Source organism: Prionailurus viverrinus, unplaced genomic scaffold (assembly GCF_022837055.1).
Source record: "Prionailurus viverrinus isolate Anna unplaced genomic scaffold, UM_Priviv_1.0 scaffold_59, whole genome shotgun sequence".
In the NCBI taxonomy this organism is placed as follows: domain Eukaryota; kingdom Metazoa; phylum Chordata; class Mammalia; order Carnivora; family Felidae; genus Prionailurus; species Prionailurus viverrinus.
The window spans coordinates 750-72,838 of NW_025927621.1; positions in this window are offsets into that span (position 1 = coordinate 750).

Genomic DNA, 72,089 nt, shown 5'->3' on the forward strand with positions numbered 1-72,089 from the left:
TGGAGTGTGGTGTCATCCTCCTTGATTTATTCCAGGAACACATTAGAAAAGCCCTATGGCCCCCACCTTTAGGCATGCTTAGCTGCTCAAGTTACCACAAAATGATGCCAGCTGGGAAACAGGGAAGCCCGTAGACTCGGCAGTAAATGTTTTGCATTTGGGGGAAAAAAAAAACAGCAGACAGACCATACGACACACAAACCAGAGACAATGGCAGGAGAGTGTCCTGTACAGAAAGATGTGGCAGTCCGTAAAGACTTAGAACTGAAAATGGCCACAGCATTTACTTTGTGCTTCTCGGCAGTTTTGGCAGAGCCAGTGTCGATGTCACTCTTGGTTGTGATACCTACTTCTGGATCTGCAAAAAGCCCCAGAAGGGATGCAGGCTTATTCTGATTTGAGTAGACTGTTTGGAGGTCAAAAACAAAACAAAAAACCCTCCCCTCATACTTCCGACCACTTCAACTCTTTGTCCCAGTGAGATCCCAAATTACATGCACAGGGTGTCCCACATGCCTCTGGTGATACCCAAAAAGAACTTGAAGAACCATCCCTTATAACTTGATGAAGACTCCTAAAAGCCCTGACTCAGATGTATTCATCACTCATCGAACAACTATGGATGGCTGGGGGCACAAGTAGATGGACGTACGTTACATTGTGCCTCATGCCTCACAAATCCCAGCATGTGGACTGTGTACAGGGCATTTCTGCTGAAGCGCTATGTCTGATTTTCTGCATACGGCCCCATTCCTTCCTACAAGAGACGCCTGTACCAACCCATGGTGGGGGAAAGGACAAAGATGAGATCCTGAGAAACTTGAGGAATATGGTAATGGCAGCAGACACATTCCCCTTGCATCACAATGGTCTGTGGTACCGCCTCTGCACCTTGGCCCAAGACCTAACAGTAACAAAATAAGGTGAGTTTGTTTTACAAGTCAACTCCTAGTGCTCAGATCGTCTTACCAAGTGTTGCAGGTGGAGGGGTTTCGGGTGGCCCCAGGGCTGCCAAGGTTCAGGAGGTGTATGTGCCTAATAGTCCATGGGGGTGGGGCGTCTCCAGGGTAGGGCATGCAGAATCGTCCAGTTAACGGAGGAGGTCCCCAGGATCCAGACTGCCCTGCAGAACAGAAGTGAAGCTACATCCATATTCCAGACAAAAGAACCAATACCAAAAGCAGCTGTAACCCAGAGAAAAATGTGTCAGCACCTGCCACCTTCTCTGCCACCAGGATCCAAGAGAATAGCATCAGTACCTGAAAACTCTGTCCCTGCCACTGGATACCACACATCACTGCCCATGTCTGCGGAAGTAAAATGGCAAGGGTCCTGTCCTAGAGGGTTAACAGAAGTAATTACAGACTAATGAAGTAGCATTCTCCAGACAGGCAGCCATCGATGTCCAGGTTCACCCTGCATCCCTCCTCTACAGCGACTCCAGATGCTCTGCTTTTGCTATATTAAGAACACACACAAAAAAATGAGTGGGAATACACGGCTCATATTCTGCTCGTGGAATCACAGCCACTCCTGGCAAAATATTCTGCAGCCGGACCCTCACTGTGCCTCCTCTGCTCCTCTCCCTGAGAAAGGAGTCTTCCCTCTGGAAGTGTTGTCAAAGGCCTCGGAGACCTCTGGGGAGTGGAGGATGCCTGGAATCTTGCAGGGGAAGGAGAGTCTTCTGTGAAGAACAAGTTACTTGTGGTGAATGTCTACAAAGCTCAGATGTGTTCATCTTAATTCGTAGGGAATTCTGACTTTAAGCATACTACAGGACACAGAGTCATTATGTGCAATGGAAAAAAAGAGGGAGAAATTCACATAACAGATTTCATGCAAGTGTTTTGGTATAAAACTGGTATGTATCATGAGACTATATCAGCTCTAACAGTGACGGGACAAAACCAGAAACTGCTCATAGAAACACAATTGAAGGACACAGTGTGCAAATTGTATTTACCTAAGGCATAGCTGGAGGATTCCAGACAAGTCATTTACCAACAAAGACGGAAAGGTGATGAGTGATGATATTGGCTTTCTCTATGACCACTCTAAATGGCACAGGGCACATAATAGAAAGTTGGAGTCATGATGTCGTTTCTAACAGGTTCATCTCCTAGTCAGAATCAAGAAAGGAAGACACAGCAGCCACACTGTTCCCACAGAGGTGAGGTCTGGAAGGGATCACCCAGGCCGGGAGACATCGGTTTGGAGTGTGCACTCATCCTCCTCTCATTATTTCCTGAAACTCACAGAAAAACCTTAAGGTACTCAGTCTCTAAGCGCTTTTGGCTTCTAAACGTACCACAGAAAGCTGACAGACTAAAAATTGAGAAGCCTGTGGGCTCCTGGGTTATGAGTGTGCATTTGGAAAAGAAAGAACAAACAGACATAGCACACAACATGCAAAACGAGACAAGGCCAGGAGAGCATACTGTACATAAAGATGAGGGTTTCCCAAAAGAGTTACAACTGAGAATGGTCCCAGCATTTACCTTGCCCTTGTCTGCATTCTTGGTACAGTCAGAGCCACTGTAACCCACAGAGGTTTCAGCAGTTTCTCGATCTACTAAAGACCCTAGAAGGGACAGAGGTTTATTCTGCTTTTAGAGAACAGTGCGGAATGAAAACAATCCCTGAACTCATTCCTCAAATATCTTAAACTATTCCCTACAGTCAGGTCCCTGACCAGAGGCAGAGGGTATCCCAAATGCCTCAGGTGACCCCCAAGGAAAAAGGGGAGAACCGTCCCCTCACCTTGATAAAGACCTCACGGTGCCCTAGTTCATGATGTTTCATCATTAATCACGTAACTGTGGACAGGTCAGGTGCAACTAGCAATTTAGAATTCACCAGTAAAACAGTTTTCTCAGTATACATCATGGGAAATCACGATTTCATTACAGATCAGGAATTAGTCTGAGGATGCTTGGATTCAGCATCCGACTCTTAATTTTGGCTCAGGTCACGATCTCACAGCTTGTGAATTCAAGCCCAGCGTTGGGTTCCTCACTGACAGTGTGACGCCTGCTTGGCATTCTGTCTATGCGTCTCTCAAAATAAATAAACTTAACAAAAAAGAATAACACTGAGAACACTGGTTTGGTGTATATCCTCAATGAGTCCTCAACAAGGGTGCATTTCTTCAGGCAATTTGTTCAATCTCCCAGCTTATCTACAAGCTGCCTTCCACAGCAGTTATTATGTAAGGAAAGACTAATTTGACACTATTGAGAAAAGGAAAACTGCGAGAAGTTAGCAGTGAAGCTGCAGAGTTGCACTGATACCATCAGAGGACTAAGCTAAGCTTTATGGAACTTGAATGGCGGGATGTAGGGCTACAGTTCCCAAAACAAACAAAAAGAAAGACTCTTCAAACTAGTGAATAAAGGACCTTCTCCTCAAATAAACTAAAGTCTTCACATTGTATCCGGGTGGGAAGAAAGTTTCCAGGCTCTTCAGACAGGGGGATGCTAGAGGAGGTGGGAGGGTCACCATCAGAGGAGGGGCATGAGCTCTACCAGTCACAGGGACAAGTGCCTCACTGTCTGTGGCACCAGAGGACAACATCCTTCTGTCACCCCTTCAGACCACCTGCCGTCCTTAGTGCGTGTGATTCTTTCCAGACCACACGATGATCACACACAGGAACAGGCTGCACAGCAGAAATTGGACTGCGGCACATCACAACGTGCTCCTTACCTCTCCTTGGAGGGTTCTTGCAGTGATTGGTTTCTGCCTCGTGTATCCCTCAGGCAGCCTCTTTGGTTCCATCCCCGTCCAGTCTTGGATACAGAAAAATAATGGACTTCTATAAGAGTTGCAACACCACGTCGTCTACTAGACAACTAACAGTGCAGGTGTCATCCCTGGAAACACGCATAAAAACGCAAGTCAAATGACCACACCTGTATTTCAAGTAAGCGACCTCCCTGCCCTGCTCTGCCATCTCCCTGTCCCAGATCTGAGTCTTGATCTGGGGGAGAAAAAACACATCCACCTTCAGTCGGAAGGTGGTGCCACACTGTGCACCAAAGAAAGAGGAGGAAACAAGAAAACACTTACCTAGTTGTCCTGAGCATTCTTCTCATGAACTGCAAGCGGGAAAAGCCAACAATGAAAAGCCCGTGGTGAGGGATTCCAAGGGCCACTACACTTACCTGCGTGAGGTGCTAAGGGTTCAGTATGTCAGGCAGAACTCAGGTTACCTGGTATCTAAAGGTGAGCTCTGCCTGCTGCAGCTGTTCCCGTGTTTGTTCAATTTGTGGCCTGTGAGTTACAATTGCTCTTGTCAGATAAGGCCCAATATTGGGTATGATTTTAAATAAGCTGCCCACGATCCCAACAACCTCATATCTGTCCCCTGATACAATTTATTCTTACACATGAAACACTTTGCCCGTGATTATCAATGTACAGTAGGATCAAAGCTATTGTTATATCCTTTCCTTACTCATTATCCCATGCCTGTAGGGTTCAGAGTTCATGGAATTCCTTCCCATTTTCAATCTTTCTCTAATTCATCATGTGACAAGTGTCTTTTATCATAAAGATCTATTCTTTTATAACTTTTATCCTCACCATGTTTCCCAGGGTTGCAAAGACAAGGGCCATGAAATGGCACTACCACGTTGATGGGTATGATTCATTGTACGACACACTGCTTTCCTACAGATGATGACACTTGACACCACCCCCGAGGAATGGTAGCATGGACAAAGTTTCCACACAGTCTGCTCACTACTTGAGATCTTCAAATGTTTAGAACCTTAATTATTTTATTCCTTCTAAAACTTACCTTTTTTATCTGTTAATACTCTATGCATATGTTGACTTCAAACTTTTCAAAAAGATTAAAAACCAAAAAATAACAGCCGTTTCATGAGCTCCTGGTAATTACTAGCTGAACTCACTTGTACTTGTTTATTTCTTCTGTAGCTATTTTTTTCCTAATGTTTATTTATTTTTGAGACGGACAGAGAGTGAGCACATGCATGAGTGGGGGAGGGACAGAGAGTGATGTAACAGAATCTGAAACAGGCTCCAGGCTCTGACCTGTCAGCACAGAGCCTGACACGGGGCTCGAACTCCCGGACTGTGAAATTGTGACCTGAGCTGAAGTTGGATGCTTAAATGATGGAGCCACCCAGGCGCCCCTTCTGTAGCTATTTTCAAATTTTACCTGCAGCTGCTAGCTGATTCTTCTTTGCCGCCAGTTCACAGTGTCATTTTCAGCTTCCTAAGATGGGAAAGATACATACACAGTCAGGAACAAGGTCCAGAGGTTCTCCCTTTTTACCTCCCAGCACTCTTGAAGGCCTATGCAAATATCCCTTCCCCCACTTCTCCCATAAATGCACAGACTGACAACCGAATCAGAGAAATTAAGTGAACACTCCATTTAAGTTCAAGAAAATTCAACTTCTGTCTGCTGCCACGTCTCTACTATTGGAACTGTCTTTCTAGTTCTCGTTTCCTCTCCTTTATCATAAAGTCATCAAATAACATTGTACTTTGTGCCTTCCCAGAGTTGGTCTTTTGTTTGATATGGCGAAGACCCATTTCATCAGTGAGTGAAAAACCGTATCTGACCAACTGTACCCATTAGGATGAACCAAGGGATCATCACTAGTCTTACACCTCCATGGGGAGCCCTGATTCTCAGTCCAAAAGTTGTACCATGACACAGGCAATCACCTGAAAGACGAACTTCCAGAATATGGTTTCACTAACATTGCAGCTCACTCCCAGACATCGCTAGCGTTCAGGACTGCAACCCCTGCCTCCATCTTCAAAAGGCCATTCTTAGAACAACCTCATCTCCTGACGTACAACCTGATATGAACTGTCAAACAGTCTGGGTTTACTTCCAGGAAAGAGATTTCAGGTGGAAAACTCTCAACTTCATGGAGCCAAATCTACTTTAACAAGACTCATTCCATTGATAGTGAAGGCAGCAGAAGGCAACGCTTGGCAAGGCTGGGTTGTTGTGTTGCCCTCAGACCATTTTCTTTGTGGTGTTGACTGAGATGGTTTCAACTTGACATTTGATGTCCTCAAGAATCATACGCAAAATTGAAAATCTCTTAGCAAATGACACAAAAGCACTAGACAGAGAAAGGCACATGCATTTCCTTCTGGTCTCTCAGGCAGTCCTTGGGCAAATGCTTGCTGGCGTGGTTGTAATGTAGTGGCTCTGTTGTAAGGGGTTGAAGATAGAGAGGTGGTCAGGTTGCTGTACCCACTCACAGAAAGAGCTTACGAGTTAACAAAAACAAGATGCCAGTGAGAGCAAGCCCTAACCCCAGCTGTGGGAAGGACGAACATAAAGGTGAGTCTCCAGGGAAGAGAAGTCTTCACTTTCCAACACGAGTGAGGGACTCTAAAGTCCCCCATCTCCTCCTGAGAACAAAAGGAAATACTGTACAAAGGAGGAAACATGGGACTGAATGCACCAAGTATCTGACAACCCCACAAAGACACACAACACCAAGATGGAGAAGAAGGAAGCCCAGGACAAAGCCATCCCTCAGGGGAGGCCAGCAAAGATGATCCCTAGTGAAGCTGCGGGCTTTGGCCAAGACTCAGAAAAGTTACACTTGAAAAATCAGGGGACAGGAAACAACTTGACGTTCTTAGGGATTGGGCCTGCAGTGAGCAATCTCACTGGCATAATGGATGCTGGTACCCCTACCCACTTTCCAGAAAGCAACTTCAATTGTTTCTGCAGCAAGAGAATTCATTTTTTTCCCCACACACTTTTGACCCATGTCTGGTCCTGAACAAAAATGACCTAACTGCTGGGTGACAAAACAGTGTGATGCGATTGAAATCTATAGGACAGTGCAGATGGATCCAGAGTGAATCCAGGTATTAACGTTATTAATGATGGTACCTTCCCTCTGCCGCCCCCAAAAGATAACACAATGTGTGGCAAGCACTTAGGAGAAAGGAAAATGCAGGTTACGTTACAAAAAGCAAGGTAGGAAGGGAAGGTCCAATTCTACTGAATGCATTGGGCAAAAATACTCTGGACCCAGTTCCAAAAGAAATACAATTATCTCTACTGGCTGCCCTGTTCTCCCATACATTACGGTCCTTGTGACAGTTCTCACATGAACATCTTACTTTTCTAAATTTTTTTAACGTTTATTCATTTTTTTGATAGAGACAGAGTGAGAGTTGGGTAGGGCCAGAGGAATATATAGAATCCAAAGCAAGCTCCAGGCTCTGAACTGTCAACACAGAGCCTGACATGGGGCTTGAACTTATGGACTGTGAGATCATGACCTGAGCCGAATTTGGACGCTCAACCGACTGAGCCACCCAAGCGCCCCCATCTTACTTTTTTTGTAGGCACTTTTCTTTGTTCATAGAATTCTTCCAGGTTATGTGCTTTCTCTTTCAGCTGTTTGACTTTTGCTTCCTTTGTGGCTTTCACAGACCTCAGTGCATTACACTTGTCTTCCAGGGCGTTTTTATTTTCTGGAAAAAAAAAAAAGGTGTTTGCTTGATAAACATGCACATGACCTGAGTCTTGATTTTGGTGAGACACAAAAAGCGCAAGAACCATGAAGGCATGAAAGTATTCTTTCCCTTACCAATGCAAAGTCATTGCCATCATATGGGGATTTCTCCCCAACAGAAAATATAACTTCTAGTTGACACTTATTGGACCTCAAGGCTCTTAGCTCTACATCCTCAAATTCAACATTGGCACCTTGTGGTTAAGACAGATATGAGGAAAGACTTTCACGGAAAACTGATCACACAACAATTTGTACCTCACACAGCAAGATCGTGCATTGCAATCAACAAACACTAGAGGCATGAATATAACTAGAAGACAAAGATGATGGAAATAGTTCATGTCTAACAACTCATGGCTTTCTTAGCGGTGTATGTATGTATGTATGTATGCCTGTTTATCCCCCATTCACGTTGAAAATTTACTATTCAGCATTCAGAGAGAAAGAGACTATTGAGCACCTGGGTGGCTCAGTCAGTTGAGCATCAGATTCTTGATTTTGTGTCAGGTCACGATTGTAGGATCATGTGATCCAGACCTGTGTTGGGCTCCACACTGAGAGTGAATCCTGCTTAAGATTCTCTCTCTTTCCCTCTCCCCCACTTGCATGCCCCCTCACTAAAATTAAAAAAAATCATAAAGCATAATTTAAACATATTTTTTAAAGGGAAAGGATTATACACTTTGGCTATCACCCTTTCTCTCTCAACTATATTTGGGTATTTTCTACATATCTTGGAGGGCAGAGTTGAATGATGTGATAATTACTGAGTTGTGAAAATAAAAGATAACTCCTAGTCCTTGAAATAGCAAATCTCATCTTGGCGGTCCTAGTAAAATTCCAGCTCATTGGTCAGAAAGAGTTTTGGCTCCCAGAGGCCCGCTGTCTACTGTGGTAAATGGCAGGCAAATATGCTGTGCTCACTACACCCAATGAACAAAAACCCTCCAAAGCCAAATTACGGTAAAACTCAGCAGCCAACTCTTAACTACTTCCTGATTCTTCACATTTCTTTCTCTCTCTCTGAGTTTGCAAGGTAGCAAGTGCACTTTGAACGGTGTCATTTAAAATGTCACTAAAGTGGGTGCCTGCGAGGCTCATTCAGTTAAGCATCTGACTTCAGCTCTGGTCGTCATCTCATGGTTTGTGAGTTTGAGCCCTGTGTCGGACTCTGTGCTGACAGCTCAGAGCCTGAGGCCTGCTTTGGATTCTGTGTCTCCCTCTCTCTCTGCCCGTCTCTCTCTCTCTAAAATAAATAAACATAAATAATTTTATGTTTACTTGTACTCAACACATACAAAAAGATAGAGATCATACCATACACAGTTTCAGACCCCAATGCTATGAAACTCTAAATCAACCACAAGAAAAAATTTGGAAAGATAACAAATACTTGTAGACTGAAGAACATCCTATGGAACAATGAATAGTGGAATGCAAGCTGCTGCAGCCACTCTGGAAAACAGTATGGAGGCTCCTCAAAAAGCTAAAAAGAGAACTATCCTACGACACAGCAATTGCAATACAAGGCATTTATCTAAGGGATACAGGTGTGCTGTTTTGAAGGGACACATGCACCCCCATGATTATAGCACCACGATCAACAATAGCCAAAGTATGGAAAAAGCCCAAATGTCCATTGATGGGTGAATGGATAAAGAAGATGTGGTGTGTGTGTGTGTGTGTGTGTGTGTGTGTGTGTGATGGAGTATTACTCAGCAATCAAAAAGAATGAAATCTTGCCATTTGTAACTACATGGTTGGAACTAGAGGGTATTCTGCTAAGTGAAATTAGTAGTCAGAGAAAGACAAATATCATATGACTTTACTCATAGGAGGTCTTTGAGACACAAAACAGATGAACATATAATGGAAGGGAAACAAAAATAAAAACAGGGAGGTGTACAAAAGAAGAGCACACATAAATATGGAGAACAAACATGGGGTTACTGGAGGGGTTGTGGGGGGGATGGACTAAATGGGTAAGGGGCACTAAGGAATCTACTCATGAAATAACTGTTGCACTATACGGTAACTAATTTGGATGTAAATTGTAAATAATAAAAACTAAAATTAAAAAAAAAAAGAATGAATGGGTGAACCAAGAAGTTAAAGGGAAAATTAAAAAGTACATGGAAGCCAATAAAACTGATAACACCACAGTCCAAAACCTCTGGGATGCAACAAAGGTAGTCATAAGAGGAAGTTTAACAATCCAGGCCTTCCTAAAGAGGGAAGAAAAGTCTCAGATACACAACGTAAGCTTATACCTTAAAGTAATGGAAAAAAGATCATCAAATAAAATCCAAATCCAGCAGAAGACAAGAAATGATAAAGATTACAGCAAAAATCAATGCTTTCAAAACTGAAAACAAAAACAAACAACAACCCCCCCACACACACACAAACAGTAGAAGAGATCAATGTAACCAGAAGCTAGTTCTTTGAAATAATTAATAAAATTGATAAACCACCAGCCAGTTGGATCAAAAAGAATAAAGAAAGGACCCAAATAAATAAAATCAAGAATGAAAGAGGAGAGATCACAACCAACACAGGAGAAATACAAACAAGAATAAGAGAATATTATCAGCAATTATATACCAAATAAAATGGACAATCTGGAAGAAATGGACAAATTCCTAGAAATACACAAACTATGAAAACTGAAAGAGGAAGAAATAGAAAATTTGAACAGACCCATAACCAGTAAAGAATTGAAATAGTAATCAAAAATCTCCAAAAAAAACAAGAGCCCAGGGCCAGATGGCTCTCCAGCGGAATTCTACCCAACATTTAAGGATGAGTTAACACCTATTCTCTTGAAGCTGTCCCAAAAATAGAAATGGAAGGAAACATCCAAACTCTTCCTATGAGTCGGCATTACCTGGATTCCAAAACTAGACAAAGATCCCACTAAAAAGTAGAAGTATAGACCAATTTTCATGATGAACATGGGTTCAAAAATCTTCCACAAGATATTAGCCAACCAGATCCAATGATACATTTAAACTTTATTCACCACGACCAAGTGGGATTTAACCTGGAATACAAGGCTGGATCGATATCCACAAAATAATCAATGTTATTCATCACATCAATAAAAGAAGGGACAAGAACCACATGATGCACTCAATAGATGCAGAGAAAGCATTTGACAAAATACAGCATCCTTTCTTGATAAAAGGGTTCCACCAAAAAACTGTTAAATGATCCATGAATTCAGCAAAGTGGCAGAGTATAAAATTAATGCCCAGAAATTAGTTGCATTCTTATACACAAACAAAGAAGCAACAGAAAGAGAAATCACAGAATCCATCCCGTTTACAATTGCACCAAAACCCATAAAATACCTCGGAATAAATCTAACCAAAGAGGTGAAAAATCTATACACTGAAATCTATAGAAAGATTATGAAAGAAATTGAAGATGACAAACACACAAAAATGAAAAATATTCCATGCACCTGGATAGGAAGAACAACTATTGTTAAAATGTCAATAGTACCCAAAGCAATCTATATATTCAACTGAATGCCTATCGAAATAACACCAGCATTCTCCACAGAGTTACAAAACACAATCCTTCAATTTGTATGGAACCAGAAAAGACCCCGAATAGCCAAAGCAATCTTGAAAAAGAAAACCTAAGTAGGAGGTATCACAATCCTGGACTTCCAGCTGTATTACAAAGCTGTAATCATCAAGACAGTACAGTACTGGCACAAGAACAGACACTCAGATCAATGGAACAGAACAGGAACACAGAATTGGACCCACAGATGTATGGCCAACTAATCTTTGACCAAAAGAAAGAAGATCCAATGGAATAAAGACAGTCTCCTCAGCAAGTGTGCTGGGAAAACTGGACAGTGATATGCAGAAGAATGAGCCTGGACCACTTTCTCACATAAAACACACTCAAAACGGATGTAAGACCTAAATGTAAGATAGGCAGCCGTCAAAATCCTCAAGGGGAAAGCAGGCAAAAACCTCTTAATGTTGGCATCCACATCTTCTTACCCAACACATCTCCGGAAGCAAGGAAAACAAAAGCAAAACTGAAGTATTAGGACCTCATCAAAATAAAAAGCTTCTGCACAGAGAAGGAAACAATCAGCAAAACTAAAAGGCAACCAACAGAATGGGAGAAGATATTTGCAAACGACATATGAGATAAAGGATTAGTATTCAAAATCTATAAAGAACATACCAAACTCGAGAACATACCAAAAAACAAGTAATCCAGTGAAGAAATGGGCAAAGACACGAGCAAACACTCCTCTAAGGAAGACATCCAGATGGCCAACCAACACATGAAAAAATGCTCAAAATCCCTCATCAGGAAAATACAAATTAAAACCACAATGAAACACCCCCTCACCCCTGTGAGAATGGCTAACATTAACAACACAGGCAACAACAGATGTTGGCGAGGAAATGGAGAAAGAGGAACTCTTGCACTGCTGGTGCACTGGCTTGCACTGCTGGTGAAGCCACTCTGGAAAACAGTATGTAGTTTCCTCAAAAAATGAAAAAGAAGACTGTTCAACAACCCAGCAGGTGCACTAGTAGGTATTTATGCAAGGGATACAGATATGCTACTTCGAAGGGACACGTGAACCCCAAAGTTTATAGCAGTACTATCAACAATAGCTGAAGTAAGGAAAAAGCCCAAATGTCCATCGATGGAGGAATGGATAAAGACGTGGTATATATACATACATACATACATACATACATACATACATAGTATGTTTATGTGTGTGTGTGCGTGTGTGTGTATACACCTACATACATACACACACCATGGAATATTACTTAGCCATCAAAAAAAATAAAATCTTGCCATTTGAAACTACATGGATGGAGAGCCTCCTGGGACCTAACACTAACCGTAAACATAACCCTAAACATAACCCTCAACCTACCCTATCTAGCACATGAAAAGTAAACCAGATGAACAGCCGCACATGTGCCCTCACTTCAGCCCTCCATGGAATTGACAACATTGGTGTCGCTTCGGCCTTAGCAATTCCCTGTACAGAACTCTTACCCTAGCTAAGTGTCTATCCCCATGGGGACCCAGTTCAAAAGTCTGACAACAGCACGCACACAGGTTCGAGAATCGGTGCAACAATACTCGGCATGGAACATGGAACATCACCATATCTTTTGCAAAGTGTGATTGCAGCTGCACGACAGGATTCCAGAGGCCTATTCCAAGGGTGGCCCAAACATCTCTCTGGCCTTGGATCCTATGAAGTGATACTGACCGGCACACTCCTTTATGTACTCTATTCATCCCTTCGGAGAGACAACTGCACAGTTGTGGGTTCAGTTCCTGGAGCCTCCTGAGACCTAAAACTAACCCTAACCATAACCGTAAACATAACCTTCAACTTACACCTAACCCTATCTGTAATTGAACCCTATACTTGACCCCCACCTTTTCTAGGGCCCTCAACACAGCCCTCGATGGAGATCATGAGACTGGAGTCGCTTCAGCCCTGTCGACTTCCTTAAACTGAACCCTAACCCTACCTAAAGCTTTCTCCCCATGGGGACCCAATTCTAAAATCTGACACCACCACCCACAAAGGTTCGAGAATCGGTGCAAAAATACTCAGCATGGAACGTGGAACATAACCATGTCATTTCAAAAGAACAGCTGCAGCTGCACAAGAGGATTCCTGAGGCCTAACCAAAGGGTGGCCCATACATTTTCCTGGCTGTGAAACCCAAAGACTAATCCTAACAGGCACCCTCCCTTGTATCCTACACTCAGCCCTTCGGGGAGACAATTGTTCTGTTGTGCGTTCAGTGCCTGGAGCTTGCTGGGTTAGGACCTAACCCTAACCCTAATCGTAAACTTCAACCTACACCTAACCCTATCTCTAACCCAAACACTACACTTGACCCGCACACTCGCATGGGCACTCAATTGAGCCCTGCAGCGAGATTACGAGACTGGAGTCTCTTCGGCCATAGCCACACTGCTGGAATGAACTCTAACCCTAGCTATGGCTCTGTATGCGTTGGGACCTAATTCCAATGTCTGACAACAGCTCTCACACTGGTTTAAGAATTGGTCCAGAAATAGTTGGCATGGAACTTGGAACATCACCATGTCACTTCCAAGGCACGACTGCAGCTGCAGGGGAGGAATCCTGAGGCCTACCCAAAGGGTGGCCCATACATTTGTTTGGTCTTGGAACCCAACTACGAAGACTGATGCGCACCCTCCCTTGTGTACTACACTCAGCCCTTCAGGTTGACACCTGCTCTGTTTGGGGTCAGTGTCTGGAGTCTCATGGGACCTAAACCTAAACCTAACAGTAACCCTAACCATAAATATCACCCTACACTGAACCCTATCTATCTCATTAAGTCTACACCAGACCCACAGCTGCGCATGTGCCCTGACTTCAGAGCTCCATGGAATTCACAACACTGGAGTTGCTTTGGCCCTGGTGACATTCCTGGACCAAACCCTGAACCTATCTAAGTGTCTCTCCCATGGGGAAACAAGTCCAAAATCTGACAATAGCACACACAAGGGTTCGAAACAGGTGTAGAAATACTTGGCATGGAATATATATCATCACCATGTTACTTCCAAACCATAACCCTAACTGTACCCCTAACAATTACCCGCACCCTACACCTACCCCTATATCTAACCCTACCCTACATTGAACCACACCCTCGCATGTGCCCTCAATTCAGCCCTCGAGGGAGATCACAAAACCGGAGTTGCTTCGGGCCTGGCGACTTCCCTGGACCAAACCCTAACACTAGCTAAGGCTCGGGGACCCAATTCCAAAGTCTGACAACAGTACGCATGCGGGCTCGAGAATCAGTGAAGAAATACTTGGCATGGAACGTGGAACATCACCATGTCATTTCCAAAGCGCGACTGCAGCTGCACGAGAGGCTTCCTGAGTCCTACACGAAGGGTGACACATACATTTCTCTGGCCTTGGAAGTCAAAGGCTAATCCTAACCGACACCCTCTCTTGGGTACTCCACTCAGCCCCTCGGGTTAACACCAGCTCTGCTGTGGGATCAGTGTCTGGAGTCTTCTGGGACCTAAACCTAACCCTAATCCTAAACATAATTCTTACCCTACACCTAACCCTATCAACCTTGATAAGCTACACCAGACCCATAGCCACGCACAACCCTCACTTCAGCCCCCCATGGAATTCACAACACTGCTATGGCTTCTGCCATGGTGACTCCCCTGGACCGAAACCTAACCCTAACTGAGGCTCTGTCCCCATGGGGACCCAATTGCAAAGTCTGACAAGAGCACGCACATGGGTTCGAGTAACGGTACAGAAATACTCGATGTGGAACGTGGAACATCACTATGTCATTTTCAAAGAGGAACTGCAGCTGAACGAGAGGATTCTGAGGCCTATATAAGCTTGCCCAATATTTGTTTGGCAACGGAAACCAAACACTAGTCCTGACTGGCACCTTCCTTTGTGTACTCCACTCAGCCCATCGGGGAGACAACTGCTCTGTGGTGGGGTCAGTGCCTAGAGACTCCTGGGACCTAACCCCAGCCCTAACGTAACCCTAAACATAACCCTCACCCTACACCTAACCCTAACATTAACCCAAATCCTACACTTGACCCGAACTGTCGCATGGGCCCTCAATTCAGTCCTCGAGGGAGATCACGAAACTGGAGTCGATTCGCTCCTGCTGACTTCCCTGGACCTAACACAAACCCTAGGTAAGGCTCTCTCCCCGTCGGGACCCAATTCCAAGTCTGACAACAGCATGCACACGGTTTCGAGAATCTGTACTGAAATACTCGACATGGAATGTGGAACATCACTATCTCATTTCAAAAGCGTGACTGCAGCTGCACGAGATGAATCCTGAGACCTACCCGAAGGGTGACCCTTACATTTGTCTGGCCTTGGAACCCAAAGACTAGTCCTGATTGACACCCTCCCTTGGGGACACCACTCACCCCTTTGTGGAGATAACACCAGTGTTGTGGGTTCAGTGCCTAGAGCCTCCTGAGACCTGACCCTAACCCTAATCATAACCCTAACCATAACCTTCACCCTACCCCTAACCCTATCTAGTACACTAACTCTAAACCAGATTCACAGCCACGCATGTGCCCTCAATTCAGCGTTCCATGGAATTCAAAACACTGGTGTCGCTTCGGACTTGGCGACTTCCCTATACTGAACCCTGACCCTAGCTAATTGTCTATCCCCAGGGGGACTCATTTACAAAGTCTGACATCAGCACATACATGAGATCAAGAATCGGTGCATAAATACTAGGCATGAAATGTGGAACATCACCATGTCATATGCAAAGCACGACAGCAGCTGCACGAGAAGAATCCTGAGGCCTACCCAAAGGGTGGGCCATATGTTTGTCTGGCTTTGGTACCCAAAGATTAATGCGAACGAAAACCCTCCCTTCTGTACTGCACTCAGGCCTCCAGGAAGACAACTGCTTTGCTGTAGAGTCACTGCCTTCACTCACCTGGACCTTAACACTAACGGTGAACCGAAACATAACCCTCACCCTAAGCCTAACCGTATCTAGCACACTAACTCTATAGCAGACTCACAGCTACACATCAGCCCTCCAATGAATTCACAACAGTGGTGTTGTTTCAGCCTGGCGACAACCCTGGATGGAACCATACTCTAGCTAAGGCTCTTACCCATGGGCACCCAAAACCAAAGTCTGACAACACCACACACCTGGGGTCCAGAAGCAGTGAAGGATCATTCCAGATAGAACCTGGAATTCAGCATGTCGTTTTTCAGGCCGGGCTGCAGCTTTCTGAAATGATTGCTGAGGCCTACACAATCAATGGCCCATACAGTTGTCTGGAAATGGAACGGAAATACTAAAAATGATCAGCATCCTCCCATGTGCCCTCAACTCAGCCCTTCGGGGAGACAACTGCACTGCTGTGGACTCAGAGCCAGTAGCTTCCTGGGACCTAACCCTACCCCTAACCAGAACCCTCAACTGAAACCTAATGCTACACTTGACCCGCACCGTCACATGGGCCCTCACTTCAGCCCTCGAGGGAGATCAAGAGACTTGAGTCACTTTGCATCTGGGGATATCCCTGGACCAAACCCTAACCCTAGCTAGGGCTCTCTCCCCATTGGGACCCACCAAAGTCTCGCAACACCACGTGCTTGGGGTCCAGAAGCGATGTAGGATCATTCAGCATAGAAACTGGAACATCACGGGGCGCCTGGGTGGCGCAGTCAGTTAAGCGTCCGACTTCAGCCAGGTCACGATCTCGCGGTCCGTGAGTTCGAGCCCCGCGTCAGGCTCTGGGCTGACAGCTCAGAGCATGGAGCCTGTTTCCGATTCTGTGTCTCCCTCTCTCTCTGCCCCTCCCCCGTTCATGCTCTGTCTCTCTCTGTCCCAAAAATAAATAAAAACGTTGAAAAAAAATTAAAAAAAAAAAAAAAAAGAAACTGGAACATCACCAAGTCATTTCCAGGGCCTGAGTACAGGTGCACAAGAGAATTCCTGGTCCTAACTGACGAGTGATCCATAGAATTGTATGGCCTGGGACCCAAAGACTAATCCTGAGTGGCACCCTCCCTTGTGCCCTCAACTCAGCCTTGCAGGGGGACATCTGCACTGCTGTGGGTTCAGCACAGGGAGAATCCTGGGACCGAACCCTAACCCTAACCAGAACCCTCAAGAGAAACCTAACGGTATCTCGAACCCAAACCCATGACTCACACCATTGCAAGGACCCTCAATTCAGCCCTCGAGGGAGATCATGAGACTGGAGTCGCTTCGGCTCTGGTGTTGTCTCTGGACCGAACCTTATCCCTAGATAAGGCTCTCTCCCCATAAGAACCCAATACCAAAGTGACAACACCACGCGCCTATGGTCCAGAAGCGGTGCAGGATCACTCAGCAGAGAATCTGGAACATCACCATGTCACTTCCAAGGCCCGGTAGCAGCTGTTCAAGAGTATTCCTGAGAAATATCCGAACACTGTCCCACAGCGTTGTCTGGCCTTGGAATCCAAAGACTCATCCTGAGGGCACCCTCCCTGTGCCCTCAATTCAGCCCTTCGGGGAGTCAACTGCACTGCTGTGGCTTCAGCTCCTGGAGCCTGTTTGGACCTAACGCTAACCAGAACTCTCAACCAAAACCTAACCCTATCTCGAAAACTAACCCTACAGTTGAGCTGCACCGTCGCATGGGCCCTCACTTCAGCCCTCGAGGGAGATCACAAGACTGGAGTTGCTTTGGCCCTGTTGATGTCCCTAGACCGAAACCTATCACAAGCTAAGATTCTTTCCCAATGGGGACCCCATACCAAAGTCTGGCAACACCAAGTGCCTGGGGTGCAGAAATGGTGCAGGATCACTCAACAAATAATCTGGATCATCACCATGTGGTTTCCAAAACCCGACTGCAGCTATCTGAGAGGAATCCTGACGCCTACCCAACCAGGGGCCCATAGAGATATCTGGCATAAGAACCCAAAGACTAATCCTGACCAGCACCCTCACTTGAGCCCTCAACTCAGCCCGTTGGGTAGACAACCACACTGCTGTAGGTTCAGTGCCTGGAGCCTCTTGGGACCTAACCGTAACCCTAACCACAACCAGAACCGCCAACCAAAACCTAACCCAGTCTCGAAACCTAACCGTACACTTGACCCGTACCATCACCCAGGCCCTCACTTCAGCCCTGAAGGAAGATCACGAGACGGGAGTTGCTTCAGCTCTGGTGACGTCCCTGGACCAAACCCTAACCCTAGCTAAGGCTCTCTTCCCATGGGACCAAATACCAAAATCTGACAACACCATGCGCCTGGGGTCCAGAAGCGATGCAGGATCACTCCACATAGAACCTGGAACATCACCATGTCGTTTCCAAGGTTGGGTTTCAGGTACTCAAAAGTATTCCTGAGGCCTAACCGACCAGTGGCCCATAGAGTTGTCTGGCCTTGGAACCCAAAGACAAGCCCTGACCGGCACCCTCCCTTGTGCCCTCAACTCAGCCCTTCAGGGAGACAAGTGCACTGCTATGTGTTTAGCGCATTGAACCTCCTGGGAACAAAATCTGACCCTACTTCTAACCCTCAACTGAAACCGAACCTAACTCGAACCCAAACCCTATAGTTGCTCCGCATCGTCATATTGGCCCTCACTTCAGACCTCGAGGGAGATGACGAGACTGGTTTCGCTTGGAGCTGGAAATGTCACTGGACAGAACCCTAACCTTAGATAAGGCTCTCTCGATATTAGACCCAATAACAACGTATGACAACACCACATGCCTGGGGAACAAAAGCGGTGCAGCATAACTCCGCATAGGACATGTAATACACTATGTTCTTTTGAAGGACCGGTTGAAGATCCAGAGAGATTTCCAGAGGCCTACCCAACTAGTGGCCCATACAGTTGTCTAGCCTTGGAACTCAAAGACTAATCCTAATCGGCACCATCCATTGTTCCTTCAAATTAGACTTTCGGGGAAACAACTGCACTGCTCTGGTTTCAGCGCCTAGTGTCTCCTGGAACGTAACCCTAAACCATGCCTAAACCTAAACAGAACCCTCAACTGAATCCTAACACTATCTCAACCCTAAACCTACAGTTGAAAAGCACCGTCGCATGGGTCCTCAATTCAGTCCTAGAGGGAGATCACGAAACTAGAGTCGCTTACATCCTGGTGATGTCCCTGTAACAAACCATAACCCTAGTTAAGGCTCTCTACCCATTCAGACCCAATAACAAAGTCTGACAACACCACGCCCTGGGGTCCAGAAGTGGTGCAGGATCACTCGGCTTAGAACCTGGAACATCACCATGTCATTTCAAAAACCTGGCTGCAGCTTCCTGAGAATATTCCTGAGGCCTACCAGACCACTCTCCCATACAGTTGTCTGGATTAGAACCAAAAGACTAATCGTGACAGGCAACCGACCTTGGAACCTCACCTGAGCACTTAGGGTAGACAATTGCAATGCTGTGGGTTCAGCCCCTGCAATATCCTAGACCCTAATCCTAACTACTAACCCTAACTCTAACCCAAACCCAAACCTTAATCCTAGCCCTAAATCCTATCCCTAACCCAAACCATGCCACTAATATACATTAACACCATCCACAACAATAATACAAACCCTAACCGAAACGCTGAACGCTAAACCCCAAATCCGAATCCAAATCCTAACTGTAACCATAAACTTAAACCTTAGACCTGAACACTAACCACTAACCCTAATCCCCAAATCATAAATACTAAACACTAACCCTAACCAAACACTGACCCTGACCATAACCCTAAAACCTAACCACTAACACGTAACCACGAAAACTTAACCCCTACCCCAAAACCTAAAACCTAAACTCTAAACAATAAAACCTAAATCCTAATCCCTATCCCCTGACCCTGACCCTGAAGCTAATGCTGATACTAACACTAACACCTAAACCCTACCCTAACCCAAAGCTACTCCCCAACCCTAGCCCCTAAACCCTAAACCTAACCTTCACCGTAATCCCAACCCTTTAAATCTAACCATCTAATCTAACCCTAACCCTAACCCCAAACCGCTAACCCTAACCCCTAACCCTAACCCCATGGACAGTCCTTCATCACCAGTCATGGGCTATGAACCACCCCCCCCCCCATCCTCCACCTCCTCTATTTGGGTAGATAAACTGAAGTGGTTAGGGATTTCTAAAGCATATTCATCTACTTCGTGAAACACTTTGTGGGAAAAATGTAGAGATGGTTGTTAGGGCTTGGCAATTCAACTGCAAAACTGCCTGAGGACTTTGTAACATATCTCAAGTTTCTCAGGACATATGTTCAATGGACTGTATCATTTCCCCGTAATGAGGTCAGCTTTAGGTTTCTCCTGTCAACAAGAAAGAGGATTTTTACACAAAGACAGATGTATCGGGCGTACTGGTGCATATTTTACACTCACAATGCTTTGAGTTCTGTGAAGGATGAGATGTACCCCTAAGTGTAGGTGACTTAGGTGTCCTGTGTGAAATGGGGCACATGCATTATATGACATAGACCTTGTGGTCACCATGTTGAAAGCACCAGTGAAGGAGTGGGGGAAACTTGAATCACACAGGAATAGAAATTTGAGAAATTAGAGGACAGTAAGCAGACTTTGAGGAAGTGCAGAGGGGAGGGTCCTGGGTTCAGTGAGATGCAGTTGCAGCCCATTCCTGACCACAGCCTGAGCAGGGAGCACGAGTTCCACACGGAGCTACTATGTGGGATCACTCTCAGTGCACAATGCAAGGTTCCTCTCCAAAATGTCATATTTGTCAAAGTGCACCCAGGTGATCATCTAAAAAGGTTGTTGTCTCCCTGCGTTGTCTGAAGGTTCTGGATATTTATGGGTGAAAAAATGCCCTGGATATATAGAAAATTTAACTTGGTCTTAAGGAAATGCTTGTCTGCATAAGTTCATATCCTTCAGTGAGACTAAAAGTGAAGACAGGATCTAGATCAGCTGAGTGCCTGCATTGGCCTTTAGCCTGGGTAAACCTACAATTCAGGGATGCCCAGATGCCACCCCTGCTGGACCCCTGACATAACCTGACTATGGCTTTGCATCTATCTCCTTAAACTTCTCTCACAATATCCCGAGGGTTTCCCTGTGTTCCTGCTATCTCAGCCAGAATACCAATTCTCAGTGGGACCTACACAGAGCCTGAGATGGGTTATCTGTGAAAGAGGGGTAATATTTGTTTCTAAGGACATAATGAAAAGAAGACATTGAATACAGAATGCATCTGCAAAATGTCTGGGAAATATCCACTCACTCTACTCACAGTTTCAATTAAGATATCGCCACACAAATGATCATCAAAAAAAGATGGTCACAGAAGTTCATTAAACTAAGGCGGTTAACGCCTCCGCCCAGGGATTGGGGATCGCCACTTTAAAGAATACAATGGCACACTTATTGTATTAAGATTCAGGCCCTGCCAGACAAAGAAAGAAAAAGATAATTACGAGAATGTGTATATCAGAGTTCTACATCTGAAATCTGAAGACAATCATATTCCATTACATATAGACTCGCAGATGCATCCACACTAAAGTGTTCATCTGAGGCCACAGATTAAGTACTGAAGAGGGAATGCATGTAGGAAAACATAAGACCGTAGGGAAATAACCCCAAATCTCGTAAATCTCACTGCCTTATACGACAGCTATTTTGAAATTTGAAGAGGACTGTGTGAGGTGACAGAGTATGTTGATTATATATATCTTAAAAATGTGTCAGATCTGCCTGCATGCTTTCTCTGCTAACCCTGAGCTCTCCACTTTGTTTTTCTTAGTATCCCTTAATAGTACTTTCACTGTTCTGTCTCTGTTTCAGTGTTTGCTTCTAGGAAGACCTACTCTCACCCCCCATCGAATGTACACAATGTGGTTCCTATACACACAGGTAACAAACTAGCAGAAGTTGCAGTGGTGTAGGATAGTAGCAAGATCGCCTTTTTTGCAGAGGAGCCCGAGGGAGTTTTCTGGGGTGATGGTAACTTCCTATATCTAGATGCATGGGGTGCCTGTGCTCATTTATTTTAGAAATATTCACTGACTCCTGGTGCTTGGGGTCAGATAGACAGGTACCTGACCCTAGCATATGGCTGATTTGTAATGGTGGGTAAGGATCAGGGACCAGCAGTGACTGTGGGAGATGAGTGAGGAGGCCACACATGGAATCAGATCCTCCCTCGGGATACCATGTCTCCACGGACAGCAACCTTGTGCAGGAGGTCTCTGAGGATCACATATTTCTTGATCAGTTTTGTGAAATGCATAATCCTACTCCAGATTTCTCACTGAGGGATGGACAGGGCAGAGGCCAGCAGCTGGAGGACACCCTGATCATGGCTGGAGTGAAACTGTGGGCCTGGGATATTGAGTCAGAGAAAGGGAAAGGCAGAAGATAGTGGCAAGGATTTTGAGAGATAAAGGGAAGAGGAGAGAAGGCAATGTTTTCTACTGACTTCACCCACATTTCTGTGTGAACAAAAGGAGATTCTTGTCTCGCAGGGAAGGGAAGAGGGCCGGCAAAAGACAGGGTGACATTCTCAGCTCAAGTGCTCAGGATATCTGCCTTGCTCTTGAATACATATCATAGGAAGCCTGTGCATTCTGTCATAAGTGGAACTGCAGCTCATACCATTTAGTGAAAATTAAAGCGATGATGAAGACCTCATCATTAAAGTATTGCAACGAGAGTATGTGAACATACAGAGAGATACAATAGAAGCAAAAGTCCAAAGGTAAACCGACTGCAAAACTTATGGGAATATAGACTATTGGAAAAGGAGATACCCCAATGCCAGCTTTCAGACACCTGGGCAATATGTGAAAACGTGGGGGAAAAAAAAAGTAGTCCTTACTTCAAAAGCAACATTAGCATTAGACACAAAGAGATCATGATGGAAGGTTTAGGGAGAAACCATATGATTTCATGGTGCTGTACCCATGGTCCTGTACCCTCAATCTCATCAAAGTATACCCTTTAACTTGAGGTTTGTTAGATGTAATTATACCTCATTAAAGAGAGTTTCAAAACATAAAATAATAGAAGCAAATGTGGGAAAGTTCCTTTCCAATCCTGAAGTGCATGTGTGATATGAGTCTGTCTTCTCATGTCTCAAAAATCCAAAATCATAAGACTTTTAAAAAATTAATAATAGCAAAATAAGAGGACCCTGAGCTCACCCTGTCCCATGTTTTCAACTGCATAACATCCACATCCAAGTCCATGAACCAAAGAGCGATCCAAAGACTGGCAGAACAAACTCCACACCGAAGTAGAGAGAAGCTGCATCAGAAAGGTTAGGAATGTCAGAAAGGTGGAGGCTGTCTGCCTGCAGAAGGGGCAGAAAAAGTGAGCCCCACACCAGGGATGTCATACAGGAAAGACTAATCTCCATAACATTGGGCATTAGAACTTAGAGGGGCTGAATGCCTTTGTGTTCATACACAGGAGCTTTGGAGGTCCAATGACCCAGCACTGGGAGATCCAGGAGGATTAGTGATAGCCAGATCCCTGCGTGTGTAGAGAGGCAATGTAAACATGGCATGTTGCACAATGCTGAGGGAACAGGAGACAGATGTATTCATGCTGATTCCGGAGTGTGTTGGAGGACTTCTCCAACAACGAGGGAGCTCACAGGCACTATTCTTCTCCCCCAGCCTCCCAGAATAAGCATAGAAGCACCCACAAGAGGGTGAGGCTGCACAGACACTTGCTAACTAACCCATTATCAGTGTGCTAGTCCCAAGGGTTCACTAGGGGACTCACCAAACCAAGCCTGCTGGTCTCAGGCCAAACATTTTTCAAACCACAAGGGCACCCTGTCTGACAAGCTGCATGCATAGCTGCCACAACATGCTGTGCGCGTCTGCACCTCACCCAGCTGTACATATCCATGCACCCTCATCTGTCTCACTAAGCCACATGTCCCCAGGCACAGACATGCTCTGTGCATATCCTCAAGCCCCTAGCTTCTACTGCTGGTCCACAGCCCCCAGCCAACAAGGAACATAGGGAAATCTGGCATAGGACTTGTAGCCCTGTGAAATTTTGCTAACACTCCTGCCCTGTGCCCAAGTTATCCAGCAGGCCTACCACCCCACAGCTGGCCTGCCTGGGTCCCACTAAAACCAATGAGACGAAGCACAGCCCACAACAGCATGCAATCAGTGCAGACACCTGCACTAAAAGGAAAAGTAACCCAGACACAACAGCAGGCTGTGAACAGTACCCATACGATAGCCTCCTGAAGGTCCGGTCCTATAAATGGAGACGTGCACTGTTGAGTTCTCCAGGACCTCTTATTCATAACGTTATTAGTTTCAAGAGCAGAAGGTACAGCTGACTTTCTTAACACAGAGAAACAGAGACAGAGAAAAAGACAAAATGGACACACAGAGATGTTTTTCCACAATGAAAGACCTAGTGAAAGTCACAACCAGAGATCTAAGCCAAAGAGATGTAGGTAACATACCTGATACAGATTTGAAAGCAATGATCATAAGGATACTCATTAGAGTTGTGAAATGAGTAGAAGAGTGAGACCCCTGACTAGAGATAAGAAATAGTACAGTAGACATTGAGGACACAATAAAAGAGAGACACGCTTGCTGGAACTAACAAAGGGATGGAAGAAGCAGAGGAGCAAACCAGTGACATCAAAGACTGAGTAATGGAAATGAATCACATTGAACCAAAGAGAGAGAACAGAATTCTGCAACGTGAGATGAGACTAAGGGAACTCAGTGACTGCAGCAAAGATAACAATATTGATATTGTAGGAGTCGCAGAAGAAAGAGAAAAGGGGGCAGAAAATTTATTTGTGGAAACAATAGCTGAAAAATGCCCTAATTGGGGGAGGAAACAAACGTCCACATCCGGGAGGCTAGAGAATTCACATCGAAATGAAGAAAATCAGGCCAACATGCAGACATATTGTAAGCAAACTTGCAAATTACAGTGACAATAAAGAAAAACTCTTAAATGCAGCAACACAAAGAGACCTTCACTTAGAAGGGAAGACCCATAAGACTAGCTACCAGATTTCTGAACAGATACTTGGCAAGCGAGAAGCAAGTGACATCACATATTCAAAGTGCTGAATGGAAAAATTAGCAGCCAAGAATACTCTATCCAACAAGTCTATCATTCAGAATGGAAGTAGACACAGACTTTCCCAAACAAAAACTGAAGGTGTTTGTACCACTAAACCAGTCCTGCAAGAAATATGAAGAGGGACTCTTTGAGTGGAAAGGAGAGACCAAAAGTGACACTATAGACGTAAAAGACACAAATCAAGTAAAACATGAATATTTTTGTAAAAAATAGTTAAGGAACTCACAGATATGGATTTGAAATATAATAACATCTACCAAAAACTTAGGGAGGAGAAAATAATGGGTTCCAAGGTAAATGACCATCAGCTTAATACAAACTGCTAAATGCAGAAGAGGTTATATACATAACCCAGCAGTAACCATATATCAGAATCCAGTCACAAATATGCTAAGAATAAAGATAAATAAATTAAAATACTTCACTAAAGAAAATAAGCAAAACATGAAAGACAGACAAGAAAGGATTGGAGAAAATCATTAGAAACCACAAGAAAACAGGTAATATAATGGCAATACATACATACATACATACATACATACATACATAGCAATCATTTCTTTGAAGGTAAATGGAATGAACGCTCCAATCTAGAGACATAGGGTGTAAGAACAGATGAAAAAAAAAACTAGAGTAACAATACTTGTATCAGAAAAAATACACTTAAAGTACATAACAAGAGACAGAGGAGGACGTTATATAACAGTAAAGGGTACAGTCCAAAAGGAGATATAACAACTATAAATATATCCCACAATTAAGTGGGATTTATTCCCAAGCTGCAAGGGTGGTTCAGTATTTGCCAATCAATCAATGTGATACAATATAACAACAGGAGAAAGGACAAGAACCATATGATCGGGGCACCTGGGTGGCTCAATCCTTTAGCAGTCCGACATCAGCTCAGGACATGACCCCATGCCTCGTGAGTTCAAGTCCCACATCGGACTCTGTGCTGAAAGCTCAGAGCCAAGAGCCTCCATCGAACTCTGTGTCTCCCACTCTCTTTCTGCCCCTTCCCTGCTCACACTCTGTCTCTCTCAAAATTAATAAACGTTAAAAGAAAAGAACCATACGGTCATTTCAATACATGAAGAAAAAGCACTTGACATACTACAACATCCATTCATGATTATAACCCCCCAAAGTAGGTTTACAGGGAACATACATCAATGCAATAAATGTTTTCTATGAAAACCCTGCAGCTATAATCAACCTTAATGGAGAAAATCTGAGAGCTTTTCCTATAAGGTCAGGGAAAACACAAGGATGTTTACCCTTACCACTTTTAATAAACATAGCATTGGAAGTCCAAGGTACAGCCGGCAGATAAATCAAACAAAACGAAACGAAAGAAAACAACATAAAGTAAATTAAAGTAAAAGAAAAGAAAAGAAAAAAAAGAAAAGAGAAAAGAAAAGAAAAGAAAAGAAAAGAAAAGAAAAACTAATCCAAATCTGGAAGTAGTGAATCTTTCACACTTTGCAGATTACATGACATTATATATAGAAAACCCTAAAGAGTCCACCCAATAACTGCTAGAAGTGATAAATGAATACAGCAATGTCACCGGATACAAAATCATTGTACAGAAATCTGTTGCCTTTCTAGACAATAACGAAGCAGTAGAGAGAGAAATTAAGAAAACAGTCCCATTTACAGTTGTACACCAAATAATAAGGTATCTATGAATAAATCTATCCAAGCTGGTGAGCGACCTATACTCTGAAAATTATAAAACAGTGATGAAAGAAATACAAGATGACACAAAAAAATGGAAGGATATTCCATACTCATGGATCGGAAGTACAAATTTCATGGAAATGTCTATACTTCCCACAGCAACTGACACAACTAATGCCATCGCCATCAAAATAGCAACAACATTTTTCATAGAACTAGAACGGTCCTAAAATTTGTACAGAACCACAAAAGACCCAAATCTTCAGAGTAAACAACCTTTATGTGAAGTGATAATTATGGATGGAACTATGCCTCTGGATCTTCTGCTCCAAAACACAGTAGTCAGCCTAAGCATTTGTACAAACGTTAGACATATCCCACCCAAGGATCATTCTACAAAATACATTCTACAAACATACCCTCAAAACTTTGCAGATTATGAAAAATAAGGAAAAATCTAAAAATCGCCATGGCCAAGTGAAGCCGAAGGAGACAGGATGACTGTCATGTGCCAGCTGGGATGAGTCTGGGACAGAAGAGGTTAAAACTGAAGCAATCTGAATACAAATACAAAGTTAGTTAATAGTACCATATCTCTTTGGGATATTGATTGTGATCATGTATCAACTTAGAGGACATCAATAGTCAGAAAACACTCTGATGTATGTGGAGACTCAATAATATCTTCCCAATTTTTCTGGTAACTAGAAACCCACCACGATTGAAAAGATGATTAGTAATCATGGTTTTATGTTTTCAACACCTAATATTATATGACTAGTTCTAGTATTAGTTACTAGTGATGGCCATGTACCTATTCTTGTTGTTCTTACTATTGTGTAATTTAAATAATAGCATTCATGGTACAGAAAACTCAATGCACGATATACACTTCATAGAAACATCCACTTTACATATTTTAAGGTAATAACATATGTAGACACCACTGTATTATGTGGTATGTAAATTAAGTGTTTTTCGGATCTGGAATGAACATGTCATTAAATGGCTTTCCATAAAGGCGGTTATCCTAGATAATGAATGATACTCAGATTTTACAGGATGTACTTCACATCATGCCTGAACAGTGTCCAAAAAAGAAAACATACGTACACACGGCCAGATGGATCATTGTGACTGGCTCACTTATTGTAAAGAATCCTTGCTTTAATATTTTCACGCATATTTTTTTTAGCAGGAATACAAGAGACTGAAATATTTTCAAATCGAAGAGATGTTCAAAGGCTGGAAGAATGATAGGGTGTTCAAGGGGTTTCAGAAAGAAAAGATGTGACCATGAAGTGGCAGTCACAGGCAAGCAGGTTTCTCTCGTCCACTTTGACAGGTTTTCATGAGGGGTTGTCCATCACAGCATGTGATATGCAAAAGGGTAAGACCCAGAAGTACCAGAAGGAAAGACACGCTTTAGGAAGAGGTGACTTGGAAAGGGTGCTTCTGTGCCTAAGTGATGGCTCAGAAACCTGGCTGGGTGTCCCTCGGTCAAGATTTCAGGAGGCCAGCAGTAACCTAGACTCACAAAGATCTTAGTAACATACATCAATATAATTTAGAGTCACAAAAATCTTAGAGCCACAGAGTTGATCTCCATCTATGATTAGGAGATGGTCACAGATTTACAGGATATGATCATTGGGCCAGCAGTAGATGGCTAAAATATTACTTAGGGTTATGTTTTTAATAAAAAAATTGATGTGAAAAAATATGGGTTTGGAACGTAAAGAAAACTCACAGGACCATCATGGAGTTCCTTACGTTAAGGCCTCATGTCACTAACCCTAAACTCATTCCTGTAGGAATGTAACCTTTACCCAGTCAGCAATGAAATTCCTAGTCATTGCTGGAAATTTAACTGATAGACCCCTGCCATTCCCTCAAGGAGGAAATCTCGCCTAAATAAGGTATTCCATGCCACTAAATTTGTTTTAAGTTTATTTATTTTGAGAGAGAGAGAGAGAGAAAGAGAGCACATGCAAGGGAGGGGCAGGAATAGAGGGAGAGAGAGAAGCCCATGACCACGAGGTCATGATCTGAGCCAAGATCAAGACTCGGACACTTAACCAAGCGATCCAGACCCCGAGAATGTGGAGTTTCAAAGGTTAGCAGGCTTGGCTGGGATACAGCCCTGAGGGCACTGGTCTAATCCTTGAGAGAAGGCAGCAAACTACTTACAGGCAGATGGCATGGAAACAGTGACCTGTACACCACCTGGTGCAAACAGTGGGGCAATTATACACTCATCATGGAGAGTATCCCTGAGAGGCAGTGTTCAGAACAAGGGGACAAAGGAGGTAGGACAGAGGAGGTGTGCGGGACCATTTTCCTCCTCTTCCCCACAGCATAGACACAGAGCCATCTGCTGGAAACAATGTCATCCCCACACTGGCTGCCTAAGATGCTTACACCAACCCCACATTCCTGTGCTCTGGTGAGACTGGCCTTCTAGGTCAATCAGGCTTGCCTAAGTCCCAATGGAGTGTCCCCTTCCCCAGGAGACCAGCGGAAGCTCATGACCACACCACCTCTCTTGACCAGACAGTTCTGCAGAGCTTCACTTCGAGTGGCAGTCATTTCAAGTCTCATTTAAGAAGCAGATCGGAGCTGACCTAGATAAAACTCAGCACATTCTGGCCAAGGACCATACATTGTCCATACAACTGGCCTGAAGGAAAGTGCAGCCAGAACACAAAACAGTGTACGCGACACACACCACAGACACTCCCTGATGTGTCAGGCCCTGGACACTAGATGACCTCCATTTCATAAAGCCATTCATCTCACAGGCAGCTAACATAATGAACTTTTGTAACACAGAGAAGGTAAAAACTCAGCCAAAATGCCAAGACAAGAGGAATGCATCCCAAATGAAAGAACAAGATAAGGTCATGGCCAGAGACATGGAAGGAACACTTCCAAACTCATTCTATGAGGCCAGCTTGGCCTTGAGTCCAAACTGGACAAAGATCCCACCAAAAAGGAAACTACAGACCAATTTCCCTGATGAACCTGGATGCAAAAATTCTCAACAAAAAGTAGCGAACCGGATCCAAGAATACATACAAATAATTATTCACCACAATGAATTGAATTTATTCCTGGGATGCACCACCAATTCAATATCTGCAGATCAACTGATGTGATACATCACATTGAGAAAAGAAAGGATAACAACCATATGATCCTCTCAATAGATGCAGAAAGAGCATTTGACACAATGCAGCATCCTTTCTTGATGAAAAAAAAAGCACGCATGAAAGGAAGGATAGAAAGATCTTGTCTGAATATCAGTATGTCCAGATATGAAAGTCTCACAACTAATATCATCTTCAATGAGAAAAACTGAGAGCTTTCCCCCTAAGGTCAGGAACACGACTGGGATGTCCACTCTCACCACTGTTATTCCACAAACTGTTGGAAGTTCTAACCTCAGCAAGCAGACAACAAAAGGAAATACAAGGCATCCAAATTGGCAAGGAGGGTCAAACTTTCCCTCTTCGCAGACGTGATACTTTCCAAGGAAATCCCAAAGACTCCATGGAAAAACCGTTAGGACTGATACTGGAAATCAGGAAAGTCTCAGGATATAAAATCAATATACAGAAGTTGATTGCATTTCTATACTCCAATAATGAGTCAGCAGAGAGAAATCAAGGATTGATGTACTTTACAACTGCACTGAAAACCATCAAACACCCAGGGGTAAACATAACCAAAGAGGTAAAAGATCAGTACACTTAAAACAATAGAGGAGCGACTGGGTGGCTCAGTCGGTTAGTGCCAACTTCGGTTCAGGACATGATCCCACATTTGTGGGTCTGAGTCCCGTGATGGGCACTGTGCTGATAGCTCGGAGCCTGGAGCCTGCTTCAGAGTCTGTGCCTCCCTCTCTTTCTCTTTCTGCCCCTCCCCTGCTCATGTGCTCTCTCTTTCTCTCTCTCAAAAATGAACAAAGATTAAAAAAATAAAGGAACAAACCATACAACATCTATGAAAGAAATGGAAGAAACACAAAGAAACGGAAAAACATTCCATGCTCATGGATGAGAAGAATAAATATTATTAAAATGTCAATACTACCCAAAGCAATTGACACATTCAATGCAATCCCTATCAAAACAACACCAGCATTCCTCACAGAACTAGAACAAACAACCCTAAAATTTGTAGGGAGCCAGAAAAGACCCCAAATCGCCAAAGTCATGTTGAAAAAGAAAACAAAGCTGGAGACATTAAAATCTGGACTTTATGGTGTATTAGAAAACCGCAATCATCAAGACAGTATGGTACGGGCACAAAAACGGACACAGACATCAATGGAACAGAATGGGGAACCCATAAATGGACCCTCAAACATATGGCTGAGTAATCTTTGATAACACTGGAAAGAATATCCAATGGAAAAACAAAAGTCTCTTCAGCAAATGGTACCGGGAAAACTGGACAGTGAGAAGATTGGACCTGGACTATGTTCTTAAACCACACACACAGACACACACACAGACACAGACACACACACACACACACACACACACACACACACACACACACACACACCTCAAAATGGATGAAAGATATAAATGTAAGAAAGGGACCATCAAAATCCTAGCGGAGAAAACAGATAATCTACCTCCTTGATCCTGGCCACAACAACTTCTTGCTTGTCATGTCTCCAAAGCAAGGGCAATAAAAACCAAAATGAACTATTAGGACCTCAAGATAAAAAGCTTCTGAACAGCAGAGGACAGAATCAGCAAAACTGAAAGGCCACTGAATGAAATGGGAGAAGATATTTGCAGGTGACATATCAGATAAAGGGTTAGTATCCAAAATCTATAAACAATTATCACACTCAACACCCAAAAACCAAATAATCCGGTGAAGAAATGGGCAAAAGACATGAACAGACACTTTAAGAAAGATGACATCCAGATTGGTCACACATGAAAAGATGCTCAATCTCACTTGTCATCACTGAAATACAAATCAAAACCACAATGAGATATCCCCACACACCTATCAGAATGGCTAAAATTAACATCTCCGAAAAAGACAGATGTTGGCAAGGATGCAGAGAAATAAACGCTTTTGAAGTGCTGGTGGGAATGCAAAGTGATGTAGACACTCTGGAAATAGTATGGAGATTTGTCAGAAAAACTAAAAATAGAACTACACTAGGACCCAGCAATTGCACTACTACGTATTTATCCAAAGGATACACTAACGCTGAGTCCAAGTGGAACATGCACTGCAATGTTTATAGCAACATGATCAACAATAACTAAATTATGCAAAGAGCCCAAATGACCATTGACAGATGAATGGATAAAGAAGATGTGGTATAGTCATACAATGGAATATTACTCCGCGGTAAAAAGAATTAAATCTTGCTATTTGAAACAACATGGATGGAACCAGACTTGATTATGCTAAGCAAAATATGTTAGAGAAAGACACACATCATATGATTTCTCTCATCTGTGGAATTTAATACAACTGATGAACGTAGTGAAAGGAAAGCAAAAATAAGATACAAACAGAGAGGGAGTCAAACGATAAGAGACTCTGAAATACAGAGAAGAAACTCAGGGTTCCAGGAAGGTTACTGAATAGGGGTATGGGCTAAATGGGTGATGGGCATTACGGGCGCACTTGGGATGAGTATTGGGTATATTTTGTACTTGATGGATCTCTAAATTCTACTGCTGAAACTTTATTCCACTATAAAGTAACTAACGTGGGCTTAAATTAAAAAAAAAGAAATATTAAAAAGAAGTAAATAAATGTACTACCAGTCAAAAGAAAAGAATATTTAAATCGGGCTCTTTGAGTGGAAATCTAGGACTAAAAGTGTTAGAGACAAGAAAGGATCAGAGAAAACATCAAGAAACAATGGCAAAACAACTAGTAGAATGGCACTCAATATATACCTATTAATAATCACTCTAAATGTACATGGACTAAATGCTCCAATCATAAGACATTGGATAGGGAGTCAGAATGGACAAAACAAACAAACAAACAAACAAACAAACAAAAACAACACCTATCTAGATGCTGCCTACAAAGCTTTATTTGGACTTAAGTCACCTTCAGATTTAAAGTGAGAGGATGAAGAAACATTTATTATGCCAATAATGTCAAAAGAAAGCCAGTAGCAATACTGATATCAGGCAAAATAACCTTTAAAACCGAGACTCTATTTTGGCACACTTTGGGTAAATACCTAATAATGACATTTCATGAAGCCAGTATTTATAGCAGCATTATCAACAGTAGCCAAACTATAGAGAAAGCCCAAGTATCCATCAACTGATGAAGGTATATAGAAGTTGTGGTGTGTGTGTGTATGTATGTATACGGATATATACATATGTACATATGTGTACGTTCATATATACAAACATGTGTATATACAAAGAAATATAACTCAACTTCAAGAAGAATGAAATCTTGCCATTTGCAATGATGTGGATGGAGCTAGCATGTATTATGCTAAGTGAAATATGTCAATCAGAGAAAGACAAATACATGATTTCACTCATGTGGAATTGAAGAAAGAAAACAGATGAAAACATGGGAAGGGGGCAGGAAACGAGAAGAGTGGTAACAAACTACATGACTCTCTTAATGTTAGAGAAAAAAAAAAAACGAAGGCTCATGGAGGGAAATGGGTCAGTGCTGGGCTAGATGTGGGATGAGTATTAAGGAGAGCACTTGTTGGGATGAGCACTGGGTATTGTATGTAAGGGATGAATCACCAAATTCTGCTCCCAAATCCGAGAATGCACTGTATGTCAACTATGACTTAAATTAAAATAAATAAATAAATAAATAAATAAATAAATACAGCTTTAACAAGAGATGAAAACGGATGCTATCTCATACTAAAGGGGACAATGAAACAAGAAGATCCAATGATTGTAAATTTTGATGCACCCAACATGCGATCACCAAGTATATAAAATATTTAACAACAACCATAAAGGAACTGATTATTTATAATATAATGATAGTAGAGGACTTTAACACATCGCTCACATGAAAGGACAGAAGCTGTAAACAGAAAATCAACAAGGAAACAATGGCTTTGAATGACACACTGGACCAGATGGGTTTAACAGATATATTTAGAACACTCCATACTAAAATGGCAGAGTACATATTCTTTTCAAGCGCACATGGTACATTCTCCAGAATTGATCATATTCTAGGTCACATATCAGAAGAAGAACAGCAGAAGAAAGGAAGTAATAGAGATTCAGACAGAAATAAGGGATATTCAAACCAAAAAGACACTAGACAAAATCAATGAAACCAGGGGCTGGTTCTTTGAAAACAGTAATCAACATGAAAACTTCTAGGCAGACTTTTCAGTAAGAAGAGAGAAAGGACTCCAATAAATAAAATCACAAATAAGAAAGGAGAAATAACAGTCCACACCACAAAAATACAGTTAGAAGTTAATATTATGAACAACTATATGCAACAAATTGCACACTGAGAAAAATGGACAAATTCCTAGAAACACACAAACTACCAAAACTGAAACAGGAAGATACATAAAATCTGAAAACAGAAAGAAATCAAATCAGTAATAAAAAAAAAATCTCCCCCCAACACAAAAGTTCTGGGCCAGATGGTTTAACTGATGAATTCTACCACCCATTTAAGAAAGAGGTAATATGTATTCTCCTCAAATTATTCCGAAAAATAAAAAAGAAGGAAAACTTATAAATTCATCTTATGAGGCCATCATTACCCTGATACCAAAACGAGATGAAGCTTCCACTAAAACCGAAAAATGGCGGGGTGCCTGTGTGACTCGGGGTGTTTACTGTCCAACTCTTAATTTCGGACTAGGACATTATCTTGCGGTGCGTGGGTTCGAGTCCCATGTTGGACCCTGCCATGACAGTGTGGTGCATGGCCAGGATTCTCTCTCTCCCTGTCTCTCTGCCCCTCCCTCACTATATGTACTCTATCTAAGGAAAGAAATAAGCATTTAAAAAGATGTTTAAAAAATTTTTAAATAACACTGCAGCCCAATCGCCTGATGGGTATGTATGCCGAAATTCTTATTAAAATACCTTCAAATTAAAGTCAACAATACATTAATAGAATCATTTGCCATAATCAAGTGGGATATATTCCTAGGCTGCAAGGGTGGTTCCACATTCACAGATCAATCAACATGATGCACCACAGTAATAGAAGAAAGGATAAGAACAATACGATGCTTTCAACAGATGCAGGAAAACTATTTGACAAAATGTCACATCCATTCATGATAAAACCCCTCAGCAAAGTACATTGAGAGTCAACCTACCTGCACATAATAAAGGTCATCTAGGAAAAACCCACAGCTCATCTCATCCTCAATGGGGAAAAATTGAAAATTTTTCCTCTAAGGTCAGGGACAAAACAGGGATGACACGTCTCACAACTGTTTTTCCACACAGTACGGGAAACCCTAACCACAGCACTCAGACAACAAAAAGAAATAAGAGGCATCCAAATCGGCAAGGAAGAAGTAGCACACTCACTATTTGGAACTGACATGATGTGTTCTATAAAAAAACATGAAAGATTCCCTTAAAAATTGCTAGAATTGATATATGAATTCCACAAGTCACAATATACAGAAATCAAGCAACATAGATGTATTGCATTTCTAACACAAATCATGAATTAACACAGAGAGAAAGTAAGGGATCAATCCCATTGACAGGCTCACAAATACCACAAGAAACCAGGAATAAACCTAACCAAAGAGGTGAAACACCTGTACTCTAAAGGCTATGAAACACTGATGAAATAAATGGAAGAGGACACAAAGAAATGGACATACATTTCATGTTCATGGATGGGAAGCACAAAATACTGTTAAAATGTCTACACTTCTCAAAACAATCTACACATATAATGAAATCCCTATCACACTAACAAAAACATTTGTGACAGAACAAGAACAAATCATCTCAAAATTTGTATGGAATAACAAAAGTCCCCAAACAGCCAAAACAAACTTGAAGAAGAAAAGCAAAGCTGGAGACATCACAATTCCAGACTTCAGGTAATATTACAAAGCTGTACTGATCAGAACAGTATGGTACTGACAAAACAACAACAAAAAAACACAGAGGCATAGATCAATAGAATAGAAACGCAGAAATGAACTCACACCTATATGGTCAATTAATTCTCAACAAAGCAGGAAAGAACATCCAATGGAAAACAAGATAGTCTTGGGACACAGGGGTGGTTCAGTCAACAAAGGGTGTGATTGTTAATTCAGCTCAGGTTATGATCTCAGGGCAGTGCAGAGCATGCGTAGGATTCTCTGTCTCCATTTCTCTCTGCCCTTCTTCTGCATGCTCTCTCTCAAAAATAAGTATATAAACTTTGAAAAGGGCTCCTCAACATATGGTTTTGGAAAAACTGGACAGCATCCTGCAAAACAAAACAAAAACAACAATGGACCACTTTCTTTTTTTTTAAAATTTTTTAACCTTTATTTATTTTTGAGACAGGGAGAGACAGAGCATGAAGGGGGGAGGGGCAGAGAGAGAGGGAGACACAGAATCGGAAGCAGGCTCCAGGCTCCGAGCCGTCAGCACAGAGCCCGACGCGGGGCTCGAACTCGCAGACCGCGAGATCGTGACCTGAGCCGAAGTCGGCCGCTCAACCGACTGAGCCACCCAGGCGCCCCAAGGACCACTTTCTTACAACATACACAAAAATAAATCCAACATGGACAAAGACCTATATGTGAAACCGGAAACCATAAAAATCCCAGAGGATAACACGGGTAGTATCTTATTTGACATTGCCTGTGCAAATGTCTTTATAGATATATCTCTAGAGGTAAGGGAAACACAAGCAAAAATAATGAGGCTTCATAAAAATTCAAACCTTCCATCACCTAGGAAATAATCAACAAAACTAAAACACCTACAGAATGATATTTGCAAACGACATCAGATAAAGGGTTAGTGCCCAAAATATACAGTTATACAGCACCCAAACAATGAGAAATCTGATTAAAAATGGGCAGAAGACACGAATGGACATTTCCCGAAAGAAGACATATACCTGGCCAAGAGACACATGAAAAAATACTCAACAATACGGATCTTCAGGGAAATACAATTCAAAAGTACAATGAGATAACACAGCACATCTGTCACAATGACGAAAATCAATGAAGGATGAAACAGCAGGTGTTGCCAAGGAAGTGGGGAAAGAATAACCCTCTTGCACTGTGGGTAAGAATGCAAACTGGGGCAGCCAGTCTGGAAAACATTATGGAGATTTCTTAAAAAAAAAAAAACACAACTGGAAATAGAAGTACCTTATGATCCAGCAATTTCACTACAAGGTATTTCCACAAAGAATACAAAATCTTCAAAGGGATACATGCACCATGATGTTTACACCAGTATTTTCTACAACAGCCAAATTACAGAAACTATCCAAGCATCCATCAACTGATGAATAAATTGAGATGTAGTCTATGGAATGTAATATTATTAGGCCGTAAAAACATGAAATCTTGTCATTTGCCATGAGCTGGATGGAGTGAGAGAATGTTATTCTGGGTGAAATAAGCCTTTCAGACAAAGACAAATACCCAATGATTTCACTAACACATGGAAATAAAACAAAACAAAGCGGGGGGTGGGCAGTGACAAACAGACTCTAACTGGGAAACAAACTGAGGGCTTCCAGAGCAAGGTGGGGAATGGGTGAAACAGCTGCTGGGGATTAAGAAGTGCACCTGGGATGAGCACCGGATGACGTGTGGAAGGGTTGCTCTATATTTTACACCTGAAACTAATACTACACTGTATCTTCACTCACTGCAATTTAAATTAAAGATAACGTACGTTAATGACAGGTATCTACCAGGTTTTCTGTAATTTGCAATCACTTAATTAGGTTGGAAAAATAACCATGCAACTTTTTAAAAAGCATGTATGATGTGGGGGACAGTTTGTGCCCTTACCTTGGTCTCTGGTTCTAGCAGGACTCGGAAAATGGGTCCCAGCTCATTCTTCTAGGAGTTCCCAAGACGAGCATTTCATGTATTCATGTCCTAACGGAATTCAGCTCCTGTTCTTCTGAATTTCTGTCAGGGTTTCTTCCCGGAAACAAGCCTGAATCTGGAACAAACCATCGACTGCATCGATGAGGTGATGTCGTGGGACTCCGCAATCCACAAGACCTTTAGTAAAATATGTCTTGTTCAAATACTGTCCAGGAAGGGCAGGAATGAAACACGGGAACAGCCCAGAAAATGCAAGGGTCTGTGCAGCTCAGCAACCAGCTTGCCCAGGGAAGCCACCCAGCGCCCATTCCTCAGCACTCAGTACAATAAGACAAATTCTCTCTGGCGACTCAGGAGATGCCAAGTTGCTACAAAGCTCCCAAGATCTCCCCTGGGGCGGGCGGCAAAACCTGCTGGAAATGCAGCTCTGCTCTCTGTACTCAGGCAGCTGAAGAGGCTCTGAGTACTCTGGGAGCAATCAAAGCCCTTCCTGCTCTCAGGTGCCCTGGGTCAGAAAAGCCGATGGTACACCTTCTGCTGGCCATCACTGCCTGGGCAGAGGAACCTGCCTCTCCGGGTCTGTGGTGCTCGAGCTCTCTCTGTTGGCCATCATGGGAATTTTTGAAATGTGCAAGGCCCTGGTCACTCAGCTGAGACACTGAAGGTGCCTGGGCAACTAAACCTGTTGTCCACATTGGGAAAGGTTTTAATGACAGGGCCTGGGACACAAAGAAATATTTTCCTCCTCCTTTCTTGTGAGTGAAGAAAGAAACCGAATTTATTAACGTAATGACATCATTTGTAATGGTTTAAGCAATGTTCACAGAAAAATAGACCGCCAATTTACACTTGCTGAGCAAGTGGTAATTGCGTTTACCACCAAAATACTTAGGTTAGATAAAGAATGAACCCCTTTGAGAGAGATACCGGCAGCAGCTATGGAATGAATGAGTCCTAGGGATACAAGGGACAGCCAATGGAATGGAGTCAATCCTGTAATAATACTGTTGCATGCTTTCACAGGATAGCTACACTTGTGCTTAAGTACAATATAATTCATAGACATATGGAATGACTACAATGTATGCCTAAAACTCATACAACAAATGTGTGAACAATATCTCAATTAAAAATAGACATCCTTTACACTATCTTTAATTTCTCCTTCTTTGCCAATAAACTATCATTCCTGGGGCGCTTGGGTGGCTTCGTCGGTTAAGCGTCCAACTTTGACACAAGTCGTGATCTTGCAGTCCATGAGTTTGAGCCCCGCGTCAGGCTCTTTCCTGAGAGCTTAGAGCCTTGAGCCTGCCTCAGATTCAGTATCTCCCACTCTCTCCCCCCTCCCCAGCTTGGGCTCTCTCAAAAAAAGAAAAAAGAAACATTAAAAATGAAAATAATTCCTAATTTGGAATCTGTGAAATTCCATTTATACCAGATTCTCTAACATCACCATCTTGATGTGGGGAGCTTATCTGAAAAGTCACTAATAATATCTTTGATGACATATGTGACAAGGTCAGAATGAAACTTGCAGGGAGCTATGAATCAGTTGTGAATTTACAGTATGTATCCTTGGCTAATATTTCCAATGAAATGTGCTTTAGGGACACGGATGGATGAAATAATGTCCACCAGTCATAGGGGTAAATATCCTATAGGACCATTATGCCTTCAATTACTAATTGCCATCTCTTCAGAATTAAAAGAAAGCTTGGACAAGAAAATGTCTTTGAATTTCATGTAAGAGAAGACTAGAGTGTTTTATAGTGTTCACCTACCTTCTGGAATCCTCAGATTAGTTGTGGACAGGAGGATAGCAACCCACGATTGGGATGCACATCGCTGGTCCCAGAGGGAGGATATGGACCTTATTGTCAATTTTTTTTTAATCAATATCAGCAGTCCACCTATGCCAGGTACAGACTTCCGGACCTGGGGACAACATGATGCCTGGGTTCAGAACTTGAGGAAGGCCAGCTGGTGGGGGAGGGGGGAAATCCAACAGGGCCTGGGGCAGTGAGAGAGATGGCCCCAGGACACCTCCCCACAGGGCAGACTTGGAGTATACCTGCCAAAGAGCAGCACAATCTCCCTCAAGACATCCCTCTCCATGACAGATCATGAGGCTGAGCCTCACAATTCCAGAAGAAATGAGGGATACCCATCTGTTCAATTCCAATGGCTTCTGCAGAGCTTGAACCCAGGGATGTTGGAGTCTTGGGGTCATGGAACTCTGGTGACCATGATACAAGCCCTTTTTTCCCCAGCACTCAGAGCCACCTCATACATCCCCTCTCCCCTGATGCATCTAACGCCATCCACATACCTCGAGCAGGTGTCTACCTTCCTCTTTGTCACTGTTTCTCTATAACCACATCTCTCTATGTTTCTTCCTTTCAGTCTTTAGAAGTGGTGTAACATACGGTGCTAACCTTTATTCTTATACACATGAATATCCAATTTTCCCAGCACCAGTTATTCAAGAGACTATCACTACGTCATTTCCAAAGCACGACTGCAGCTGCACGAGAGGATTCCTGAGGCATATCCGAAGTGTCCCCCATACATTTGTCTGGAATTGGAACCCAAAGACTTATCCTGACTGACATCCTCCCTGGGGGCACCACTCAGCCCCTCAGGGAGACAATGGCACTCTTGTGGAATCAGTGCTTGGAGCCTCCTGGGACCTAACACTACCCGAAACCGTAACCCAAACCATATCCCTCAATCTACACTTAACCCTATCTCTAACCCTAACGCTGTACTTCTCCTGAAACTTCGCATGGCCCTCAATCAGCCTTCTAGGAAGATCATGAAACTGGAGTCGCTTCAGCCCTGGTGACTTCCCAGGACAGAACCCTAACCCTAGCTAAGGCTCTCTCCCCATGTGGAATAAATTTCAAGTCTGACAACAGCACACACATGAGATCGACAATCAGTGCAAAAATACTCGGCATGGAACATGGAAATTCACCATGTCATTTGCAAAGCGCGACTGCAGCTGCATGAGGATTCCTGAGGCCTACGTGTAGGGTGGCCAAAACATTTTTCTGGCCTTGGAACCCAAAGCCTAATGCTGACCGGCACCCTCCTTTGTGTAGTGCGCTCAACCCTTCAGGGAGACAACTGTGGGTTCAGTGCCTGGAGTCTCCTGGGACCTAACACAAACCCTATCCATGACCCAAACCATAACCCTCACCCTACACCTAACCCTATCTAGCACACTAACTCTATAGTGGACTCACAGCCACACATTTTCCCTCACTTCATCTTCCATGGAGTTAACAACACTGGTGTCGCTTCAGCCCTGGCAACTTTGCTGGACCCAATCCTAAACCCAGCTACGCTTCTCTTCCCATGGGGTCCCAATTCCAAAGTCTGACAATGCCACGCAGACGGGTTCAAGAATCGGTGCAGAAATACTCGGTATGGAGCGTGTAACATCACCATGTCGTTTCCAAAGCGCGACTGCATCTGCACAAGAGGATTCCTGAGGCCTACCCGAAGGATGGCCCATACATTCATCTGGCCTTGGAACCCAAAGACTAATCCTGACCAGCACCCTCCCTCATGTCCCTCACTCAGCCCTTTGGGGAGACGAGGCTCTGCTGTGGTGTCAGTGCCTGGAGCCTCCTGGGACCTAACACTAACCCTAAACATAACCCTAATTGTAACACTCACCCTACACTTAACCCATTCTCTAACACTAACCATACACTTGATGCGCACCCTCCCATGTGCCCTCATTTCAGCCCTTGAGGGAGATCACAAAACTGGAGTCGCTGGAGCCGGGTCTATTTCACTGGACCGAATCCTAACCCTAGCTAAGAATCTGTCACCATGGGGACCCAATTCAAAAGTCTGACAACAGCCCGCTCAAGGGTTCAAACATCGGTGCAGAAATATTCGGCATGGAACGTGGAACATCAGTATGTCATTTTCTAAGGGTGACTGCAGCTGCAAGAGAGGTTTACTGAGGCCTACCCGAAGGGTGGCCCATATATATGTGTGGCCTAGAATCCAAAGGCTAAGCATGACCGGCACCCTCCCTTGTGTCTTCCACTCAGCCATTTGGGGAAACAACTGCACTACCTTGGGTTCAGTGTCTAGAGGCTCCTGAGACCTAAACCTAACAGAAACTCTAACCAGAACCCTCAGGCGAACCCAAACCCTATACGAACTCTAAGCATACACTTGAAGCGCACCGTCACATGGGTCCTCACTTAAGCCCTCCAGGAAGGTCACGAGACTGGTCTCGTCAACATTGGCGATGTCCCTGGATCGAACCCTAACCCTAGCTACAGCTCTCTCCCCATGGGTACCCAATATCAAAGTCTGACAACCCCACGTGCCTGGGGTCCTGAAGCAGTGCAAGATCACCTGGCATAGAACCTGGAACATCACTATGTTGTTTCCAAGCGCCACTGTAGCTGCCCCTGAGAATTCCTGAGGCCTACCCGACCAGTGGCCCATACAGTTGTCTGGCCTTTGAAACCAAAAATTAATCCTGACAAGCACTATCCACTGTGCCCTCACTCAGCCCTTCAGGGAGAGAACTGCACTGCTGTGGGGTCAGCGCTTGGATCCCCCTGGGAACTAACCCTAACCCTAACACTAGCCACGATTTCAACAGATCCCTAACCCTATCTCAATTCAAAGCCTACTCATGACCTGCACCTTCGCATGGGCCCTCAATACAACCCTCTATGGAGATCACAAGACTGGATTCACGTTGGCACTGGTGATGTCACTCAATCGAACCCCAAATTTAGCTAAGGTCTCTCCCCATGGGGACCCAATACCAAAGTCTGAAAACGCCACGTGTCTGGGTGCATGAAGCGGTACAGAATCCCTCGGCAAAAAACCTGGAACATCACCATGTCCTTTCAAAGGCCTGGCTGCAGCTGCCCAAGGGGATTCCTGAGGCCTCCCTGAAGGGTGACCGATACATTTGTCTGGCCTTGGAACTCAAAGACTAATCCTGACCGGCATCCTCCCTTGTGTACTCCACTCAGCCCTTCGGGGAGACAGTTGCTCTGATGTGGGGTCAGTCCTGGAGTCTCCTGGGACACACCCTAACCCTAACCATAATCCTAACCCTAGCCCTCAACTTACTCCTAACCCTATCTATCACACTAACTCTACAGCAGGCCCACAGCTGTGCATGTGCCGTCACCTCAGTCCTCCATGGAATTCATGATACTGGTGTCGCCTCAGCCCTGTCGATGTCCCTGGTCCGAACCCTAACCGTAGCTATGGCTCTCTCCCCATGGGACCCAACTCCAAAGTCTGACTACAACACGCACACGGGTTCGAAAATAGGTGCAGAAACACTTGGCATGGAACCTGAAACATCACCATGTGATTTCCAAAGCACGAGTGTGTCTACAAGAGAGTATTTCTGAGGCCTACCTGAAGAACGTCCCATACATTTGTCTGGTCTTGGAACCCAAAGACTAATCCTGACTGGTACCCTCCCTTGTGTACTCCACTCAGCCCTTCGTGGAGACACGTGCACTGTTGGGGTTTCAGTGGCTGGAGCATCCTGGGTCCTAAGTCTAACCCTAACCTTAACCCTAACCATAACCCTCAACCTACACCTAACCCTGTCTCATTAAAAAGGACACATCAGAATCAGAGGGCTCCCAGAAGATGAAGAGAGAGACAAAGGGGTAGAAGTGTTAAGTCAGCAAATCATAGCGGATATATATATTTTTTTTTACCTAGGAAAAGGCACAGACATTAATGTCCAGGAAGCACAGAGGACTCTCATAAGATTCCACAAAAATCCACCAGTAAAAGGAATATCATATTCAAATTCACAAAATACTCAGGCAAGGAAAGAATCATGAATGCAGCAAGGGAAAAAAGTCCTTGACCAACAAGGGAAGACAACAAAGATCAGGTTTGCAGCAGACCTACCCACAGAGGCTTGGCAGGCCAGAAAGGAGTGGCAAGATATACTCAATGTGCTGAATCAGAAAACTATGCAGCCAAGAGTTCCTTATCCAGCAAATCTGTCATTCAAAATAGAAGGACAGATTAAAAGTTTCCCAGACAAATAAAACTTAAAGGAGTTCGTGACCACTAAGCAATTCCTCAAGGAATATTCAGGGGGGCTCCCTGAGGGGAGAAAAGATAAAAATAAAAATAAAAAAACACCAAAAGTACCAAAGACTGGATAGCACAAACAAATACCACAAAATCCAGCGCTACAAGACACATAATGGCAATAATCTCATATCTGTGAGTACTCACTCTAAACGTCAATGGCATAGATGCTCCAATCAAAAGACACAAGGTAACAGGGTGGGGAAAAAGCAAGGTCCATCTATATGCTGTTTACAAGAGACCCATATTATACCTAAACACACCTTCAGATTGAAAGTAAGGGGCTGCAGAACCTTGTATCATGTTAATGATAGCCAAAGAAAGACAGAGTAGCCTTACTCATATCAGACAATCTAGACTTCAAAATAAAGACTGTAACAAGAGATGAATAAGTGTGTTGTATCTTAATTGAGGGGGTCTACCCACCAAGAAGAATTAACAATTGTAAACATTTATGCTCCCAATGTGAGAGCACCCAAAGATATAAATCAATTAATCACAAATATAAAGAAGCTCATTGATAATAAAACCATAATAGTATGGGACTTCAACACCCCATTATGACAACAGAAAGATCATTTAAACAGAAAATCAACAAACAAACAATGGATTTGAGTGAGACACTGGACCAGATGGATTTAGCAGTTATATTCAGAACATTTCATCCTAAAGCAGCAGAATGTACATTCTTCTCCAGGACACATGGAACGTCTGCAGAATAGATATCATACTGGAAAACAAATCAGCCCTTAACAAGTACAAAAAGTTCGAGATCATACCGGGCATATTATCAGACCACAATGCTATAAAACTCAAATTCAACCACAAGAAACAATTTGGAAAGATAACAAACACTTGGAGACTAAAGAACATACTACTATAGAATGAATGGTGCAATACAAGCTGGTGCAGCCACTCTGTAAACAGTATGGAGTTTCCTCAAAAAACTAAAAACAAAACTACCCTACGACCCAACAATTGCACTGCTAGGCATTTATTGAAGGGATACAGGTGTGCTGTTTTGAAGGGACACATGCACCACCCCCATGATTATAGCAGCACTGTCAACAATAGCCAATGTATGGAAAGAGCCCAAATGTCCACCAATGGAAGAATGGATAAAGAAGTGATATATATATATATAGATATATATATATATATATAGATATATATATATATAGAGATATATATATATATATAGATATATATATATACACACACACACACACACACACATATATACACACACACACACACATATATTGATATGTATAGGTGATATATATATATATATCACATATATATGAGTGATATATATGTATATGTGTGTGTGTGTATATATATATATATATATATATATATATATATATATATATATATATGACTGAAATCTTGCCATTTGTAACTACGTGGTTAGAACTGTAGGGTATTATGTTAAGTGAAATTAGAGAAAGACAAAAATCATATTACTTCACTCACATGAGGACTTTAAGAGACAAAACATGTGAACATAAGGGAAGGGAAACAAAAATAAAATAAAAACAGTGAGGGGGACAAAACAGAATGGACTCATAACTATGTAGGACAGACAGAGTGTTACTGGACGGGATGTGGGAGGGGGTTGGGCTAAATGGGTGAGGGGCATTAAGGAATATTCTCATGAAATCATTGTTGCACTATATGCTAACTAATTTGGATGTAAATTTTAAAACATAAAAAATAAAATTAAAAAAAAGGAATGAATGGGTGAACCAAGAAGTTAAAGAGAAAATTAAAAAATACATGGAAGCCAACGAAACGGATAACACCGCACCCCTAAGCCTCTGGGATTCAGCAAAGATAGTCTTAAGAGGAAGTTTATAGCAATCCAGGCCTTCCAAAAGAGGTAAAAATGTCTCAGATACACAGCCCAACGTTATACCTTAAAGAGCTGGAAAGAGAACAACAAATAAAACCAAAACCAGCAGAAGACAAGAAATGATAAAGATTACAGCAAAAATCAATGCTATCGAAACTGAAGACAAAAACAAAAACACACACAGAAAAAACAACAACAAATAACCACCCTCCACCCACACACAAAAGAGTAGAACAGATCAATGAAACCAGAAGCTTGTTCTTTGAAATAATTAATAACATTGATAAACCACTCGCCAGTTGGATCAAAAAGAAAAAGGAAAGGACCCAAAGAAATAAAATCACGAATGAAAGAGGAGAGGTCACAACCAACACAGCAGAAATACAAATAATAAGAGAATATTATCAGCAAATATATGCCAATAAAATGGACAATCTGGAAGAAAGAGACAAATTCCTAGAAATATATAAACTAACAAAACTGAAACAGGAAGAAATAGAAAATTTGAACAGACCCATAACCAGTAAAGACATTGACTTAGTTATCAAAAATTTCCCAAGAAAAGAGCCCACGGCCAGATGGCTTTCCAGGGGAATTCTACCAAACATTTAAGGAAGAGTTAACACCTATGCTCTTGAAGCTGTCCCAAAAAAAGAAATGGAAGGAAAACTTCCAAACGTTTTCTCTGAACCCAGCATTACCTTGATTCCAAAACCAGAAAAAGACTCACTAAAAAGGAGAAGTATACACAAATTTTCATGATGAACATGGATACAAAAATCTTCCACAAGATATGAACCAACCAGATCCAACAATACATTTAAACGTTACTCACCACGACCAAGTGGGATTAATACCTGGAATGCAAATCGGGTTCAATATCCACAAAACAATCGATGTGAGTTATCACATCGATAAAAGAAAGGACAAGAACCACATGATCCTCTCAATAGATGCAGAGAAAGCATTTGACAAAATACAGCATCCTTTCTTGATAAAATCCCTCAAGAACGTAGGGATAGAAGGATCATACCTCGAGATCATAAAAGGCATATATGAAAGACCCGACGCTAATATATCCTCAAAGGGGCAAAACTGAGAGCTTTCCTCCTAAGGTCAGGCACAAGACAAGGATGTCCACTCTCGCCACTGGCATTCAACATAATATTGGAAGTCTTAGCCTCAGCAATCAAACAACACAAAGACATAAAAGGCATCCAAATCGTCCAGGAGGAGCTCAACCTTTCACTCTTCATAGATGGCATGAAACTCTATGTGGAAAACCCACAATAGTCAACAAAAAACTGCTAGAAATAATACAGGAATTTAGCAAACTGGCAGGATATAAAATCAAAGCACAGAAATCAGTTACATTCCTACGCACCAACAATGAAGCAAGAGAAAGAGGGATCAGGGAATCGATCCCATGTAAAATTGCACCAAAACCCATAAAATACCTAGGAATAAATCTAACCAAGTAGTTGAAAAATCTATACACTGAAAACTATAGAAAGCTTATGAAAGAAATTGCAGATGGCAAACACACAGAAAAGACAAATATTGCATGCTCCTGGATAGGAAGAACAAATAGTGTTAAAATGTCAAAAGTACCCAGAACAATCTACATAGTCAACACAATACCTATCAAAATAACACCATCATTCTTCACAGAGCTACAACAAAGAATCCTACAATATGTATGGAACCAGAAAAGACCCTGAATAGCCAAAGCTATCTTGAAAAAGAAAACCAAAGTAGGAGGCATCACAATCCTGGACTTCAAGCTGTATTACAAAGCAGTAATCACCAAGACAGTATGCTCTTGGCACAAGAACAGACACCCAGATGAGTGGAAGAGAATACGAACACAGAAATGGACCCAGAAACGTACGGCCAACTAATCTTTGACAAAAAGGATAGAATATCCAATGGAATAAATACAGTCTCCTCAGCAAGAGTGCTGGGAAAACTGGACAGCGACATACAGAAGAATGAGTCTGGACCACTTTCTCACACTCAAAATGGACGAAAGACACTCAAAATGGATGAAAGACCTAAATGTAACACAGGAAGCCATCAAAACCCTCGAGGAGAAAGCTGGCAGAAACCTCTTTGATGTTTGCTTCCACAACTTCTTAGTCAACAAGTCTCCAGAGGCAAGGGAAACAAAAGCAAAAATGAACAATTAGGACCTCATCAAAATAAAAAGCTTCTGCACAGTGAAGGAAACAATCAGCAAAACTAAAAGGCAACCAACAGAATGGGAGAAGATATTTGCAAAAGACATATGAGATAAAGGATTAGTATGCAAAATCTATAAAGAACATATTGAACTCAATACCCAAAAAACAAGTAATCCAGTGTAGAAATGAGCCAAGACATGAGCAAACACTTTCCAAGGATGACATCCAGATGGCCAAATGAAACATGAAAAAATGCTCAACATCACTCATCATCATGGAAGTACAAATCAAAAACACAATGAGATAACACCTCACCCCTGTGAGAATGGCTAACACTAACAACTCAGGCAACAACAGATGTTGGTGAGGAAGCGGAGAAAGAGGAACTCTTGCACTGCTGGCGGGAATGCAAACTGGCACAGTCACTCTGGAAACCAGTAGGTAGGTTTCTCACAAAATGAAAAAGAGGACTACCCTACAACCCAGCAGTTGCACTGCTAGGTATTTATCCAAATGATACAGATGTGCTATTTTGAAGGGAAAGGTGAACCCCAAAGTAATAGAAGTACCATCAACAGCAGCTAAAGTATAGAAAAAACGCAAATGTCCATCGATGGATGAATGGATAAAGAAGATGTGGTGTACACACACACACCACACACACACACACACACACACACACGCACGCACACACACACACACACACACACACACACAATAGAGTATTGCTTAGCAATCCAAAAGAATAAAATGTTGCCATTTAACCTGCATGGATGGAACTAGAGGGTATTATGCTAAGCGAATTTAGTCAGAGAAAGACAAATATTATAGGACCTCACACATATGAGGACTTTAAGATACAAAACAGATGAATATAAGGGATGGGAAGCAAAATAATATAAAAACATGGAGGGGGTCAAAAACATTAAAGAAAACCTCTTAAATGTGGAGAATAAACAGGGTTACTGGAAGGACTGTGGGAGGGCTGATGTGCTAAATGGGTAAGGGACTTTAAGTAATCTACTACTGAGATCATTGTTCCACATTATGCTAAGTTGGATGTAAATTTTAAAAATAAATTAACTAACAATTAAAAAAAATTAACCCAGTTAATAAAAGACATCCCAACAGAATATTGTTGAAAAGGTATCAGTCATGAGTCCTCACTAAGGTTTGTACCTAAGTGGCTTTCTTAATTTCTCTAGTTTCTCATAAATATGGACAGTGCGCTCTGACACAAATCTGCTCTTGCCCTGCCTCAAGGTGAGCAGAAAGAATATATTCACCTTTGACTTGGCTTGTTAAAAAGAAAAGAGAAAAGCAAATTCATTTAACATAAAGCAAGTTTTACTCATGATGCAAAATCTGCTTGACTACTTTGGACATAATGTATTGCATTTGTTTATGGCTGACTTTGCCTAAATTAGTGAATCTATTTAAATGACCAAATATTGCACATTTCACTTAGTTGCAAACACACACACACACACACACACACACACACACACACACACAAATAGCATGAAACAAAAGTGAATAGGATATAACATAAATGCAGTAAGGACATAAAAGATTAGTTTTCCTATAAAACATAAAATAACTGCTTTGGCAACAGTTTTCCATTTGATAACTTCACAAGCAAATTTATATTGACTTCCAATTTATTAGCCATTTTTTGAAATACTATGTTTAATGATAACTCTAAATACAAATGGGATTATTTTTCAGAAAGAGGGAAACATTTTTTTCTCCTTAGTATATTAATTAAGCTGAAAACTGAAAGGATATCAGTTTTGTAAAAGACAATCCCAACAGACAACATTGTTGGTATCTGAACCATCATGTCAGTAAAAGTAGTCAGTGAGGCTGTATCCTTGACTGAAAATCATGCACCATTTGTGGAGGGAACACCAGAAACTCTCCTCCAACGTGATGGTTGTCATTCAGGAGCTGTATTTTTTTTTATTTGATGAAATGGCATGTTCAAACTATCTTTATCATGACTCCAGTCTCTGGTTTTTTAAGTCCAGGTCAGTTCTAAAATGGTCTTAATTCATTTGCCTTGGGTAACTTCTCTTAATCCTGAATACCCAAATAAAAGAGACCTCAAATCAATTTTTTCATCATTAAAGAAAATAGGTCTACCAAAACGACATATTCCAAACCTTACTAGCTATGATAGTATGCTCATCTCTTCCAAGTTACTAAAAGATTACTGATTGTATTCAGCTTAATGGTCAACCTGGCATTTAATGGGAGCCTAGGGAAACAACAGTAATGTATTTTTGGAATTTCAGGCTATTTCTTTGTTTCAATCAGCAGTCACTATAAATATGTTATGGTCTACAGATTTATTCTAGACCTATTTTCTATGTTTAAGTTTATATTTGAGAGAGAGAGAAAGAGCATGAGCCAGGGAAGGGCAGAGAGAGGGAACACAGAATCGCAACCAGGCTCCAGGCTCCCAGCTGCCAGCACAGAGCCCAACATGGACCTCAAAGTCACCAACAGTGAGATCATGACCTGTGCCAAAGTCAGAGGATTAACCAACGGAGCCACACAGATACCCGAAGACCTATTTTAAATTTGCAAATATCAGACTCCAAAAGTACTGACTATTATCTAAGCCTTTAGCTCATTCACAAGTTGCAATGACTTTGAACAAAAGTAATTTTGATAAGATGCGCTAGTCTTCTATTTTTAGGAGCTACACAGACATAGAAGCAGGAAACCAACAGCTTCCTCATACACAACTTAAGAGTCATCTCTACACCCCTGATGCCAATTTAAAACAACCATTATATGGCCACTTGATCAACATTCATAAGGTCATGGCAATGGTTTGGAAATGCCAAATGAAACCAGAGCTCAACACATGTAAGGAGTCACACCATGACCCTTAGGATTTCCATCTACATGTCCAAATGACAACTATTAACAGCTGCTTTCCTGTCAATTTAATGATGGTACAACTTGCATGAATGCAAATATAACATACTTTTTAAAACAAAGATCATTCTGAAATAGACAATCTATGCAGAAAAATCCTAAGTTCTATTTCAAACAATCAGCTGCACCCAAAGAAAGAGCGATACTCTCTTAACTATAAATAACTTACTTTCAAAATCTACAACGTGTTTTCACCAATACAGCTCAGTCATGTTACCAAGAACACATGGTAAACTCTTACAACAAAGGCAATGACCTTTTCCTCCATATTGTAGGAAAAAAATAACCGCTATTATCTTGACGTTATGAATTCATTGTATAACTCAGACCTGTTACAAAGGAAACAAACTCACTCAGTATTCTTACTGGCTAAATTTTGCAAAGGGAAGAATACGTTTATATAATCATTAAGGATAACAGAAATTATAGCAGTAAAAAATCAAAGGATGTGAGAATGAAATTCAACCTGTGGGTATAATTACTCAGATACTAGACTTAATCCCATTTCCTGAATTGTTACACCAGCTTTACACGTACCATTGCTTATATCATACCAGGCTGAAGTATGGCTTTTCCCCGTTCATCTTGGGGACATATGGTAGATGAAAGAAAGTGGGCTTTGGAGCCCATAAGAACAAAGTTATCCAAAGGACAGCACTTACTAGTACTGTGATCTCAGAAACATGACCTACTCTCTTTTGAGCTTCAGATTGTTGATTTTCAAAATGAAAATAATCATACTTACCTCACCTGGAGGTTATGATGTCCGTGCTAAAGATGTAATTCCAGTGCCAGCCAGGAACTTGGAGTATAGAGGTAGAGGGAAGATGCAAGTCTATACAAATAAATAGAGTTATAACTTGGGCTAAGGGCAAACTGGGATTAGCACTGTGTGAGCAAATAACGGGCACAAGGGCATAGAGAAAAAAAAAACCCATGTAGGTAGTGACTAGGTACAACAGACAGAAACCTGTGATGGAATGGATTTGCCCCCAAAATCCATACATTGAAGTCTTAACTACCCATGGGACTGTACTTGGATACCAGATCTTGAAAGGTAAAGTGGAGGTCGAATGAGCTCATTTGTGGGGAGGGACTCTAGTCTGATAACCGGTGTCCTATAGGAAGAGAGTGGGCAACTACACACACAGAAGGAAGACCACGTGAAGACAGTGGGAAGGAGGCCATCCACCAGTCATGGAGAGAGGACACCCACCCTGGCCACACCTTGATCTGAAGTGTGAGAAAATAAATAAATCAATTTCTGTTGCTTAAGCCACCCAGTCTGTGGTACATTGTGATGGCGGACCCAGCAAAATAATAAGAAATCCTAATATTTACTTGCTCAGCAAATAGTGTGTGAGCCTTTGAAGGAGTTGGGCACTGTTCGAGGGCCCTAAGGAACCAGCCCTAAACAAAGCTAGTTTGGTCTTTGGATCCCATGGAGCCGATAATCTGGCAGGGACTACAGTAGGCGACATCCAGCAAGCAAGAAAGAAAAACAGATGGTGCCAAGGGCCAGGAAGAAAAAGAATGCAGGAAAGGGATATGGGGTGTTCAGGTCGGAGAAGGAACAGTTTTCAGTTTTACATAGAGAGCTAGCAGAGACTCCACTGAGCAGTTGATGTCAGAGCAAGGTTATGACAGAAATGAGGGAGTATGTCTTGTTGGCACGTGGAAGTATATCCCCGACAGAGAGAGGCAAAGTGAGTGCAAAGACCTGAAGCAGGAGTATGTGCCTGACAAGCTCAGGGAACAGGGAGGGGCCAGTGTGGCAGCAGCCCAGTAAAAAAGGGGAGGGGAATAGGAGAAGCCTACAGGGAGGTAGCAGAGTCTGGGGAGGGTAGCACCTGTGTGGTGCAGAGCTGGAGTCAGGTGTCTGGAGACATGAACAGCTGTGGGCAGCACATAAAGACTTAGAGGCCCCAGATGCTGGCATATAGAAGCCTGAGGCTAGCTGAGATCACCCCAGAGTAAGGGCAGATGGAAAGCAGATGGGGGACAGGAAGAAGACGAGGACCTACCAACACAGACACTGGTGAGCAGCGGCCCAGACGGTGGGAGGAGGAAGGAAGTAATTTTTAAAGAAAGGGGGTAATCAAGTGAGACCGTAAAATGGTGCCACGTAATCCACATACTGAAGTTTGAGACTTCACTGTGACCTTCAGCTATGTGTGTCATCCATTAAAGAGATGAGAAGTAGGGACGAGTGGGAGAGGAAGCCCATTCAGACTCAGCTGACAGAGAAACAAGGGAAGTTCTGCAGGCACCGGCACGTGCACTGCTAGGCATAGGAAGACAAAGCAGGTGGTGCTGGATGGGAAGTGATTGCTCCCCGTGGGCCGGGAGAAACAGCTGCAGGTGCACAGGAAACACTAATGCTAGTATGTGCCACGCGAAATATTTGTACTTGCTTAAGCTCTATCAGAGCAGATAACCATGGACAGTTAACCATGAGATAAAAATAACCTAACTGTAAAGTCAATATCAAACCAATTGTTGACCCAACACAGATAGGCAATCAAGGAAAGATGAAACGAAGTAAAAGGAACTCAGCGAACACAAACCCCACCTGTTTACCAGTAAAATCACCTCTAGCATTTCTAGTTTTAAGAGGCCCCGCCTGCCTAGGGACATTCATGAAATGGCCATGGTATCCTGACCGTGGAAAAGTAGCATAATCACTTGTTTCCTAAATAGTGACTCATTTGAATGGCCACACGAGGGTTTTAGTCTCTTCCAATCGGTGAAATGGACCTTCCCGTGAAGAGGCGGATATAGGGCAAGAAGACAAGTAGACTGATGGAGCTGCTTTAAAATGTTTTTAGCTTCACTGTTTTTTTGAGAGAGAGACAGAGAGAAAGACAGACAGAACACACGTGGGGAAGGGGCAGACAGAAAGTGAGACACAGTATTTGAAGCACGCTCCGTGTTCAGAGTCATCAGCACAGAGGTGAAGCAAGGGTTCAAAACCACAAACCGTGAGACTATGACCTGAAGTGGGACACTTAATCCACTGAGCGGCCAAGGCAGTGCAAAATACGTCTGGCCTAAAAGGAACATCAAGGCTACATCGCCTATGAAGGGGTGCAGAAGGGGCACATGCATGATCCCCTCCCATGCCAAGGTGTGGGAAAGAACATGAGTGACACCCCTCCATCACAGAGACAGTGGTGCAATGGTGACCCCCTCCCTTGATGTGGGAGGGCGCAAGTGTTAACCCCCTCCTGTCCAAAGGGGGGGAAAGATAATGCTTGAAAACCTTTCATACCCAGGGTGGAGGAAGTACTACCTAAGCCTTACCCTACCCCTTATGTCAGTGCCAACCCTAACACTTACCTTAAGAGATGTGTGTTTCTTCAGCTGTGAAAGTGAAAGAACCATTCGTGAAATATCACATTTAATAGTGACACCACTACTCTCTCCCTAAAAGGTGGCACTGTGCATGGGTGACCATCTCACACACCAACCAGGGGCAAGGCAGAATCCTGAACCACCTCTGGCGTCAAGTGGGGTGGGGCACATGTTTGAACACCCTCCAATGTTGAGGGGGGTTATGTGCATGTGTGAACACCCTTCCCACCGAGGTAAGTGGGGCCAAGCATGAACACTGTCCCTTGCCGAGGGAGGGTTGTGTGCCTATACAAATGGTCTGCCTCACAGAGCGGGGGTTGTGGGCATGCCTGAACCCCCTTTGGCAGGGAAGGGGGACTTTGCACCTGCGTGAACAGCATCCTGGCGAGGGGAGCAGGGAGCATACGTCAACGCCCTCCCTGGCCGCATTTCTTCAGCTGTGTTTCTTCAGCTGTGAAAGTGAAAAGAACCATTCATGAAACATCCCATTCAATAGTGACATCAGTACTTCCTCCCTGAGGGGTGGCGCTGTGCATGGGTGACCGACTCACATGCTGACAGGGGGCCAGGCGGAAGCCTGAACCACCTCCTGTGCTAAGTGGGGCAGGGAGCATGCACCAACGACCTCCCTGGCTGAGGTAGTGGTTCTGTGCATGCCTGAACACCCTTCCTTGCCCAGCGGAAGGGGGCACATGTGCAAATGCCTTCCCTCATTGAGGGGAGCTGTGTGCATGCGTGAACATACACCAGTAGGGGGGGCTGTGCGCATGCCTGTACAGCCTCCTGTGGTAGTGGGCAAGGAGCATGCATGCATGCCCTCCCTCACTGATGGGGATTGTGCTCATGTGGAAACGCCCTACCTCTTGGAGCAGGAGTTTTGCGCATGTGTGAACACTCTTCCGCCAGTAGGGAGAGCTGTGCACATGTGTGAACAGCACCCAGGGGTATGGGGCGGGGCCTACGTGCGAATGGCATCCCTCCCCTAGCCGGGGTTCACACTTTCGCCACAACGGAGGCTGTGCACATCTATGAACACCCTCCAGCGCTGAGGGGGTAAGGTGCATACGTCAACACCCTCCTGTGCCAAAATGCGTATGCGGCACACGCTTGAACCATTCCCTTGTGGAGGGATGCATGACGCGTATGTGACTGCCCTCCTTCATGGAGGGGTTGTTGTGTGCATGCATGAATACCGTCCCTCACTGACTGGTGGCTGTGCTCATGCATGAACACCCTCCTAGGCAGAGGGGGGCGGGGCAGATGCGTGAATATTCCCCCATGCTGACGTGTCACGTCACATAGGTCAACACCTTCCCATGCCAAAGTGGGGGGATGGTGCACATGGGTGAACGCCCTTCCGCCAGGAGGGGGCCTTACACACACGAGAACAAACTCCCGCACTAATGGGGCAGGGTGCGTGCACAAACGCCCTCCGTCAACAAGGAGGGTTGTGCGTGAGAACACCCTTCTACACGGACGGAGGGCTGTATCCATCTGTGCCAGGGGGGGCATGGAGTATTAGTGAAACACCTGTCGTGCAGAGAGGGGGAGCAAGCATGACCTAACCCTTACCCTAAAGCCTAAATGTAATGCTAACCCTAACCCTTACCTTAAGTGATGCATGCTTCTTCAGCTGTGAAAGTGAAAAGAATCATTGATGAAAGGTCACATTTGATAGCGGCAACAGTACTCCCTCTCCGAGGGGTGGCACTGTTCATGGGTGACACCCTCCATCACCGAGGGGATGAGGAGCATGTGTGAACCACCTCCCATGCCGAGGGAGACAGGGCACAGGTGTCAACACCCTCCCTCACCTTGGGACGGGTGGTGCAAATGTGAGAATGCGTGAACGCACTTACAAGCTGAAGAGGATGGGGCACGTGTGTGAACACCCTCCCACCCTGAAGGGGGCAGGACACATGCATGAATATTCTCCCACATTGAGGGGCGGTGCTATTGCGTGAATACACTCTGGAGACGAGGGGGTGGGTGTGGAAGCATGACCTAACCCTTACCCTAACTGTTAATGGTAATGCTAACCCAGACCCTTACCTTAAGAGTTGTCTGCTACTTCAGCTGTGAAATTGAAAAGAACCATTCATGAAACGTCACATTTAATAATGGCATCACTATTCCCTGATTGAAGGGTGGCACTCTGCATGGGTGACCTCCTCCCACACCAAGGTGGGGCTGTGCACATGCGTAAAAACCCTCCCTGCTGAGGTGAGCAAGACACATGCATGAACCATCTCTCATGCAGAGGTGGGGTGTGCCCATGAGTGAACACCCTCCCGACCCGACAGGTGGTCATGCACATACGTGAACAATGTGTCCCGAAAGGGGGATCCACACATGTGTGAAAGCCCTCCCCAGCGGAAGCGGAGTGGAGCACGTGCTTCAATATTTTACCACTCTCAGGGATTGGGGTGAAAGGGTGAACACTCTCCCTTGCTCAGGTTAGTGGGGTGATGCGTGAAGTCTTCCCATGCTGAGGGGGGAGAGCAAGTATGACCTAGCCCTTATCTTAACCCCTAACTGTAATGCTAACCCTACCCCTGACCTTAAGAGAAGCATGCTTCTTCAGCTGTGAAAGTGAAAGCAGCCGTCCATGAAATGTCAGATTTAATAGTGGCATCACTACTCCCTTGCTGACTAGTGGTGCTATGCACAGGTGACCCCCTCCAGCGCCTGAGGGGGGAGGGCACATGCGTGAACCCCCTCCCACGCTGGGGGGCAGGTTCATGCACCTACCTGAACACCTTCTCAAGCCAAGGGGTCACTGTGCTCATGCGTGAACACCTCCTGAGCCAAGGAGGGCATGGTGCATGGACAAATGCCCTCCCTCGCCAAGGGTTGTGGTGTCCATGCATGAACACCCTCGCACACGAGATGGGTGCAGGCGCATACATCAACATCCCCGCTGAAGGGGACTGGTTCCTATTGGTGAACACCCTCCCGAGATGAGGGGGGTGTGGCTCATGTGTGAACGCCCTCCCACTCCAACGGAGGGTGCAGGCATGGCCTATCCCTTACCCTAACCATGAACGGCAATCCTAACCGTAACACCTACCTTAAGAAATGCCTGCTTCCTCAGCTGTGAAAGGGAAAAGAGCCATTCATGAAACAACACATTAAGTAGTGGCATCACTACTCCCTTGTGGAGGGGAGGCAGGCTGCATGCCTGAACACCGTTCCGCAAGGACGGTGGCGGGGGTCAGGTGTGACGTTCCTCCCTTGCCAAAACGGGGATGCAAGCATGACTTAACCCTTACCCTAATCCTCAGGGTAACCCAAACCCTAACCCTCATTATAAGAGATGCTGCTTCTTCAGCCATGAAAGTGAAAAGACTCATTCATGAAACGTCAGATTTAATAGTGGCAACACTACTCACTTGCTCTTTTTCAATAGGTGAAATGGACATTCCCGTGAAGAGGCAAGAACAGGACAAGACCCTATGGAGCTTTAATTCACTGGCCTACAGAGACAACATCAATACAGTCAATAGGGACAACACATCTCCCCATGGGCCAACAATTTAGGTTGGGGTGACCTCAGAGAATATCCCCTCTGAGGGATTTAGATGTACACTTACCAGTCAAAAGTACAACCTCACTTATTGACCCAAAATACATAACCAACACCTTAGGTTTGATACATGTACCCTGGTAGAGTTCCTTTGGGGGTAGGTGATTGTTGTCTCCACATTCGGTGCAGGGTTATGAAACGGTGGTGGTGGGTGTTTTCTCCTCTTCCATAAAGAGTTCCAAGGCGACCATTTGTGGGAGCCAAGCGGTAGTTGGTCTGCTCCTGAATCCCTGTGTGCTTCAGGTTCCCTGTGGAGCATCATAGCGGCGGCCTAGTGGAAACATGAGAGATGTCAGAAGACACTCAGGTAACCAAAGATACGAATGAAAAACCTCCTGAAATACCATCAGAAGACTATGGGACACTGCTACCATCCACAGTTACAGTCCAGTTTCCGAGAGCATGTGGGATGCTCTAGAGGAATGCAGTGTTACAGTGGATGAGAGGTGTCCGGCTAGTAGAAGAAATGCTGTGCATCCCCGATGCTGGCTGGGGAAATGTCGTATATGTTGTCAGCTATGCCAAAGATAACAAAAGAACAATGAACGAGACAGACGCCTGCTACTTCAGCAATGAAAGTGAAAAGAGCCATCCAGGAAATGTCGGATTGCAAATGATTTTAGGTACATTAATTTTTGAAAGACACAAAGCACACAAGTGGGGCATGGGCAGAGAGAGAGAGAGAGAGAGAGAGAGAGAGAGAGAGAGAGAGACAGATAGTATCTGAAGCAGGCTCCAGATTCCCAGCAATCAGCACAGAAGCTACCCAGGGCTCAAGACCAGAAACCGAGAGATCATGAACCAAGATGAAGTGGGACGCTTAACTCAGAGACATCCAGGTGCCAAGGAAAACATCTGAATTACAAGGAATATCACTGCTACATCACGGATAAAGGGAAGCAGATGGGACACATTCGTGAAGCCATCCCACACCAAGAGGGATTGCACCATGCCCTAAACCTTAACTGACACCTAACATTAATCCTAACCATAAACCTTACCTTAAGAAACGCCTACTTCTTCAGTTGTGAAAGAGAAAAGAGATATTCATGATTTAATACTGGCATCAGTATCAGATTTAATACTGGCATCAGTAATCCCAATCTAAGGAGCGGTGAGGCTCATGGGTTGCACCATCGCACGGAGAGGGTGTGGAGGGTCGCATGTGTGAACACACCCCTTGCACCAAAAGCGATTGGGTGGAACGTGAATTCTTACCATACCGAGAGGGGGTGGGGTGACAGTGTGAAAAACACCAGAGCAAAGCTGGAATGGGCAAGGCAAGAACAACCTACAGTGCAGAGAGACTGGGGCGATAGCAAGAACACAATCCCTTGAACATGGAGGGTGGTGTCCACGCATGAACACCTTCCCGCTCAAAGTGGGGATGCAAGCATGACCTACACTTTGCCCAATTCCTAACCCTATCACTAAACAAAATCCCACCACCCAAACCTAACACCTAACCCTAACCATAACCCTAATGCTAAATCCTGCCCCTACCCTTCCCCTAACCCTAGTCCTACCTCTAACTAACCGTAAACATAAACATAACCCTAACTAACCCTAACCTTACCCTAACCCTCTAACCATCAGCCTCTAACTCTAACCCTAAAACCCTCATCCTAACGCTCTAACTCTACCCGCTAAATCTAAAACTATAACCTAAGGCCCTCTCCCCATGGGGATCCATATCGAAAGACTAATAACAGCACACACACCAGGACCAGAAACGGTTCAGGAACACTCAGCATTGAATGTGGACATCTCCATGTATTTCCAAAGCACGGCTGCAGCTGCACAAGAGGATTCCTGAGGCCTAAACGATGGGTGGCCCATACAGTTGTCTGGCCTTGGAACCAAAATACTAAGCCTGACCAGCACCCTCCCTTGTGTACGCCCTTCCGCCCTTTGGGGAGACACCTGCTCTGCTATGGTTTCAGTGCCTGGAACATCCTGGGACCTAACCCTAATGCTAACCAGGACCCAATGCTAACCATCAACCTAAACCTAACCCTAACACTCACACTAGACAAACCTATCTACACCAGACCAGATACAGTTGTCTGTCCTTAGAACCCAAAGATTAATCCTGACCCGCAGCCTCGTTGTGCACACCACTCAGTCATTTGTGGAGGCAACTGCACTTCTGTGGGTTCAGCGCATGGAGCCTTGGGAACGAAGAAAACCCTAACTGTACCCCTAACCATAACCCTCAACCTAATCGTAACCCTGTTTCTAACCCTAACCCTACACTTGAGCCACACCCTCACATGGGATCTCAGGTCAGCCCTTGGGGGATATCACTAGACTGGAGTTGCTTTGGCCCTGGTGACTTCCCTGCACCGAACCCTAACCCTGGCTAAGGCTCCTTCCCCATGGGGACCCAATTCACAGTCTGACATCAGCACGCACATGAAATTGAGAAGCAGTGCAGGAATACTTGGTGTGGAATGTGGAACATCATCATGTCATTTCAAAAGCCCGGCTGCCACTGCACTCGAGGATTCAACAGGCCTAACTGAAGCGTGCCCAATACCGTTGTCTGGCCTTGGAAACCGAAGACTATTCCTGACTGGCAGCCTCTATTGTGCACTCCGCTCAACCCTTCCAGGAGACGACTGCACTGCTGTGGGTTCAATGCCTGGAGACTCCTGGGACCTAACTGTAAACCTAACCGTAACCCTAACCATAACCCTCAACCTAAATCTAACAGTTTCTATCACACTAGACCCACCTATCTACACCAGACCTTACAGAGTTGTCCGTCCTTGGAACCCAGAGACTAATTCTGATGAGCAGCCTCCATTGTGCACTGACTCAGCCCTTCGGGGAGACAACTGCACTGCTGTGGGTACAGCGCCTGGATCCTTCTTTGACCTACCCTAACCCTAACCATAACCCTGATGATAACCCTCAATCTCACCTGACCATATATCTCACAATACCTCTACACCAGACCCACACCAGCGCATGTGCCCTCACTTCAGCCCTCGAGGGAGATCACGAGACTGGAGTCCTTTGGCTCTGGCCACATCCCTGCACTGAACCCTAACCCTAGCTATAACTCACTCCCCATGGGTATCCAATTACAATGTCTGACAACAGAATGCACATGGGGTTGAGAAGCAGTGCAGGATCACTCGGCGTGGAATGTGGAACATCACCATGTCATTTCCAAAGCCCAGCTGCTGCTGCATAAGAGGATTCCTGAGGTCTCCCCCAAAGAGTGTCCAATACACTTGTATAGCCTTGGAACCCAAAGACTAATCCTGACCGGCAGCCTCCGTTGTGCCCGAGAGCATTCCTGAGGCTTACCCGAAGAGTGCCAGAAACACTTGTCTGGCCTGGCAACCGAAAGACTAACCCTGACCCGCAGCATCCATTGTGTACTCCAGTCAGTACTTCAGGGAGACCACTGCACTGCTGTGGGTTCAGCATCTGGAGCCTCCTGGGACCTAACCCCAACCGTAACCAGAACCCTGAACCTAGCCCTCAACCTAAACTGAAACCCATCTCTCACACTAACTCTATACCAGACCCGTACCCTCGCAAGGTTTCTCACTTAAGCCCTCCATGAAATTCACGAGACTGGAGTCAGTCTGGCCTGGTGATGTCCCTGCACTGAACCCTAACCCTAGCTAAGTCTCCTCCTCGTGGGAACCCAATTCCAATGACTGACAACAGCACGCTCATGGTGTAAATCACTCGGCTTGGAACCTGGAACATCACCATGTCATTTCCAAAGGTCAGAGGGAGCTGAACAAGGGCTCTGCTGAGGCCCAACTAAGGAGTGTCCTACACCAAAGGGTGGCCTTGACACCCTAAGACTAAGAAGGAATGGCACCATCCTTTGCGCCCTCCACTCAACCCTCTAGGAGACCACTGCACTACTTAGGTTTCTGCACTTAAGCGCCTCCTGGAACCTACCCCTAACCCTAACCATGATCCTCGCTGTATTCCTCAACCTAAACCTCACCCCAATTCTAACACTAACCCTACACCTGACCAGCTACCGCACATGGCCCTCATTCATACTCACTGGAGATAAATAGATTGTTGTTGCTTTGGCCTTGCTTATGTCCCTGGATCTAACTCTAACCCTAGCTATTTCTCTATCCCGATGGGGATCCAATTCCTAATGCAGAGAATATCACGCACCTGTGGCCCAGAAGCGGTGCAGGATTACTCCACATGGAGCATGGACCACCACCATGTCATGTCCAAATACCAGAGGGAGGTGCCAAAGTGCTTGCTGAGGCCCAAAAGTGGCCCACATGCAAGGCTGGCACTGGTAACCAAAGACTAAGCCTGACCAGAACCCTCCCGTGTGCCCTCCACTGAGCCATCCCAGGAGACCACTGCACTGCATGGGGTTCATCACCTGGGGACTCCTTGGAGCTATCCCTCACCCTAATCATGACCCACTCCATACTCCTCAATCGGAACCTCACCCTAAGTCTAACGCTAACCCTACACGTGACCCGCATCCGTGCATGAGCCCTCATTCAGCCCTCATGGAGGTAAAGAATTGTTGTTCCTTCGGCCTTGCTTACATCCCTTCCCTGGATCAAACCCTTGCCCTAGCTATGGCTCATTCCCGATGGGGACCCAATTCCTAACTCGGAGAAAACCACGCACATGTATCCCAGATGCGGTGCAGGCTTACTTGGCATGGAACGGGGAACAACACCATGCCATTTCCAAAGCCCAGAGGGACCTGCACAAGGGGGTTGCTGAGAACCAACTGAAGAGTGGCCCACACAAGAGGCTGGCCTTGGCACCCAAAGAATAAGCATGACCGGCACCCTCCCATGCACCCTCCTCTGGGTCCCCAAGGGAAAAAACTGCACTGCCATGGATTCGGCAACTTGGGCCTCCTGGAACCTAGCCCTAACCCCAACCGTGACCCTCCCCATACTACTCAACCTATACCTCAGCCCAACCCTAATGCTAACCCTACACCTGACCCTCACCCGTGCATTGGCCCTCATACAGGCCCTTATGGAGATAGCGGGACCGGTGTCTCTTCAGCCCTGCTTATGTCCCTGGACAGAACCTCACCCTATCCGTGGTTCTCTCCCAATTGATATCCAGGTCCTAATTCTGAAACACCATGCATATAGGTCAAAACCCCTACAGTATTATTCGGTATGGAAGTGGAACATCATCATTTCGTTTCCACTGCTGGGGTGGAGCTGCCCCAGGAGGCTACTGAGACCCAATGAATAGTGGCACACACAAGAGGCTGGCCTTGAAACACAAAGAATAAGTCTGAACTGAAGGCTCCCATGCAGCCACCACTCAGCCTTCTGTGGAGACCACTGCGATGCTAGGGATTCACCGCCTGGAATTACTTGGGCAATAACCCTAACACTAACCGTGACCCTCACCATACTCTGAACCTCAAACTCATTCCTACACTAACGCTAACCCTACAACTGACCCTCACCTGCACACTGGCTATCATTCATCACCCCATGGAGGTAAGTGGAATGGGGTAGCTGTGGCCCCCCTTATGGCCCTGGTCTGAAATCGAACTCTATCTAAAGCTCTCTCCAGATGGTGACCCGATTCTTAAGTCTGAGGATACCTCCCTTCCAGAAGAAGAGGCGGATTCCTCGGCATGGAACATGGAATATCACCATGTAATATCCAAAGCCCAGATGTTGCTTCAGAAGCAGTTCCTGAGGCTCAACCAAAGTGTGGCCCGCAAAGGAGGCTCACACTGGCTTTCAAAGACTAAGCATGACCTACACCCTCCCATGTGCTCACCACTGAACCCTGCAGGAAGACCAGCACTGCTGGTGCTTCAGCGTCTGGGGGACCTGGGACAAAACCTAACCATTATATTGACCAGAACCATACACATCATCCTCAACCTCACCCCAACTCTAAAGGTAATGCTACACCTGACCTGCTCCCCTGCATGGGCTCTCATACAGCCCTCCATGTAGATAATGGGACTGGTGTCACCTCGCACTGCTTATGTCCCTGGACCGAATCCTGACCCTAGCTATGGCTCCCCCCAATGGGGATACAGTTCCTAACTCTGAGAACACCATGCACATAGGGTCCAAACCCCTGCAGTATACTTCAGGATGGAATTGGAACATCATCATTTCATTTGCACTGCTGGGATGGAGCTGAACAAAGAGGTTGCTGAGACCCAACTGAAGAGTGTCACACATAGGATGCTGCCCTGGCATGCAAAGAATTAGTCTGAACTGTAGACTTGCATGCAGCTTCCACTCAGCCCTCTGTGGAGACCACTGCACTGCTAGGTATTCATTGCCTGGAACCTCCTGGGACCTAACCCTAACACTAAACTTGACCCTCACCATACACCTCAACCTAAACTTCACACCAACTCTAACGCTAACCCTACACATGACCCGCACCCAAGCATGGGCCCTATGGAGTCCTCCAGAACGATCACGGACTCATGTGGATTTGGCCCTATCGACATCCCTGGGCCGATACCTAACCCTAGTAATGACTCTCTCTCATTGAGGAACAAATTCCTAAGTCTCAGTCACCACGCATATGGGGCCCAGAAGCACTGCAGCGTTACTCGCATGGAACGTGGAACATCGACAGGTAATTTCCAAAGCCCAGAGGAAGCTGCACAAAGGGTTTGCTGAGGCCCATCCGAAGATTGCCCCACAACTGATGCTGGCTTCGGCACCCAAAGACTAAGCCTGAGGGCAACCTACCATTTGCCCTCCACTGATTCCTCCAGTGAGACCACTGGACTCCTTGGGGTACAGCACCTCGTACCTCCTGGAATCTAACCCAAACCGTAAACGTGACCATCAACATACTCCTCAACCTCAACCTCACCCCAGCTCTAAGGCTTCACCTGACACCCTACACCAGACCCTCACCCGCGCATGGGCCCTCATTGAAACCTCCATGAAGGTAACGGGATTGCTGTTGCTTCGGCCTTGCTTACCTCCCTGGACCGAACCCTAACCCTAGTTGTGGCTGAATCCCGATGGTGATCCAATGCCTAACTCTGAGAGACCACACACATGGGGCCCAAAGCTTTGCAGGATTCCTCGGCATGCATCTTGGAGCATAATCGTGTCATTTCCATTACCCACAAGTAGCTGCACAAGGGGGTTCCTGAGGCCCAACTGAAGAGTGACTCACACAGGAGGCTTGATCGGGCACTCAAAGACAAAGCCTGATCAGCACAATCCCATGTGGGATCCACTCAGCCCCTCTTGGAGACCATATCCTTCCTGGGGTTGTTGCACCTAGAGCCTCATGAGACCTAACAATAACCATGACCTTCAAAGTACACCTCAACCTAAACATCACCCCTAAACATAACCTACAACTGACCCGCACCCTCGCAGGGACCCTCACTTCAGCCCTCCAGGGAGATCACGGGACTGCTGTCGCTTCAGCCCTGCTTACGTCCCTGGACCGAACCCGAACTCCATTTTAGGCTGTCTCCCGATGGTGACCCAATACTTACTTCTGTGCAAACCACACATGTGGGGTTCAGAAAAGGAGCCGGATTCCTCGGCATGGAACGTGGAACATGACCAGGTAATTGCCAAAGCCCAGAGGGAGCTGCACAAGGGGGTGGCTGAGGCCCAACCAAAGTGTGGTCCATATCCAAGGCTGGCCCTAGCCCCTAAAGACTAAGCCTGGCCGGCACCCTCCAATGCGACCTCCCTCAGCCCTCCAGGGAGATCACTGCACTGCTTGGGTTTCAGCACCTAGGGCCTCCTGGACCCTAACCCTGACCGTGACCCTCACAGTACTCCTCAACCTAAACCTCACTCCAACTCTAACGCTAATCCTACACCAGCCCTCACATGCGCATGGTCCCTCAGCCAACACCCCATGTAGATAACATGAGTAGTGTTGCTTCAGCATGCTTATGGCCTTGAAGCAAACCCTAACTCAAACTAAGGCTCTCTCCTGATGGTGACCCAATTCTTTAGTCTGAGGATACCACACACATGGAGTCCAGAGGAGGAGGAGTATTACTCGGCGTGGAATGTGGAATATCACCATGTAATATCCAAAGCCCAGATGTTGCTGCAGAAGTGGTTTTACTGAGGCTCAAAGAATGGCCCACGATGGAGGCTTGCCCTGGCAAACAAAGACTAAGCATGACGGACAACCTGCAATATGCCCTCCACTGAGCCCTCCGGGAAGCTCACTGCATTGCTGTTGGCTTATCGCTAGGAGCCACCTAGGACTTAACCCCAAACCCAATAATGAACATAACTATACACACCAACCTCACCATGAACATAACTATGAACAGAACTATAACAATGAACATAACTATACACACCCACCTCACCAACTCTAACCGTAACCTTACATCTGACCTGCAACTGTGCATGTGCCCTATTCAGCCCCCTATGTAGCTCAACGGACTGGTGTCGCTTCAGCCGTGCTTATGGCGCTGGAACATACCCTAACCTTAGCGATGGCTCTCTCCCAATGGGGATAGAGTTCCTAATTCTGAGAACACCACGCCCATAGGGCCCAGACCCCTGAAGTATTATTCGGTATGGAATTGGAACATCATCATGTCAATTCCACTGCCGGCATGGAGTTGCACAGGGAGGGTGCTGAGGCCCAACTGAAGAGTGGCACACACGGGAGGCTGGCTCTGGCATGGAAAGACGAAGCCTGAACTAGAGGCTTTCATGCAGTCTCCATTCAACCCTATGTGGAGACCACTGCACTGCTAGGGGTTCAATGCCTAGAACCTCCTGGGACCTAAACCTAACAGTAACCTTGACCCGCACCATACCCCTCAACCTAAAGTTCACACCAACTCTTACCATAATCCTAAACCTTACACGCATTAGTGCATGGGCCCTCACTTCAGCCTTCCAGGGTGATCACGGGTCTCCTGTCCATTCAGCCCTATCTAAGTCCCTGGCCCAAACCCAAACACTAGCTAAGACTCTCTCTCTCTCTCTCTCTCTCTCCCTCTCTCTCTCTCTCTCTCTCTCTCTCTCAATGAGGACAAAATTCCTAAATCTGATATGACCACACACATGTGGGGACAGAAGTGGTGCAGTATTACTTTCCATGGAAAGTGTCCTGAAGGGCACAGATGCTCCCAGTACCTGAAGGCAAGCCCCTTGCCTGAAGCCGCTCCCTGTGCCTGAAGGCATGCCCCATGCCTAAAGACAAGCCCCTTACCTGAAGGCAAGCCCCTTGCCTAAAGCCATGCCCGGAGCATGAAGCCATGTCCCATGCCTGAAGGCAGGTCCAATGCCTTCAGGCTCGCCCTTGCCTGAAGGCTCGCCCTTGCCTGAAGGCTCGCCCCTTGCCTGAAGTCTCCACCCATGCCAGAAGGCTCGCCCCTTGCCTGAAGGGTTAGCCATGCCCAGTGCCTGAGGGCATACCCAGTGCCTGAAGTCAGTCACTCCCAATGTCTGAAGTCATGCCCAGTGAATGAAGTCACTCCCAAAGTCAATCCCAGGGAATGAAGTCAAAGTCACTCCCAGTGACTGAAGACAAAGTCACTCCCAGTGAAGGAAGTCATCCCAAAATCACTCCCAGTGATGGAAGTCTCTCCCGAAGTCACTCCCAGTGATGAAAGTCACTCAATAAGTGACTGCCAGTGACCGATGTCACTCCAGATATCACTCCCAGTGACAAATGTCATGCCCGAAGTCACTCCCAATGAGGGAAGTCCCTCTCGAAGTCATTCCCAGTGACTGAAGTCACGCCCGAAGTCACTCCCAGTGACTGAAGTTGCTCCTGAAGTCATTCCAAGTGACTGAAGTCAAAGTCATTCCCAGTGACTGATGTCATAGTCACTCCCAGAGACTGAAGTCAAAGTCACTCTAAGTGTCTGCAGTTACTCCCAGTGAATGGAGTCTCCACTCACAGGGACTGCAGTCATCACTCCCAGTGCCTGAAATTGGCACTCCCAGTGCGTGAAGACACTCCAGGGGAAGGACAGAGTGAGAGGGAGACACAGAACCCCAAGCAGGCGCCAGGCTCTGTGCTCTCACCACAGAGCCTCCTGGGGAAGGACAGAGAGGGAGACATAGAATCCCAAGAAGCCCCTCCATGCTCTGTACTCCCAGCACAGAACCCCCAGGCTCTGTGCTCACAGAACAGAGCCTCCAATGCCTGAAGGCACTCCCCTTGTCTGAAGGCACTCCCCTTGCCTGAAAGGCACCAGCACTCTCTAAAGGCATACCCCATGCCTGAAGGCATGCCCTGAGTCTGACTGAGCTCCCTGCGCAGGATGGGGCATTCCGTGCCTGAGTGTCACAGGCGCTCCCCTTGCCTGAATGGCACAGGACCTCCTCTTGCCTGAAGCTGCGCCCCATGCCTGAAGCCATGCACCATGCCTGAAGCCACTCCCTATGCCTAATGGTTCGCCCCATGCCTGACTGCGTGCCCCATGCCTGAAGAGCACAGATGCTCCCCTTGCCTGAAGGCGCGCCCCTTGCATGAAGCTGCTCCCTGTGCCTGAAGGCGCTCCCAGTACCTGAAGACAAGCCCCATGGCTGAAGGTGCACCCCTTGCCTGAAGATGCTCCCTGTGCCTGAAGCCACTCCCTGTTCCAGAAGACACGACCCATGCCTGATAGAGCTCTGTATGCCTGTAGGCAAGCCCACTGCCTGACAGCAAGCCCATTGACTGAAGCAGCGCCCATGCATCATGCCTCTCCCAGTGCCTGAAGGCACACCCTGTGCCTGAAGGCATGTTCCATGCCTGAAGGCGCTCCCCTTGAATGAAAGGCACAGGCACTCCCTGAAGGCGCATACCATGCCTGACAGAGCACCCCTCGCCAGAGGGCGCCCCGTGCCTGTAGCACAGACTCCCCCTGTGCCTTAAGTTGCGCCCTGTGCATGAAGCTGCTCCCTGTACCTAAAGGTGCTCCCAGTGCCTGATGACAAGCCCCATGGTTGAAGGTGTGCCACGTGCCTAAAGAAGCTCCCTGTGCCTGAAGCTGCTCCCTGTTCCTGAAGGCATGCCTCTTGCCTGAAACAGCTCCAGGTGCCTGTACTCAAGCCCCTTGCCTGAAGGCAAGCCCTGTGCCTGAAGCCTTGCCCCATGCATGAAGCCCCGCCCAGTGCCTGAAGGCACACCCTTGCCTGAAGGCACGCTCCATGCCTGAAGGCTTGCCCCATGCCTGAAGGCTTGCCCCATGCCTGAATTCTCACCCTGTGCCTGAAGGCTAGCCCCCTGCCTGGAGGGCACTGTGGACATGTCCAAGGATTGAAGTCAGTCACTCCCAATGACTGAGGTCTTGCCCAGTGAGTGAAGACACTCCCAAAGTCACTCCCAGTGACTAAAGTCAAAGTCACTCCCAGTAAATAAAGTGACTCCCAAAGTCACTCCCAGAGAGGGAAGTCTCTCACAAAGTCACTCCCTGTGATGGAAGTCACTGGCAAAGTCACTCCCAGAAACCGAAGTCCCTTGCCAAGTCACACCCAGTGAAGGTAGTCCCTCTTGAAGTCACTCCCTGTGACAGAAGTCACTCCCGAAGTCACTCCTAGTGACTGAAGTCACTCCTGACGTCACGACAAGTGACTGAAGTCAAAGTCACTCCCTGTGACTGATGTCATAGTCACTCACAGTGACTGAAGTCAAAGTCACACTCAGTGTCTGCAGTTACTCCTAGTGACTGCAGTCGTCACTCCCAGTGCCTGAAGGAACTGCAGGGGAAGGACACAGAGAAAAGGAGACACAGAATTCCAAACAGCCTCCAGGCTCTGTGGTCTCAGCACAGAGCCTCCCGGGGAAGGACAGAGAGAGAGGGAGACAGAATCTCATGAAGCCTCCAGGCCCTGTGCTCCCTGCACAGCTCCACTTCCTGAAGCCACTCACCATGCCTGAAGGCACTCCCTTTGCCTGAAAGGCAGAGGTACTGAGGGCGCACCCCATGCCTGAGGGCATGCTGTGAGTCTCAATGAGCATCCTGTGCATGATGGGGCATCCCTTGTTGAAAGGCACATGTGCTCCCCTTACCTGAATGGCACAGGAGCTCTCTGTGCCTGAAGCCGCACCCCATGCCTGAAGATGCTCCACATGCCTGAAGGCAAGCCCCATGCCAGAAAACACTCCACTTGACTCAAGGGCACAGGCATTCCCTGAAGGCGCGCCCCATGCCTGACGGCGCACACCGGGCTGAGGGCGCCCTGTGCCTGATGGCGAGCCCAGTGCCTGATGGCACGCCCTGTGCCTGAAGAGCACAGAACTCCCCTTGCCTGAAGTCGCGCCCTGTGCATGAAGCTGCTCACTGTACCTGAAGGGGCTCCAAGTGCCTGAAGACAAGACCTATGCATGAAGCCCCGCCTAGTGCCTGAAGGCACACCCCTTGTCTGAAGGCACGCACCATGCCTGAAGGCTTGCTCTATGCCTGAATGGCAAGGCATGCCCAGTGCCTGAGGGCATGCCCAGTGACTGAAGTCTGTCACCCCCAATGACTGAGTCATGCCCAGTGCATGAAGTCACTCCCAAAGTCACTCCCAGTGACTGAAGTCAAAGTCACTCCCAGTGAAGGAAGTTACTCCCAAAGTCATTCCAAGTGATGGAAGCCTCTCCCGAAGTCATGCCCAGTGATGGAAATCACTCACTATGTCACTCCCAGTGAGGGAAGTCTCTCCTGAAGTCACTCCCTGTGACAGAAGTCACTCCCGATGTCACTCCCAGTGACAGAAGTCATTCGCGAATTCACTCCCAGTGACGGAAGTCCCTCTGGAAGTCCCTCTCCCAGTGACAGAAGTCACTCCCGAAGTCATTCCCAGGGACTGAAGTCACTCCCAGGGACTGAAGTCAAAGCCACTCACAGTGGCTGATGTCATAGTCACTCACAGCGACTGAAGTCAAAGTCACACACAGTGTCTGAAGTTACTCCTAGTGACTGCAGTGGTTACTACCAGTGCCTGAAGTCTTCACTGCCAGTGCCTGAAGTTGGCACTCCCAGTGCCTGAAGAAATCACAGGGGAAGGACAGAGAGAGCGAGACACAGAATTCCAAGCAGCCTCCAGGCTCTGTGGTCTCAGCACGGAAACTCCCAGGGAAGGACAGAGACAGAGGGAGACACAGAATCCCTTCCAGCCCCTCCAGGCTCTGTGCTCCCAGCACCGAGGCTCCAGGCCCCGGTGCTCCCAGCACAGAGCCTCCAGTTCCTGAAGCCACTCACCATGCCTGAAGGCATTCACCGTTCCTGAAGGCACTCCCTTTGCCTGAAAGGCACAAGCACTCTCTGAGGGCGCACCCATGGGTGACCGCGCACCCCTTGCCTGAGTGCACCCTGTGCCTGAGGGCGAGCCCAGTGGCTAAGGGAGCGACCTGTGCCTGAAGAGCACAGAGGCTCCCCATGCCTGAAGTCTCACCCTGTGCATGAAGCCTCTCACTGTACCTGAAGATGCTCCCAGTGCCTGAAGACAAACTCCATGGTTGAAGATGCGCCCCGTGCTTGAAAACGCTCCATGTGCCTGAAGTCACCCGTGTTCATGAAGGCATGCCTCTTGCCTGAAACAGCTCCAGGTGCCTGTACTCAAGCCCCTTGCCCGCAGGCAAGGCCCATGCCTGAAGGAAAGCCCCGTGCCTGAAGCCTTGCCCCATGCATGAAGCCCCGCCCAGTGCCTGAAGGCACACCCATTGCCTGAAGGCAGGCCCCATGCCTGAGGGCTTGCCCCATGCCTGAATTCTCACCCTGTGCCTGAAGGCTAGCCCCCTGCCTGAAGGGCACAGGCATGCACAGTGCCTGAGTGCAAGCCCAGTGACTGAAGTCAGTCACCCCCAATGACTGAAGTCTCTCCCAGTGATGGTAGTCCCTCGCGAATTCCCACCCGGTGACGGAAGCCCCTCGTGAAGTCACACACAGTGAAGGAAGTCCCTGTAGAAGTCATTCCCACTGACGGAAGTCACTCCAGAAGTCACTCCCAGTGACTGAAGTCACTCCTGACGTCACTCCCAGGGACTGAAGTCAAAGTCATTCCCAGTGACTCATGTCACAGTCACTCTCAGTGACTGAAGTCAAAGTCACACTCAGTGTCTGCAGTTACTCCTAGTGACTGCAGTCGTCACTCCCAGTGACTGAAGTTGTCAATCCCAGTG